The sequence below is a fragment of the Drosophila miranda genome, chromosome 2 (genome assembly GCF_003369915.1).
Source record: "Drosophila miranda strain MSH22 chromosome 2, D.miranda_PacBio2.1, whole genome shotgun sequence".
NCBI lineage: Eukaryota > Metazoa > Arthropoda > Insecta > Diptera > Drosophilidae > Drosophila > Drosophila miranda.
In genome coordinates, this window is record NC_046675.1 from 26,346,573 (window position 1) to 26,411,434 (window position 64,862).

At 44.2% G+C, this 64,862-nt stretch overlaps 15 protein-coding genes across 20 annotated transcripts; 6 read left to right on the forward strand and 9 right to left on the reverse strand.

Annotated features, from left to right (window-relative positions):
• The first annotated feature begins 3,669 nt into the window (after positions 1-3,669).
• On the forward strand, positions 3,670-5,255 carry LOC108156918 (RNA-binding protein with serine-rich domain 1-B). 3 transcript variants are annotated; one of them, XM_017288665.2, is made up of 4 exons: positions 3,670-3,718; positions 3,778-3,818; positions 3,885-4,049; positions 4,144-5,255. In XM_017288665.2, coding segments are annotated over exons 2-4 (1,137 nt in total). In that variant the 5' UTR covers positions 3,670-3,718; positions 3,778-3,816; the 3' UTR covers positions 5,114-5,255. The 3 variants fall into 3 exon arrangements, with proteins under 3 accessions (XP_017144154.1, XP_017144155.1, XP_017144157.1); XM_017288666.2 differs by having other exon boundaries at positions 3,682-3,818; positions 4,156-5,255; XM_017288668.2 differs by having other exon boundaries at positions 3,682-3,818; positions 4,159-5,255.
• On the reverse strand, positions 5,145-6,940 carry LOC108156917 (probable tRNA (uracil-O(2)-)-methyltransferase). The gene is made up of 2 exons (XM_017288664.2): positions 6,640-6,940; positions 5,145-6,585 (listed from the first exon to the last, which is right to left on the reverse strand). The coding sequence occupies exons 1-2, from the start codon at positions 6,905-6,907 to the stop codon at positions 5,276-5,278; spliced, it is 1,578 nt and encodes a 525-aa protein (XP_017144153.1). The 5' UTR covers positions 6,908-6,940; the 3' UTR covers positions 5,145-5,275.
• A 409-nt stretch (positions 6,941-7,349) lies between these two features.
• On the forward strand, positions 7,350-9,695 carry LOC108155459 (2-oxoisovalerate dehydrogenase subunit alpha, mitochondrial). Its single transcript, XM_017286278.2, has 4 exons — positions 7,350-7,501; positions 7,569-8,103; positions 8,164-8,329; positions 8,406-9,695. Exons 1-4 carry the CDS (start codon positions 7,433-7,435, stop codon positions 8,953-8,955), a joined length of 1,320 nt encoding a protein of 439 aa, XP_017141767.1. The 5' UTR covers positions 7,350-7,432; the 3' UTR covers positions 8,956-9,695.
• Positions 9,110-10,934, reverse strand: LOC108155460 (AP-1 complex subunit mu-1). The gene is made up of 2 exons (XM_017286279.2): positions 9,880-10,934; positions 9,110-9,821 (listed from the first exon to the last, which is right to left on the reverse strand). The coding sequence occupies exons 1-2, from the start codon at positions 10,699-10,701 to the stop codon at positions 9,363-9,365; spliced, it is 1,281 nt and encodes a 426-aa protein (XP_017141768.1). The 5' UTR covers positions 10,702-10,934; the 3' UTR covers positions 9,110-9,362.
• Positions 10,935-10,972: 38 nt separating this feature from the next.
• Positions 10,973-13,095, forward strand: LOC108155461 (methyl-CpG-binding domain protein 2). Of its 2 annotated transcripts, XM_017286280.2 has the most exons (3): positions 10,973-11,239; positions 11,475-11,834; positions 12,174-13,095. In XM_017286280.2, exons 1-3 carry the CDS (start codon positions 11,064-11,066, stop codon positions 12,661-12,663), a joined length of 1,026 nt encoding a protein of 341 aa, XP_017141769.1. In that variant the 5' UTR covers positions 10,973-11,063; the 3' UTR covers positions 12,664-13,095. The 2 variants fall into 2 exon arrangements, with proteins under 2 accessions (XP_017141769.1, XP_017141770.1); XM_017286281.2 differs by lacking the exon at positions 11,475-11,834.
• A 145-nt stretch (positions 13,096-13,240) lies between these two features.
• On the reverse strand, positions 13,241-15,113 carry LOC108155463 (metaxin-1 homolog). Of its 2 annotated transcripts, none has more exons than XM_017286282.2 (5): positions 14,906-15,110; positions 14,674-14,820; positions 14,242-14,520; positions 13,788-14,183; positions 13,241-13,613 (listed from the first exon to the last, which is right to left on the reverse strand). In XM_017286282.2, exons 1-5 carry the CDS (start codon positions 14,990-14,992, stop codon positions 13,539-13,541), a joined length of 984 nt encoding a protein of 327 aa, XP_017141771.1. In that variant the 5' UTR covers positions 14,993-15,110; the 3' UTR covers positions 13,241-13,538. The 2 variants fall into 2 exon arrangements, with proteins under 2 accessions (XP_017141771.1, XP_017141772.1); XM_017286283.2 differs by lacking the exon at positions 13,241-13,613 and adding an exon at positions 13,629-13,729 and having other exon boundaries at positions 14,906-15,113.
• Positions 15,114-15,180: 67 nt separating this feature from the next.
• On the forward strand, positions 15,181-16,190 carry LOC108155464 (U6 snRNA phosphodiesterase). The gene is made up of 3 exons (XM_017286284.2): positions 15,181-15,361; positions 15,415-15,762; positions 15,820-16,190. The coding sequence occupies exons 1-3, from the start codon at positions 15,279-15,281 to the stop codon at positions 16,166-16,168; spliced, it is 780 nt and encodes a 259-aa protein (XP_017141773.1). The 5' UTR covers positions 15,181-15,278; the 3' UTR covers positions 16,169-16,190.
• Positions 16,121-18,935, reverse strand: LOC108155457 (dynein regulatory complex protein 11). Of its 2 annotated transcripts, XM_017286275.2 has the most exons (5): positions 18,673-18,935; positions 17,616-18,616; positions 16,644-17,552; positions 16,422-16,592; positions 16,121-16,360 (listed from the first exon to the last, which is right to left on the reverse strand). In XM_017286275.2, exons 1-5 carry the CDS (start codon positions 18,910-18,912, stop codon positions 16,186-16,188), a joined length of 2,496 nt encoding a protein of 831 aa, XP_017141764.1. In that variant the 5' UTR covers positions 18,913-18,935; the 3' UTR covers positions 16,121-16,185. The 2 variants fall into 2 exon arrangements, with proteins under 2 accessions (XP_017141764.1, XP_017141765.1); XM_017286276.2 differs by lacking the exon at positions 16,422-16,592.
• A 67-nt stretch (positions 18,936-19,002) lies between these two features.
• LOC108155458 (vacuolar protein sorting-associated protein 45) lies at positions 19,003-21,125 on the reverse strand. Its single transcript, XM_017286277.1, has 3 exons — positions 20,948-21,125; positions 20,677-20,875; positions 19,003-20,617 (listed from the first exon to the last, which is right to left on the reverse strand). Exons 1-3 carry the CDS (start codon positions 21,038-21,040, stop codon positions 19,185-19,187), a joined length of 1,725 nt encoding a protein of 574 aa, XP_017141766.1. The 5' UTR covers positions 21,041-21,125; the 3' UTR covers positions 19,003-19,184.
• Positions 21,126-21,765: 640 nt separating this feature from the next.
• On the reverse strand, positions 21,766-23,079 carry LOC108157804 (mitochondrial pyruvate carrier 2-like). Its single transcript, XM_017289997.2, has 3 exons — positions 22,718-23,079; positions 22,616-22,656; positions 21,766-22,186 (listed from the first exon to the last, which is right to left on the reverse strand). Exons 1-3 carry the CDS (start codon positions 22,860-22,862, stop codon positions 21,923-21,925), a joined length of 450 nt encoding a protein of 149 aa, XP_017145486.1. The 5' UTR covers positions 22,863-23,079; the 3' UTR covers positions 21,766-21,922.
• A 2,137-nt stretch (positions 23,080-25,216) lies between these two features.
• Positions 25,217-26,461, reverse strand: LOC108157426 (mitochondrial pyruvate carrier 2). The gene is made up of 3 exons (XM_017289475.2): positions 26,177-26,461; positions 26,074-26,114; positions 25,217-25,808 (listed from the first exon to the last, which is right to left on the reverse strand). The coding sequence occupies exons 1-3, from the start codon at positions 26,340-26,342 to the stop codon at positions 25,548-25,550; spliced, it is 468 nt and encodes a 155-aa protein (XP_017144964.2). The 5' UTR covers positions 26,343-26,461; the 3' UTR covers positions 25,217-25,547.
• A 2,452-nt stretch (positions 26,462-28,913) lies between these two features.
• LOC108156837 (importin subunit alpha-4) lies at positions 28,914-31,685 on the reverse strand. The gene is made up of 6 exons (XM_017288546.2): positions 31,559-31,685; positions 31,100-31,255; positions 30,640-31,020; positions 29,723-30,553; positions 29,490-29,666; positions 28,914-29,415 (listed from the first exon to the last, which is right to left on the reverse strand). Exons 2-6 carry the CDS (start codon positions 31,157-31,159, stop codon positions 29,320-29,322), a joined length of 1,545 nt encoding a protein of 514 aa, XP_017144035.1. The 5' UTR covers positions 31,160-31,255; positions 31,559-31,685; the 3' UTR covers positions 28,914-29,319.
• Positions 31,686-34,311: 2,626 nt separating this feature from the next.
• LOC108153872 lies at positions 34,312-36,066 on the reverse strand. Its single transcript, XM_017283972.2, has 4 exons — positions 35,474-36,066; positions 34,778-35,353; positions 34,552-34,711; positions 34,312-34,487 (listed from the first exon to the last, which is right to left on the reverse strand). Exons 2-4 carry the CDS (start codon positions 34,967-34,969, stop codon positions 34,360-34,362), a joined length of 480 nt encoding a protein of 159 aa, XP_017139461.1. The 5' UTR covers positions 34,970-35,353; positions 35,474-36,066; the 3' UTR covers positions 34,312-34,359.
• Positions 36,067-41,564: 5,498 nt separating this feature from the next.
• LOC108157030 (protein SON) lies at positions 41,565-44,432 on the forward strand. Its single transcript, XM_017288843.2, has 2 exons — positions 41,565-43,583; positions 43,647-44,432. Exons 1-2 carry the CDS (start codon positions 41,709-41,711, stop codon positions 44,331-44,333), a joined length of 2,562 nt encoding a protein of 853 aa, XP_017144332.1. The 5' UTR covers positions 41,565-41,708; the 3' UTR covers positions 44,334-44,432.
• Positions 44,433-44,745: 313 nt separating this feature from the next.
• LOC108157560 (zinc finger protein 878) lies at positions 44,746-48,975 on the forward strand. Its single transcript, XM_017289674.2, has 6 exons — positions 44,746-45,484; positions 45,910-46,801; positions 46,864-46,950; positions 47,549-48,022; positions 48,086-48,235; positions 48,305-48,975. Exons 1-6 carry the CDS (start codon positions 45,347-45,349, stop codon positions 48,388-48,390), a joined length of 1,827 nt encoding a protein of 608 aa, XP_017145163.1. The 5' UTR covers positions 44,746-45,346; the 3' UTR covers positions 48,391-48,975.
• Positions 48,976-64,862: the final 15,887 nt, after the last annotated feature.

The window sequence follows — 64,862 nt, forward strand, 5'->3', positions numbered from 1 at the left end:
TGTTTGTACATATAGTATTTACTAGCTATGGTCATTCGAAAAATAAATAAATTTAAAAATACTTATTTGACATCAATGCAAAGCCCCATCCTAATATATGTATATGTATGTATGTATGTAAGGGAATCACAGTTATTGCATATCGGAAGTATGAGAATGGCAAACCAAAGTCCCGTTAACAGCATGGCGGCTCCATTACCACCTGGAGAAGACAGACCCCCAACTATTTTGTGAGGAGCAAAACTGAATTAAAGCAACAATTATTTATTTAATCATATTTCATTGAGATTGAGCAATCAGCTGAAAGAGCCGCACAGAACTGTCGGCTGCTACCTGACACTGCAACAGCAACAGCAACGACAACGACAACGACAACTGCAGCAGCAGAAGCATCTTCTGCAATTATTTGTGCATTAGAAGAAGCGTTCTACCTCAAGCTGGCGGCTAATGTCAGTTTAAGTGTTGGAATGAATAGAAAACATACCAAGGAAATGCACTGACACAAACACACACACACTCACATACACAGAGAGAGAGAGATCGCGGGAACTGGTGGGAAAATGCTGTCCCACAACCAGATTGTTTGGGCCTCAAATAATATTCGCATTAAGAATGACAGCAATGTGCGCAAGTCCTTAAATGTAACCAATATATGGTTACACAGCGACCAAATTAAATTAATTCATCGGAAAATGATCCTAAAATGGATAGCCCACGCAGAGCAGCAACAGCAACAGCAGCCGGTGCCGTTTACCGGTTGCTCAATGGAAGTCAATGGGCTGTGACGACCTTATGGCCAATGGGCTTTTGGCAATTCATATTGGAGTTGCTTAGGGTACGTAACTGAATGTTACCATAATATATTTATGTACTTGTATGTATCCTTAAAACAGTCTAAGGGAATTTGAAATCATAAAATTACTAAACCCTCTGTTGGTTGGTTTTAAAATCTCTATAACTAAACACACCATTTATTTATTGAATTTCTGCTTTATCTGTACCAATATAATTGAATTTGGTATCTTTTAGTTTGAAATTTACGAAATTACTATTAAAGTACAAGGGAGATGGAAATGGAAAAGTGTGTAACTGATTCTATTTGGATTGAAATCTGTTTACGTAATAACCAGAAGTACGCGCCTTCTTTTAAACGGCTCTCACAGGGCTGTATTACATATTTGAAGTAACTTCCATTGCCCCGGGTGACTAACCGCTTCCCGCCTACTCGTGGGACCAACAATGCCAAGTTCAAACATAAACATCAAAAACACCGCAAAGGAGCTCAGTACTCCTCATAAAGTGGGGAAGGGGGGCCAAAACAACGGGGAAGGAGATTAAGTCGGTATACCGTCTCGAGGCAGCAAGTGAGAGGAAGGGTCCGAAAAGCCAATCGGGCCAATCCACGTCGGGGGGCGACCCGGTTACCGAAGTGTAAACGCCTTGAGTCCAGGGAACCCTTGAAAACCCCACCAGGTGGAGCTTCTGCCTCGAAAGAGAGGACCAGTTTCAGAACAGGAGACCTGCGGCCTTCATCCTGGGCAACGATGACCTGGCGTCTTCCCAAGGCATTGAATCGAGGCGAAGGGCCAAAATGGTTCTGCCAGACTACCAGTCAGCCAGAGCAGCCAAGGCCACCACGCAAGTCCAAGGTCCAACAGGCCAAGAGGACGAAACCCCAAAGCAACCGCTCGTTTGCCGAGGTGGCGAGAGGAAAGACCTTCATTGGAGTCCTAGACAGGGGCGGAGTTGGAGGATAATGAAGAACCACCGCCCAAATGTGAGGACGCCGGGTGGCTCCAAGGCAAAGTGATAGCCATCACCTGCCAAGGTGCTCTCGGCTTTATATACCACCCAGGAGACATGCTGGAGGCAGTTAAATGGGAAGACATCCCAAGCAAACCAAGGGCCAGAGCGTGGGTCTCGGCGAAGCCTGCATAGCCGGAAAAGATTCTCCGGATTTTGCAGGTCTGCAACCCCCACCTTCCTACCTCCGATTGGAAGGTGGCCAAGGTAGAGGAGAGCAATGGACGGAGGCGCCAATTCATCCTCGTCCTGAGAGAGGGGTCAGTGGGGCTTTTCAGCGTTAAGGAGGGCTACAAAAAAATCCGACTCATAAGGAGACATCGAGCATGGAGGCTAAAACTACGATATCGGACGTAGCATCAGTGGTGTCGACCGACTTCCTGGGCGGCGCTGAAGCTCAGGAATGTCGCTGACACTCCTGCAGACAAACCTCCACCATTGTAAGGCAGCAGGCGCATGCTCCACCTAGCCAAGGGTGGAGCCGACAACCTCTTTATTCAGGAGCCGTGGCAACAATTTTTTAAACGTACATGTTTCCCCTTTAGGTCACACTGAATTCCTTGCCACCATGTCTAGCTCACACACCTTCAAATTTAATACTTTTCAGGGTTTTTTTCTAGTATGCTATAATTATAATTTCTCATATATAATTATAATTATAGTATACTTTTAATATATACACCACTTATAATATATCCATATAAACTTACTTTTCATGTGGTTGGGTACCCTTTTCCACAGGTTTAAATATATCGTACATTAACGGAAACGGTTTTGGCACCTGAAACATCTGTTGAGTACGTAACATCCCAGACGCACTTACGTTTCATTCCGAACACACTTACGTTTTTGTACTTTGACTTAACCCTTATTTAAGAAAATTCAATTAAAAGTGAGTAATTCAAATTAGCAAATTGTAGAAAATTGATCTATCAATCATATAATATGATGCGTTCAGGTATGAAAGTTATTTCAAATCGGATATCAAATGGTTTCCAGTCCTTGACGGAGAACGATTAACCCGCTGCAAGGGGGTATTTTAAAAAACACATTTCCCTCTATATTTCGCTTTTGGTAATTACATAAAAAAGTAGTTAATATGTATCAAATGTGTAGTTAGAGTGTAATTACCATGTAAATAAAATAATTTATTGGAAATTGTTGTTGATCGTTTTTCTTTGAACCCTATTTCATAAGCAATACAATAAAGATGAAAACTTAAATTAAACCAGTCTTGTAGAAAATAGATTCACTAATCGGATAAAATTATGTGGGCATGGCTGAAGGTTCTATCTAGCTACTAATATTCAACGGAATATCAAAACGAGTATTTATTGGGGAATAACCGGTTGACAACAATGATTACCGGCAACACTAATTCTCATACCCTAGGGGAAAGGATGTTATAGAATTCAGAAAATGTTTTTCATCCCAGGCTCCGTAGGTATCAGAATCGACATAAATATATACAAGATACTAATAATATACATGAATATTTCTAGAACATATCAATTTGAGAAAATTACGTTTAATCTTCATATAAAATTAACGAAACAGGGTATACAAAGACGTGCGCATCATGTCTTTAAATACCAGCAACATTGGGACTGTTTTTTTGTTGAACTATTTCGTTTAAACCTTGTTTTAGTCAAAATGCAATAAAAGCAAGTGTTGAAAACACTAGTCACTTAGAAAATAGATTCTTTAATCGGATAAAATGATGTGGGCATGGCTAGATGTTCTATATAGCTAATAATATTCGACGGAATATCAAAATCGAGGAATATGTAAAACAGAACTTGAATTCGTCAGTATATTTACGGTATATTTTTAAAATGAGACGGTATATTTGGGTATATTCTGATAAATCCGCGGTCACACCGCGTGCAATCGAAAACAACCATTTTGACGCACGGTAAAAAAAAGAATTTAATTTATAAAAAAAAAAGGTAGTAATTCGTTTAGAATTTTCAGCCGCGTTTAAGTGCATTAAAAGTGAATTCCAATACAAACATGTGAGTAGCAATGGCCAGTGCCGTGGTGTCTTATTGAAACATATCCAATTCTTGGCCAAAAATTAGGGCGCGTGCCCAGAGTCCCGCCGGCGAGGGTGAAAAGGATGTCAAAGAGAAAGACGCGAAAGAGAAGGAGGGGGGCAAGGCAACGACCACCAGCAACTCTTCGCGCAGGGAGCGCGAACGCAAACGCCGTGGTTCCGCCTCCTCTAGCAGCGACTCCAGCAGAAGGTAAATCCCAAAAGACACGCAATTTTTGCACAAATTGACAACCGGCCTAACTGGAAAAAGTGTCAAAACAAATGTATGTAAATGATAATTCCAGTTCATCTGACAGCAGCTCGTCGCGCAGCAGCTCTGGCACTGGATCCCGCTCCAGCTCGAGCAGTTCCAGTGATTCGTCGAGCACCTCCTCGTCCTCGTCCAGCGACTCGGATCGTAGCGAGAAGAACCGTCGTCGTGGAGCAGCCGGTGGTGGCGGTGGCGCCGCTGGTAGCAAGGATAAAGACAAAGAGAAGTCGCGTACGCGGTCTCGGTCGCCGCGTCGCACATCAAAATCTCCACAGCCCAGCAACAAGGCTCGCAAGGAACCCGAACGGGAGCGAGAGCGTCGCAGCCGGTCCAGGGATCGTGCTCGTCGTGCCGGCTCTAATGACAAAGGCGCCGTGGGAGGCGACAGTAACAATGTGAAGCGAGAGCGGTCCCGCTCGGTCAGTCGCTCGCGGTCGCCACGGCGTCGTGGGCGCACTTCGGGAGACAGGACTCCGCCGCCGAAGAGACGCGAGCGCACACGTTCGCGCACACCGCGTTCGCGCTCACCCACACCGAAGCCGGTGCGCATTCATGTCGGTCGACTGACCCGCAACGTGACCAAGGATCATGTATTCGAGATCTTCAGCAGCTTTGGAGATGTGAAGTCCGTGGAGTTTCCAGCCGATCGCTACCATCCGAATTTCGGGCGAGGCATGGCCTACGTGGAGTATGGCACCGCCGAGGACTGTGAGAGTGCCATGAAGCACATGGATGGTGGCCAGGTTGATGGCCAAGAGATAACCGTGTCGCCCGTTATCATACCCAAACAGCGGCCACCCATGCGTCGTCCGTCGCCACCGATACGACGGCCGCAAGGCAACCGCTGGCGTTCCCCGCCGCAATTCAATAGATTCAATAATCGTGGTGGCGGCGGACGTCGGCCATCGCCCCCTAACCGTAACCGGAATCGTTCACCGCGCCGTCGCTCTCGGTCCCCCATCCGTCGTCGACGCCGCAGCAACAGCTCAGACAGCTCCCGCTAGAGGGATCCCTAGATGTACATTGGACAAGCGATTTATACTGATTTATACACATAAAACACAAGCTTCAATTTATTTCACATTATTATTGGAACAGTAAACGTGCGCGGAGCATATGCGGCACTTAATAAATATATAAATAATACACAAGCCTCCTTCTATTAGCTAGTGTATGAAGGTGCACTCAGAATCCTCCAGGGGACATCCCAACGGATGATGCAGCTTGAAGAAGCAGTCTCGCTTCTTAATGGCCAGACGGGGATGTGGAACAGCAGTCATCTGAGGCTTACGTATGCCAATAAGATCGCCGCCACAGAACTGAAAGACCTCGTGTTTGTTCCTCAACAAAGTCTTAATGCCACCGCACTCTGACTTGATGCCGCTCAGCTCTTCTTTGGTCAGAGTTTGAGCAATGTCTCGCATCGGCAGACGGCCGGACCAACTGTCTTCGTGACTGTCAAGCAGCAAGCGAAAGATCTTTAGCACCAAACCATTAATAATAAATCTATCCACTTTTGTGCAATTTCGTACGATTTCCTCCTTCTCGCGCAGCTTTATGGTGATCAACTCGTCCTTTGGATCTCCTATTTTGTACTTTTGCAGCTGTTCTTGCACAAAATGCTCCATACTTTGAGTATCCTTAGAGGCCCTTTTGAGGCCCAGCAATGCCAAACGCTTGGTGCTGGGTATTTTCAGGCGATCCTGAAGCGTCTCGAAGCCACACTGCTCGGACACCTTAAAAACATAATGTAAGAAGTCCTGATAGGCACTTATGCTAGTGTTTCGTCGCTGGAACTTCGCCCCGCTCAACTCGTACGGGCAGCAGGGCAACAGAAAGAAGTGTGTGTTCAGGCGCCCGGCCAAAACCGGCAGCCAGGGCGAGAGTTCATCGGAATGGTTACCAATCAGCCAGTCAATTTCTGGGAATGCCAAGCGAAAGCTATTCGGCTCCACAGCCTGTTCGATGAGGCTTTTGCTAGTCTCCTCCGGATAGAGCGACCAAAGCTTTCGTTTGCGTATATCATAGCCATAGCCGGAATAGCCCTCGGCATTAAGAATGTGAACCAGCAGACCATTGCCACAGCCCAGATCGGCGAAAGCCTTGGGCTCTGTTTGAGTCTGACCCCACAGGACTATGAGGTACGCTGCTATCGCCAGGTCCTCGTATATGAACTTTAACGGATCTGTGGACTCCTGTGCCGTTTGCCAGTACTGCAGCAGGCGCTGGGCATGCTTCTGTTTCAGCTCCTTATACAAATCATTGTACTTCTCCACATCAACCAGGCCGAGAGACTTCACCTTGGTCTCGTCCGGTTTACTTTGCGACCAGCTTAGCAGCTTGGGCTTCAGCACAAACTCCTGCCATCTACCAGTCTGCAGAGAGTCAACCTCCAACTGCCCGCCGTCGAGCCGCACCGAGAAGTCTTCGAAATCATCGCTGGCAAACTGGCATCGGTAGTGGCGTTGCTGAAAATCTACCAATACATTTGAATCGGTAAAACAACAAATAAATGTACGGCTTGTCTCACCCACAAATCCTGTGGCCAGAATGTTCTCCTTTAGTTTCTTGGGCAGTAATTTAAAGCCAATCCTAAAGCCTCTGCACGTGCGTTTCTCTGGCCGCTCCCTCAGCGTCCTCTCTAGTTCTTCTTGTGTAGAATCGCATAGTTGTTCTTCATCTTGTTGCTTTTGTACTCGGCTGATCACCACTTCGAATATCTTTTTATTCAAGGCATGGTAGTTTTTGATTAAAATTCCAATCGCCAGCCAGAATTGCGGTTCCTCGACAGCTGACATGTCCAGTTAGTGCTGCCAAACTAGATTTTTCCCGTTAGATCTAGCTTTTTTAAATTGCGGTTTTTTTGTATTTTTCGGTATATTTTAAAAATGTTTAAATAATCAATAACAATCTCTAAATTGAGCAATATGAACCACTATCCTTTGCTAAAACGTTTTTTTGTTTGACCTATTTCGCTAAAACCTTTTCGACGCAAAATGCAATAAAAGCAAGTATTAAGAATAAGCCGGTAAAGTAGAAAATAGATTCATTAATTGGATAAAATTATGTGGGCATGGCTAAATGTTCTATATAGCTAATAATATTCGACAGAAGATCAATAACGAGGAATATGTAAAATAAAACTTGAATTCGTCAGTATATTTACGGTATATTTTTTAAATGAGACGTATGTTTCGGTATATTTCTGAGGGTCGGACGGTCACACTGCTCCTATTGCGTAATCAGCTGGACCTGCACACGCATCTGAATTCTAACTGTTTTTTTAACCTGTTGCATTTAATAATAATAAGAATACAATAAGAATGTCATTCCTGCGCAAATCAGTCAAACTGTTGAATGCAGCAGCGGGGAGGCAGCAAAATCTCAAAGCGGTTGGTATTTCGATGCGTCAATCAGCGATCGGCGATCTTTATTTGTTTGCATTCCTTCGATCTTCAGATTGTTGGATCCACCTTGCGGCATCAGCGGACTTACAGCTCTGAACCGCCAAATGATTATGCCAATTTTCCTGGAGCCAAGGCCCCGTTTGTAAGTAAACTGAAGCTAAATATGCCGGAGGATTATGCGCCCATACCCATTTACCGCGTTATGGATCGCGATGGTTTCATTGCCGATGAAACGCAAGATCCCCAGCTAGGCCGCGAGGTGGTGGAGAAGATGTTCCGCGACATGCTGCTGCTTAATACAATGGATAAAATCCTATATGAATCGCAGCGCCAGGGGCGCATATCGTTCTACATGACCAATTTTGGCGAGGAAGCCTCTCACATCGGCAGTGCGGCCGCTTTGGAGATGAGAGACCTCATCTATGGCCAATATCGTGAGGCCGGTGTGCTGGTCTGGCGTGGCTTCCGCATTGATCAGTTCATCGATCAGTGCTATGGCAACGTAGATGATTTGGGTCGTGGCAAGCAAATGCCCGTACATTATGGCTCCAGAGAGCTGAACTTTGTCACCATCTCAAGTCCACTGTGTAAGCCACTAATTCTGATTGATCCCAGGCAATCTTGAATCTATATTAACTGTCTTACAGCCACTCAAATGCCACAGGCTGTGGGTGCCGCCTATGCAATGAAGATGCGACCGAACAACGATGCTTGTGTGGTCTGCTACTTTGGGGAGGGTGCGGCTTCGGAGGGAGATGCTCATGCGGCCTTTAATTTCGCTGCAACGCTGAGTTGCCCCGTCATTCTCTTCTGGTGAGTGGGTCAGAAAGATTAGGATGAAAAGATCACCAAATAATCCATCCATCCATTTTTATCTTCTCAAATGCAGTCGCAACAATGGCTTTGCCATATCGACGCCCTCCCATGAGCAATACAGAGGCGATGGTATAGCTGGTCGTGGTCCGATGGGCTATGGTATTGCCACCATCCGTGTGGATGGCACCGATGTCTTTGCCGTATACAATGCCATGAAAGAAGCTCGAGAGTATGTGCTGCGTGAGAACAAGCCGGTGGTGTTTGAGGCCTTGGCCTACCGTGTGGGACATCATTCCACCTCGGACGACAGTACAGCATACCGGTCGACAGAGGAAATAGAGGTTTGGAACTCCGTAGAGCACCCGATCTCGAAGCTTAAGCGCTACATGGTACACAAGGGCTGGTTCGATGAGGCGGAGGAAACCGCATACATCAAGGAAGTGCGCAAGAAGGTACTCAAGCAGATTGCTGTGTCCGAGAAGAAGCTAAAACCCAACTGGAAGGAGATGTTTGAGGGCGTGTACGCCGAGATGCCCGAGCATTTGGTGGAACAGCAGCGCGAGCTCCAGGAGCATATAGAGGCGCACAAGGACAGCTATCCTTTGAAGGACTTTAAGCAGTAGATCTGATCTGTAGATCTAACGAAATCGAAAACCGAGAGACTCCAACAAAAGTGCATTTATTATGATTAAGCTTTTATAGACAAATTTTGTTTTTCTGTGTGGGTTCAACCCTTAACTTAATTCAATTGTTACTATTATGACTCCATCCCCTGTGTAGGTGTTACGAAAAGGTGTTAAAATTTATTAGCTTTGATTTACATAAAATATACATATACTGAAAACAATACAAAATACAAATACACAAATATATATATATACTTTCGACTTAAAGCAACGCATAACTCGGCGGTTGGCTGGCTGTAAATGTGAAGGTGAAGAAGCTATCTATCTAAAGACTACGAAAACAAAAGGACACGTCTCTCGCTGAAGCTGCTTGGCTGGAATGGATGTTGTGGGTGGATTGCCCCTCAATTGGTGCGCAGCTGGTAGTCCCCGTTCTGCGTTATATACCGCACCCAGGGCAAGGCCTGGTAGCCGCTCTTCTCGATGATCTTTAGATAGCGCACCTGAATGCCCGATGTGGTAAAGTACGGTATCTCGAAGCGCACCTGTATCGGTGGCTTGCCCTCTGTATTCTCCTCGCTCTCCACACTGGGCAAACCAAAGTGGGCTCGCATCAGATACTCCTTGCCGCCAGGGAACGATTTCACCGTCCAAATGATGGCATTCTGTTCGGGCGCATACTTGCAGCTGCCAATGGTCGTCTTGAATTTGGGGGAATCTGCATCGGCCGGCACGGGTATAACAATTTCCACATTATTCGCCGTTGATCTGCGCTTAAACTGAGATTTCGCCTTGATCATGTACTCCACACGTGAGTGTGCGTGTCGCTCAATAACGGACTCAATCCATATCAGAGGTTTGACCTATTGTGAGGGTTTTAGTTGAAACCATAGGCCTATATATGAGATTTTCACTACTTACATGCGTGTTAAGGCGATAGGACATCAGCTCAAATTCTCCATCCGGGGGAATGAACGAGATTGTGCGATCGTTTTCGAAACGCGACAGACGCACACACTGATGGAACTTGACATCCTCCAGCTCCACGGACTTTGATTTTCCACGTCCTGTACTCTCGAACAGAACCTTGTCGTTGAGGCCCAATCGGAGCTCAGGCATGCCCGACAGATAGACACGCATTTTGATGGCTCCCACAATCTCGCTGCGCAGCACATTGCCATTGGCATTGGCCAGCAGGTTAACGGACTCGATCACATCGAGAAATACTTCATTTTTGCGATACTTGATGCCCTCAGATCGCCAGGAGACGGCATTTGTGACGGCCACAGGTATGCGGGGCTGCAGTTCCAGTTTGTGGCCCTCCTGCGTTATGTACTCCTGCAGTATCTTTGAGTCGGTGGTCTGTGGATAGCCAAAGTCGATCAGCTCATCGAGCAGCTCATAGATGATCACAAAGTTGTCGCGAATGGACTCCTCTTCCAGCTCCTTGAAGTACTCGACGAAAACCTGGGCTATTTTGTGCAGAAAAACAAAGACCAGGGCAATATTAACGTTCTTATTGCGCGGCGTCGTAGACACAATATATAGGTTGTTCGTCTTGATGTACGCGAACGTTGTCTCCGCCGTCTGTAGGATGGGCGTGACGAGCCCCTCCTCCTCGCGCTCCATTAGCAGCGGCATGAATTTATCTATGACTGCCATGTCGATGTTGTCACCACGGTAATTGCGAGATATCAACACCTTGCCCTTTACGTCCAGCACGAATATGGCCGAAGAAGACATCTTGAAGCGCTCGCCCAGCAGCAGCTGCCACTTGTCCCAGATATGAAATTTCGAGTACGCTGTCTGTACCGCGGGGTTTGCGTGTTGGCGGCAACTGTTGCAGAGTGCTGGCGACTGTCGATGGAGTGTGGCGTGGTGTGTGAACTTGCCTTACATATTCCTGCAAGAACTTAAATGAAAATTCCGAAATTTCTTACGTCGCCTACAATTTCCGCTTCTTCTTTCTTCAGCTGTTATCGATTGCAGGCCAGGGCTGAGCACCGTTATGCAGCCCTGTGAATACACTGCTCAGCAAGTGGTATCGAAATAGTTTTTCCAGACGCTGCAGTCAAAGAATTTGATAATTATTTAGTTGCGAAACTATGCAGATGAATCCGAGTGTAACAATTGAAAGAAAACGCGTCGACTGCAGTGTCCTGCCAAAGGGCTGGCAACGCGATGAGGGGCGAAAGTCGGGCAGCAGCAGTAGCGCCACTACCACCAACAGCAGCAGCATCAGCAGCAATAACAACAATAAAGTGGATGTTTTTTACTACAGGTAAAAGAAGCTGAACCCCATATCCAGACAGGCGGACACATAGATCCCTCCCTGCACGTTGTAAATCTCGGAATATACGTTTAATCACTCTCACTACTTTTCTGTTATTACATCCGCATACACACCCACACCACACCAAACACACACACGCACACGCCTATGCATACACACAAACACACACATGATCAACCATCCCCCCACCAACACCCACAACTGTGTCCGTCCTCAAAAACAGTCCAACAGGAAAAAGAGTTGATGGAAAGCAGCAGGGGGGCGAGGTATTTGACATTGGAAGCTTTGATTTCCAGTCCGGGAAGCTGCAGCAGCGCCAGCTGCCTTCACCATCGATATCGCTGTACCGCTGCAGTGCCATGCCTCTGCCAATTGGCGCCGGTGGCGCTGGAGCTGGAGCTTCACTAAAACGGAAATATGCCAGGGCCCAGGCAAACAGCGGCGGCGGCGGCACAGCAGCATACTCAGCATCGCCAGCGACAGTGACAGCAGCAGCAACGGCAACAACAGCAGGCACCTCATCCTCCACAGCTGCTGGTGGATCGTCCAGCAATCTGCGCCAGCAACAACAGATGGAACTCAGGTAGAGCCAAGTGAATGTGGCCGGAGGAGAGTACTTGGCTCCAAGCTCGTGCATGCGCAAGAGTGTCTCGTCTTGTTTCCGTAGCCCGTAGCCTTTGTCCAGGCCGCAAAGTCTACAGCAAGAACAATATGAATTTGAATTCGAAAAGAAAAAACCAAAACAAGAAATTGGCATTTGATCGCTGTAACTCTGTGCCACCTGTGCCATAGTTTTTCTCTTAATAGTAATCTGCATGGTTCTTTCTCTTAAATACTTTTCGTTTTTTGTGTGCTGTTGGTGTATTTTGTTGTTGCTTCTGTAGACATCTTCGTACTGATAATCTCTTGGAATCGTTTACAGTCGAGCTCTACGCACAGATGTCTCGCTGGTGCCGCCCATACGACAGACTGCCTCCATATTCAAGCAACCGGTGACACCGATTGGTAACCATACCCAGGATCCCAGCAAGGTGAAGCACGATTCCAAGCATGGGGCCCAGGAGAAGCCCAAACAATTGTTCTGGGAGAAGAGGCTGGAGCGACTGCGTGCATGCCACGATAATGGTGAGGAGCTGGACGATATATCACTGCCCAAGACCATACGCACTGTCGGCCCAAATGTCAACGAGCAGACAGTCCTCCAGTCGGTGGCCACAGCCCTGCACATGCTCAATGCCGGTGTACATGGCCAGAGCTCGACCAAGGCCGAACTGACCAAGAATGCCATGGCATTCATGAACCCAGAACAGCCGCTAATGCATGCGGTTATCATCTCCGAGGAGGACATACGAAAGCAGGAGGATCGCGTCGGTGTGGCGCGGCGAAAGTTACAGGATGCACTCAAGACATGAGTGGCCTGCCACTGAGGCCCTTCCACATCCATCATCTACCAATTCCATTGTAGAATCTACTAACATCTCTATTTATCATATTGACGAACTTTTCGAAATGTACGTTTAAGCCTAGCGTGTAATAAAAAATACCAAGAACCACACCGGAAAACGTTGTGAAGCGAATTTGAATGGATATTTTTGCTTTGCTTTGCTTATATATAATATCTGATCCTAAGTAGATAATAAAACTCTCTAGAGGAACGAAGCTAGGGAGGACTCTCCATTAGCTAAATATAAGTCACATTTGACTTAACTTGAATTTATAGAACCAAAGCAACAAAATTCTTCCATTGCATTCACGCGATATGTACGTTGATTTTTTGCTTTTCTTGGTCAGAAATCCGGTGTGTTTCTAGTCGAGCATCAATGTGCTGCATTATGCACATGATATATATTTTGTTTTTGAATTCTTGGTCATTCCCTCTTGAAGCATTCGCTTTTGCGTTTCGAGCATCAATTTACCACATCGTGTAGGAGCGGGGAAATGCCCACCGCTGATCAAAGACTGTCTACATAAATATTATACCGATCAGGATCGATTTAGACATTCAGATGTTTATTTTTTCAATCCAATAAAAGCAGCAGAGCAGCGTTTGTAATCCTTTCTATTCCGCTCTAATGGGATGACTTCAAAATGCTATATTACACAGACAATTTAAAAACGAATTCGAACATTCACATATACATAGGTATTGGTATATATATATAGTAGTTTACTTATATATATTCACTTGATGTTGGACATTTTTGTTTGTGCTTCCTCCCCTTTATACACTTTATAAATATATACTCTATGGATATATGTACATATATCAATATAGAGAGCTGCATTATTATTCTAGGCCCTCCTCCGCATCATCAACGTCGTAGTCTATGCCATCGTAATCCGTTGAGGAGCGCGTTCTCAGCTGCAATGGGGGTAAAAAGCAAATCAAATTTTGAAATGGAACTGATAATTTTGCATTCACTAATTTTTTTAAAATTTGTAGAATTTCTGAAGCCAAATAAAAAAGCTGGCCCACAACTAACAAAAAGGATTAAATATTTAGGATCTATGCTATAATAAAAGAGAATGCCCCCACCTGGTTGTAAATACCGCGACATGCTGCAAACGCGCCCATGGCCAACAGGGCTCCGACGCCGGCCAAGATTTTCGTACTGCACTCAGACTCGAGAAATTTATGCTCCGAATGCGTCACACTTACATCTGTGCCGTTCGAGGTCTTTGTGGGTTTCATGGAGCTGAAGCCCTCGTTGCGGAAGATGTCTTTGGTGATGCGGTTGATGAAATTCACTAGATTCTGACACCCTTTGATGTGATTCTGCAGTGGGTTGTTGGGCAGTGTTATATTAAAGATTATGGCCAAATAGCTGTACACAATCGCGTCGAATTCGCTGTAGGTGTCGCCGAAGAACCACACCTTGCGGCCCAGCTTCCGGGAGAGCAGGTTAACGCACTTTTTGGCATTTAAAACCAGCTGAAAGAACCAACATTTGTAAGATAACGCAAAAAGCTTAAACCAAAATAGCTATTACATAGTCCGATTCGTGCTTATCCAGCTTATCGTTCACATCGAAGCTGGCCATAACCTGGACCACATCGCATGCCTCGCGCTGGTATGTGGAGGGATAGTAAAAGTTGAATGGGAATGGCGTGCGCTTGGCATACAGCCCACGGGTGGTTTTATCAAAGTTGAACGGCTCTCCATACAGGAAGTAGTGGTAGTAGGCATGCAGATTGGTGAACACCCAGTTGGCATATGAGGCGGACAAATGCTTTTGTTTGGTGTTTAAGTGCGCATCAATCGGGTAACCCTGAAAGACAGATAGATACGGAACCACAAGTAAATGCAAAATCCATTCATACGCCATACGCAAAATTTTATAAATAGATCCCACAGTTTGTTCACCCGGCATTGTTTTATGCCCATTTGTTTTTGTTGCTGTTCGGTCGGGGTGTGCACTCACCTCAAGATCCAGCACGCGCTTTATTTGACTGTAGCCCACAAATTTGTCATTGCCGATCTGAAGATAAGGCAACTTTCCGGCTCCTGAACGCAGCGGATTCGCATTCGTTTCCACGTCCATGGGGCAGCGGGTGAACCGCAGTAGACACTGCGATACAAATGGCAAGAGTTGGATTCATTGATAGCGATTAAATGGAAATGTGCTGTGTGCGATGTGATGCAACTGAACCTACCAGAGCACGTAAACATTCAAAATCAATTGTCGGCAGACCCCACTCCCCCTTGTACACGTGCAGCATGGCGCCCAGTTGGATATCCATCGGTGTTCAGCTCAAAAATGGTTTGCAATTTTGCTATTCTATAATAATTCTAGCTGTGCACTTGCATGTTAGCCACAAATATTTGAAAAAATATATGCCAAATTGGTTGGCTCGTATCTGAGCAGTGTGACCGCGGATTTATCGATAAAATATACCGTCCGAAAATATTTCGTCAGTATATTTACGGCATATTTCAGTATATTTCTGAGGGCTGGACAGTATCAAATTTCTTCCGGCACACTTTATTTAGTTTGTTTATAATTTAGTTACAATAAAATAATTTATTATGGCTCTTGTAAACTATGAAGGCAGCGGTAGTTCCAGTTCGGAAGACGATCCGCCAAATCTCATCTTTAACACGCTGAAGAGGTAATGGTAGTTTTGGGGCATTCCTGTAGATTTCTACATTTCAACCGTCAAAGATCTGCTGCTCTGCCCACAGCTGTCACCCTTTTGGGCCCCAAGAAGGCAAAACCTGTGGAGGAGGATGCCGATGAAGTGGTAGATGATCCCGCTCTCCATGGCGGACGTATCCGGAGTTTCAAGCACGAGCGCGGCAATTGGGCCACCTATGTTTATGTAGCGGCACTTGCCTGCGCTGAGCAGTTGGAGGAATTCCAAGAGGAAGCCATTGCCTGCCTGGCACCCGACGTCCAAATGCAAGCCAATGAGCCGCTGCATCTGAGTCTCAGCCGGACTGTGGTGCTGCAATACCATCAAATCGATGAGTTTTCGCGATCGCTGCAGGTCGCCCTTAACAGCTCCACGGGGTAAGTCCCTACCGTCGTGACTTCTCACATCATACTAATTGTGAACTCCTTGCCCAGCTTTGCTAGCACTCTTCAAGGCCTCAAGATCTATACGAATGGGGAGCGCACGCGCACCTTCCTGGCAGTGCAGCTGGACGGAGCCTTCACGGAGAAAGTGCTCTCGATCCTTCAGCCCATTGACAAGGTCATGCACGACTATCGTCTACCCAAGTTCTATGCCCCGCCCTCGTTTCATGTGAGCCTACTTTGGTGCGTGGGCGATCATGAGGAATTGCTAAACAAAAAGCTGAAAGAGCTGCGGGTGCTTCTGGAGGATCAAGACACGCTGCAACTGGCTGTCAATGAAATACACTGTAAATGTGGTAAAAAAGATTTTACTTATAAACTTAAACAGAACGTAGTGTGAATAATAATGTATATCAATCAGTTGAGGCCTTTCTTTTTGTTGCCATTTCCCTGTTTGGCCGCCTGGGCCTGCTCCTCAAGGAGACGCTCCTCTTCCAGCTCCAGAAAACGCTGCCGGCGACGTCCCAATGGGGTTTTAGACCACCATGATTCAAAAGCTTCCTCCTCTTCGCGGTAGACGGGATCACGCGTGCTTAAAAAATCAAACAAATTTGATCTATATTGCTTATTTCCATGTTCAGTGTACCACGCACCACAGAACATTGATGAGCTCTGCATTGGTGAGCGGCTGGGTACGTAGCTGTAGCTTCCGTTTGCAGGTCATCACCTCCTTGAGGCATGCATCGATGGCGCCTATGGTATAGCCGTCGGATATCTTTGCCATGGCACTGGTGTCCAAATTGGAGACACCTCCAGAGTACTCACTGCCAAAAAGGAAAGCAGATAAACGCACTAGGACCTCTAGAAATACTCACTGTAGCAGCGTTTTCCAGGCATGCGACATGGCCCCATAGTCGGGTCGTGGAATGTAAATGAACCGATTGTACACCGACTGCAGCATCTTTTGATCCGCTTCCCAGGGTAGATTAGAGGTGCCCACAAAAATGACGCGATCCTCGGGTGCTATATTCTTGATCAGCTTGGGCAAATCCTTCTTCAGGCGCTTGGGATCCGTGCGATCGGTTTTGGGTATCTTTTTCATGAATGGTCGCTCTGCATCGCCCATGTAAATGACAGCTGGCTGCAGCAGTCTGGATACCTTCACCACCAAATGGATGAGCATGATGAGACCCGACTTGCCCGGATATTTGCCCACAATATTGGCTGGTGTGAGGTCAAAGAGCACGGCGCCCACCTCCGTGCAAATTGCATGGAGCAGGGCCTTCTTTCCTGACCCCCTGGGACCGGCCAGCAGTATGGAGCGTATTAGCGGTGTGCAATTGTGTATGGCCTCCGAACCCAGTGGAAGGATGCAGTACTCTGTGAGGATCTGCCGGATGTCGCCTGGCGATGGATTCGTTCCGTTGCGAGCGGTCAAGGCCTTGTCGCCCAGAAATTGCTTTAGCTTCAGCTCCGGATACTTGCGGATAATGCCATTGGTGACCAGTTCTTCATAGAGCGACTCTGTGGTGCGGTCTGGCGTGAGATCCTTCTCCTTCTTCTTCTTGTTCTTTTTCCCCGAGCGACGCGTCTTCTTGCTGCTCTTCTTGATCTTCTTGCCCACGGCCGTCTGCAGCAGTTCGATCTCCTGGCGCATCACATCGTCGACAGCGCGCCGGAATTCGAGCTCCACCTCCTGGTACTTGTCGCTGTAGATCATATCCTCGTAGGCAGCCTGGCTCAACACGCCCGTCTCGTCCTTGTCGCGCCAGGTATCATTGAAACTGTCCATAGATAGAGGGGAACATTTATTATTTTGGTTACTCTTCATTAATCATTCCTCTTACAGATCTATCTCCGTGCGTATGTCGGGCAGACAGATGGATGGTGCCGGCTGGAAGCTGACATCCTCCTCCTGATTCTCATTGACATTCAGATCGCCACTGCGCGCCGGCGACTTGGACTTGTCCTTGGTCTTGCGCGATTCTTTGGAGGATCGTGCAGAGGAGCGACTGTGCTCGCTCTCGGTGCCCGGTCGGCTGAATATGTGCAGAGATCCGCCTTGATCTTCCGTGGGAAAGTCTGGCAGTTTGCCGGTCTTCTCATAGCAATCCTTTACCCAGGCCCGTATTTCGTCGGCAATGTCCTCCTTCATGCTGGCCCCATGCTTCTGTCGAATCTCCTCCTGGACGACCCGCTGTCGCGTCTCGAACTGCTCCGCATAGACGACCTGCGCCTCATAGCGCTTGTCATTGTGCTGTAACTTGTCGAGTTTCTCGGCCCGCTCTTTGAGCACCGCCGCCGGTGGCGGTAGCATACCAATCAGAATCATTTCCTCCATTTTCCGGCGTCGCGTTATCCTACGCGCCGTGTGGCCACGCCACATTTTTTGGATCTTCATGGCCGCCAAGAGGCCAGAATCGCTGCGTTCCTTTTCGGTGCGCTCCTCCGATTTGCCCTTCTCCTTGAGGATGCGTATCTCCTTCATGAAATGGGCACGAAGACGGCCCTGGCGTGCCCGCTCATGCATTTGGAGCATACGTATGGCTTCGATCTCCGTGGTCACGGTCTCCTCCAGCTCGTGCTCCTCCAGCCAGCCCAGCTTGACCAGTATCTCCTGCATGGTTCGCTTGCGAAACTCCAGCTCCTGCTGCCGCTCTCGCAGGAAGTACCGTGGCACTCGCAGCTCCGACTCCATGGGCGTGAGACGCAGTCGTTCTATCACTGCGTCGTTGTAGCTAAATTCCATTAAATCAATGTTGACCAGATCGTGCTTGAGTTCTATGACACGCCCCAGGCAGGCGTCTAGAAGCTTACGCACCAGCTGACGCTTCTGCGGCTGGATCATCTGTGGAATGGACCAACATTGATGTTTGTCTGTATCTAGGATCTCATAATACTTACGTTATCATATACATCCTCCAGGCGATTGCTCAAACAAATGTATCTCAAATAGAACTCGTAGAGACTCGACTGCAGCAGGGCCTTGGCATCGGCATCGGCTGCCACAGAGCCAACGGCTGCATTCATGGTGGCCACCGTTGTCTCCACATCCTGGTGCTGACGCTCATAGTCAATGGTAGACAAGAGCTCGCATTCATGCTGCGACTGATGCCAAATTTCATTGAAATACGTGCTGGACATGATGATGATCCTTTGGAAAAATTATGGTTATTGGTTTGAGCCAAAAACAGAAGACGTTGCCATGGTATCCATTAAAAACAGACACACAAGTATGGTTAATATAGTATATATAGAAGATATAATACATTTTAGCCCTCCAGTCCGTTGCCTGGAGATACATAACCGATAGACAATGATATATTACATGGAATAAGCTTAAGGGGGGAATAGTACAATGGTTTACACAGATAATAAATAGTTAACAATATAGTTTCCGGCTGGTGATATTCCCTCTAGATATTGTCTGTCGAACAATACTTGATCATGGACTTTGTGTGCTTGAACTGAATGCCATTCGTGGCCGATAGCACTTCATTGATGAAGCTCTGCGAATTGTGGATGGTGGTGCCGCCTAGAATGATCTTGTAACCAGAATTATTCAATTGATGGACAGCCAGAGCTTCTTCATAGGTGGCACCGCCAATGATGAACACCACCACCTCCTGGGGCGGTCGTCGGAATGGCACTAGTTCGGAGTTGATGGCCGGAAAGACGGGATCCAGCTCGCGTCCCTTAAATATATCTTCGAGCGTTTCCTTTAGCAGTGGCGTGTGCTGGGTGAAGACGTTCTCCACCCCCTTTAAGCCCTTAATTAGGTTTCTAGTGAGCTTCACGGCGTCGGTAATCCGCACCATGTTGAAGAGATCTCCCTGGCGCACATGGTTTCCCGCATACTCGATCAGAGCGGGCACAATCTGGGGTCGTCCGCCACGGGTTTTGATGATCTGCAGCAGGCTAGAGGTATCACAATTGGCATGACGCTCATAGCGCAACGTATACAGGGCCACCAGCTTCAGGGCATCGTCGATGGTAACCCGTTCGTCGGCAATCAGCTTCTTGATCCTCTGCAACTGAGCGGAATGCTCGGCCTTGCAGGCAATCTCCTGCTCCAGCTCGGACAACTCAAACAAGTTTCGCTTATTGCTCAGCCCCGAGAGCTCCCCAATCACACACAAGTGCTTTTGCACTGTGCCCGACATCTTCTTGAACTGCGGATAGGACTCGATAAAGTTCTTCATGTCCGCTATGCTCTCGACCTTTTTCTGATCGTTAGCCTTGCGCTGGAATTCCTCCATCAGTGCTTTAATGGTTGATCCAATCTCGCCGTAGTTCGCGTACATGTTATTTCCATAAAATTCATCCTGATCGCCGCTCAAGACTAGATCCTTGAAGTCCTTGGGCACATTGGCACGGTCCGACAGGTCAACGCGATTGTTTTTAATCTGCAACAGTTCATGGACCATGGCCTGGTAAGTCCACTGATGCAAGAGCGGCGTCACCGGGTCATCTCGTCGATCCAGAACCAGCAGCAAAGGCGGTGCCGACCCATCCATATTTGAACGAAAATCAAACAGTGTCGAATCCTTGGTGATTTGCTCGTAGATCATCTTGGCCAACAGCTGGGCCGCCTGGGAACCCGCCCGATACCGAATCACTGGATTCAGCTTCAGGGACAGCAGGACAGCTGTGATGCCCTGCATGCTGCGTGTCAGGGCATCCGGCAGCCAGCTCAGATTCGCCATGCAGTTGGGTATGTTGAGGGAGAACAAATTGGGGTTCACGCTCAAATAGTCCGCATAGAGCTCTTTCACCTCCCTCACCGACTCGGACTCGTCGCATTCAGCCAGGTACTTGATGTCAGTGCGTGGTATAATGTTGCTAAAGTCTACAGAAGGTGCGGTTTTAGTGGTGGGGTGATAATCAATCATATATTGCTCCACTTACATATGTAGTACGCGCTGTATTTGGGGTTGCGCAGCTCATTGGCCAACAGCTGGATGTTCTGCTTGGTGGGGCGGATGAACACAATGCACTTTAGGTACTTAAGCCTCTCATTGGAGCGTCCAGAATCAAGCCGTTCAAACAGGTACACCTCCCGCTGTAGCATGTCCGACTGACTAAATGCCATGGAAATAATACTCGTCTGCAACAGATATTATGGATTTCCTCCTATACAAATCTATGACTCGTGGGGGCATTGATTGCTTTCGCTTACCGTCTCTTTGTCCAGCAGGATGATTTTCATGCCCGGCCCCGACTCTGTGCACATTTTTTCAATGTACAACTTTATGCCGCTTATTAAATTCATGATTTGTTTATTATTTATACCGAAATTCCAGCGAAAAATATTTATTTTTTTCGCAATCAGAGGTGGGAGGCCATCGATCAGTGTGACCACGGACTTATCGATAAAATATACAGTCCGCCTCATTTTCAAAATATACCGTAAATATTCTGACGAATTCAAGTTCTATTTTACATATTCCTCGTTTTTGATATTCCGTCGAATAGTACTAGCTATATAGAACATTTAGCCATGCCCACATAATTTTATACGATTGGTGAATCTATTTCCTACTTGACTGGCCTATTCGAAATAATTGTTTCATTCATTTCGTTTAATAATCTTAAGTCTTAATAAGACTTATTAATAATAATAAAGTCTTAATAATATACTAATCACTAACATCACTATCGTCACTAACGATGTCGCTGGGATTTTTTAACATCATTTCAGTGTTCGGTTCAAAATTCTCGCAACCGTTGTTCTTCCTTAGACCTTGTCTCACATGTAAAAGATTTGAAACATTTATATTCTTAAATCTATTTCTTGTATTTGTTTTTATTAAGTTCACTTCGGAGAAAATTCTTTCACATGATGCATTCGAAACTGGCAATATAAGCAGTACTTGTGCAAATTTTAAAATTTTTTCATATTTTAATTCATTGTTGAAATCTTTTATTTGTCCCAATGTATACCAGAAATGGCCAGGACTTTTGTGTGTTTTTAATAAACTAAAAAGAACCTCATCATTTTTTAAGAGGACAAATTCATTATCGATTCCCTGCGGATCTTTAATAAGCTGAGGAAATCTTTTATACAGGTCATTGCAAAGCTATCTTTAGACTAGACAACAATATAATTGTATTTATTTGTTGATGAAAAATTGGTCTATGCATAACTTATGTTCTACTGCTGCAGAAGAGCTGGCTTCTCCGCTGTTACCTTCTCCAGTTTGGTCTGCTCCCACTTGTAGTTGCAGGCCCGCCCCAGTTGGAAAAGCTGCGTCAGACTCACAAACAGATTAACAGCAAAAAGACTGTAGTTCTTTGGTATGATCACCAGAGCGTAGCGCGTCCAAATGAGATTCGTCGCTCCGAGGGCAAGGCAGCCGTTTGGGGAAATAGTGTCTGCAGGTCGGGTCAGATCACTCAGTCCAGCAATAACCAAGCCCTGGGATGGAAAATACACAACAAATACAATTTAAAGATTAGAATAATTATACAACTTGAAGTAATCTACGTTCCCATTGACTGCAAATCTTTGTAGAATGTTTCGAAAGCTCTCTCTAAGAAAAATTCCACGAGAAATCCAAAATCATTCCACTTTGAGTTATCAAAAGTCGCGCGTGTGGGAAATAGATCTGCCTCTGCCTCTCTCTATAGGTTCTTTGAGAGAGGCAATTGCGCATTTATCGCGTCGCTATTCTGAACAGGTTGTCCCGACATAAACAAATCATAATAAAGCACAATATATGGGCGTTTTAGTACGAGTAGAGTAGCAGAAACGCTCGCCTACAGATTTGTTTATCAATGTCGTCGCGATAATGAAAATTTCCGAAGGACGCAGCTGTCAAAGTTATGTAACCTCCTGACAACTTACCCACTTGACCAGCGGTGCCCAAAAGAATATCGTCTTTGGACCTTAACAGAGCGGAATCAGTAATGAGATCAGTTTGTTGGGTGGGCACTTTTGGACACTCACCAGCTGGATGCATCCAGAGGGGACGCATCTTGGGGGGTACAAACTTATCACAGACTCCAATCAGTCCATTGTACGCCTTTGAGTGGAGTCCGAGTCTCTTACCCACTGAGGCAAGGGCTGCTGCAGATGGAGGCTTCGGGGGCATTCTATTTCTGAGAGACAGCCAAGAGAAACTGAAGTGATGTTCGAATATGAAAATTGAGAACAGATGATTCGCGCTGTTTTAGTCAAGCTTCTATTAATTGATTAGAAGTGTTAGTCTAGCAACAGATTGGAACGTGATAAAGTTCTGGAGAGCAGAGCGGAATACCCAAGTAGAATCTGGTACACAAACAGCTCCAACGAAGCTCTCACCGGCAACTGAGCTTTCTGTTAAGTGTGGGGTCCCTATGTTTATGTTTTACTAGTTTTATTAGCGCAATTCTGTTATCACCAGAATTATCATTTCCCATAAGGCATAGATGTCTATAGACATACATTTTGTATGTAAATGTGGCCCCGCACCAACTGAAGCAGGGTAGGTAATACTATCTGAATCTGTTTGGATAGGCATACAGCACCTTTCTATAAAACACATTTGCAAATAAATACACATAACATATACATATGTAAATGTCAATATGTTCGCATGGCGTGTGATTAAAATAATATGAATTATCTTGTATCTGCAGATATTACACTTTTCAATCCGTTTTTTAGAAATCTGTAAATGCTGTATACAAATTTGAAAGGGGGAATACATTCTTCACAATATGCAGTCGGATCATACTAAAGACCTCTTTATCAGAGCCTACGCAATCTAATGCAATCTTAAAGGGGAAGGAACCCTTAAAAGAGCCAGTTCTCTAATTCTGTTTTCTCAATATGTGTCATTGCTTCTTGATAGAGTATTAGTACGTTTTCTCTATATGGGGGCTGTGTGTTGTTTGTTCGCTATTTCCCGGCGGCATGTTAATACGCTTAGCCATTGTCTCGAAACATATTTCTTGAAAATGCAAACCAAACTTTATATGAAAATGCAAAAAAAAATTATATGTGAAAAGGGCGAAAAAAAATATGAAATAGCTCGAACACCTCGATGCCCACGCCCATGTTGTCCAGATGCGACTATTGAAAATAAAATAAATACAATAAAAACGTGTCGCCGACAGGTAAGGACACCTGCAAAAGCCACTTGTGAATAGTCGAATGAAGAAAGGCAGTCTGTGGAGCCAAAAGAATATACACCCAGCAAACATGAATTTTTGACTTCTTCAGCGTCGATAAATCAATTCTTAAAAAAATTATATACTAAATTGTTTGATGTTATATTCATTTACTTAAAAACTAATTTTTTTTCCAAATAACATTTTTTCAACGGTCATTAGGTAATTCTATCAAACGAAGGAAGAAAAAGTCCAGTAAAATTATAGCAACGATTTCTTCAACAAACACTAAATTTTTTCCAATAGATTATTTTGTTTTCTATCAACTAATAATAAACAATATATTTACAATATTCAAGATTTTTCAAAATAAGAATTAATTAATATTTTGTGGTACCCTCCAAACGTATAAAGACTTCAGATATTCATCCGTTATATCCTCAAATCAAACTTCACCTATAATATCCGCTAACTGAACCATAGTTTTTGGCTTCCGTTTTCTTATTTTGGCAGTCATAAGGGCCTAGACATTCTCTAGTCTAGCCAATCTAGTGAATCCTAATATCCAGAATCGTCCGTGAATCATGAAAGATGGAATCTTCTCTCTCAGTAACTGATTATATACTGGCCACAACTCCATTGCGAATAATTTCTTCATACTTTTTTGCATTCATCATACCCTTCCCTTAATCATAAACAGCGATTCAGTTTTATATTTAGATATTTATCCCCATATCATAATATTAGCCGAAGATTAAATTCGGACTCATCCGAGAATATGAACACTCAGATTAACCACAATTTTATTTTTCTTTAAACCAATTTAAGCGAGCTTTCTTCATTCGATTATGTAGAAGTGGCTTTCTGCCAGGGTTCCTTGCTATTAAAGACACCTCCTTTGGTCGAAGCCAAATAGTTCGAGCCGAAATATCATTTGCAAAACTTTCCTGCAGCTCTGATGCTATCTATATATAATTTCCGAACCTGATGCCCGTTTTTTATAACACGATCTTTAATTACACCATTGCTAAGATTGGTAGCCCAAAAAAAGTTATTAACAAATAATAACATTTGGGGAAAATTCATGCTAGAGAAGTCAAAAATGCATGACATTTCGGAGTGCGGTTTTTTTCGCTGAGTGTATGTGCTTTCTATAGCGACTACAGATTTCTACGGTAGCACATTCCAATATATTTTAATTTGGTTGGTAGACATAACTTAGTTCAATAGGTGCCAATATACATACATGACAAAATCACAGATTGACTCTGTGAAAATAGATGAGAGCTTAAAGATCGTTATCGACAAAGTCCATTCTATACTTTATGTATAATTCCCAGTAAAAGTACGTTCGTTTCACTACTATTTACAGTCTTACAATGTATTGGTTTATTTGTTGAAGATCACAAAATGTCCAATAATGAATTCTCGTATCAATAAAAAAGCATACGCGAAGCCTCCACATTTCAACTTAAGTAGTACGAATCACGTTTATAAGGCATAACACCATAAATAATAATGGTCAACAAAGTGTATACACGCAGATATAGATCTGCGCAGAATATACCCTTTTCAGATCCTTTCGTTAACGATGTGCGTTGTGGGATTGGTTTGTAAAATACAAATAGATTTAAATATATATATAGGGGGGATATGGGGGATAGCACCAATTCGATGGAAATTCTCTACTGCGTGAGGGCGGGCTTCTCTTCCTGCGCCTTCTTCAGTTTCTCCTGCTCCTGCTGGTACATGTAGGCGCGTCCCAGTTGGACCATCTGCGTCAGGCCGACAAAGAGATTCACGGCAAATAGACTGTAGTTCTTGGGTATGATCACCAGGGAGTAGCGTGACCAGACGATGCCCGTGGCCGCCAAGGCAGCGCATGCGGATACGGAAATTGTGTCCGCTGGCCTGGCCAAATCACCCAGTCCGGCTGCAACGAGACCCTAGACGGGAAGGGATAGATGTGTTAGCAAAGTTTTCCACAATCCACATGAACACGCACACGCACACACAAACACTCAGTTATCAAGCGCGTCCAAGCTGGTTGCTCGGAATAATCAAAATTATTTCATTTAATGGTACCTGCGCACAGATTTCTACTATATGGTCGCTGGGATTTCAATGTGTGTGCGATAATGAAAATTAGCGAAGGTCGTGCGCTCTCCCAGTTATGTAACGGCCGACTAGCAGGAGGAATTGCAAACTTACCCACTTGAATACGGGCGCCCAGAAGAAGATCGTTTTGGGACCTGAATAGGAACAAGCAGTTCAAGTTAAGAATCACGATAAGGTATCCCGCAATGGGACTCACCAGCTGCGTGCATCCACAGGGGACGCATCTTGGCGGGCACAAACTTGTCACAGGCTCCAATGAGGCCATTGTACACCTTGGAGTGAAGACCCTTTCCAGCGGAAGCAGCAGCAGCTGGCGGCGGCGGTGGCACGGGTGTCGGTGGCTGAACGGCTGTTGACGACATTATGCTTTTGACTTGAGCGAAAAAAATTCCACGAGCTGTGAATGTGAGCAACAATAAAAGCGGGCCAGACAAGACACCTCCAACCGGACCGAATAGCAATGAGAAAATAAAATGTAGTAGGAAACTACGAACAACAAAAGCCTCGAAGCATTGCCACGCGCATGGGAGCTCTCTCACCCACACACAGACGCTCGCAAACCAAAACGAACAGCTGAGAGCGATAAACATTTACGCCTTCCTATTAAACACTCTCTCGACTTTCTATCCCATCATCAAATATATCCCATTTACTATATAATATATGATACAAATACAAATCCACATTAAATATTCCCACTTTAACAAGTTTGGGGAAACCATCAGGTATTTTTGTTTCATTTCAGCAGGTTGTTTCACTTAAACATCCTTGACCTTGACTTTCACACTGGTGTGGTGTGGGGAGTGTGTGCCAATTTCCGCAGCAGCAGCGTAATGTTGACGGAAGCAAAAAGTATGCGAAATAAATGCAATAATGCAGGGAGTTCTAAAAATAATTTTGAATTAAAAAAAACCACGACCAGTGCGAATCGCAAGCAGTGTGACCTCTTAAGCCCCCTCTATTTAAACAGTTCAAAGACTTGAGGTAAATGGCGGAAAACATTACTGATTGTAAATTCTTCTTGTAGATGTCGTCCCAGCTTTCCTCTGAACTTATAGAAAAACCACGATTTCTTTCACCTGAACTACGCTAAAAATATTAAATTTTCATTATTTCCGGTGGAATATTAAAATACCCCCTTGGTCTACAATGGGTTAATCGATCTCCGTCAAGGATTGGAAGCCATATTCCTCTGTTTTAATATTCGATTTGAAATTACTTGTTAGCTAGAACTTCCATACCTGAACACAGAATTTTATCCAATTAATGAATAAATTGTCTACTTCACTGGCTCATTTTAAATCCAGCCTTTTATTGGATTTGGTCGGAAAAAAGGTTTTTGGGAAAAGGCTAAACAAATAAAACGTAAGTGAGCAATCGTTCCAATTTCTCAATTTTGATATTCCGCTGAATAATACTGGCTAACTAAGAATCTCAGCTCTGCCCACATAATTGTATGCCATTGATTAATAAGTTTTCTGCAAGATTAACTACTTTTAAGTACTCGTTTTTTTTTTGTATTGTGCAAAGTTTAAGCAAAACGTTAAACAAAAAACAGTGCCAACGTAAGGGAGTATGGAATGTCATGTCATATCTTACATGTTGCTGGTCAACCTAAATGGCTCTAAAATGAAAGAATCCAGTTCCAATTGAATGTTGTTCTAGCCAATGGATTACAATAAAATTTTTCATATGTAGTTATATATTATATTTTTATATTAATACGAGAAACATCTCTAATATGTAGATAACATTTCATTCAACTACATGTGCACGTAATTATTTATGTTGATATCGACTGCGGCCTCAAAGAAGGCGCGCAATTTTTTGATTGTTGGAAAAACAATAATTCTTTATATTCCACATACTTTAATCACAGCAGTGGGCAGGACAAATATTTTTCCATTTCCATCTGATTTGTATGTTGAGCTCACCATGTCTATGGTGATCTATGATCTCTATGCATGTCGTGTTCTTGTTTTTTGGAATATTTATGCATGTGTGCAACGCTCTTTACCTCCGCACAGTGTGTCAAAAACACTTCTCCAGCTGTGATTACTGCGCAATAATGACGAAAACGTGTTCAAGTGACGCACAAATGTAAATAAATGGTAATTAATGATAATGAGCAGGCAGCAGCTCGGCAGACACCTGGTATGCCGATATTATTTTAGTTTTCCGTAACTTGAAATCATTTCCAGGCAATCGTTTTTTTTTTGTTTTTATACCCGGTACTCAAAGAATATCGGGATATATTGGATTTATGTAGATTTATGTAACATTTATTCCAGAAGGAATGATGTACATATATATTCTTAATCAGCATCAATAGCCTAGTCGATACAGACAAGTCTGTCCTTCCGCTTTGATGAGCGCCTAGATCTTTCGAAAAATAAAAGCTAGAGCAAACACATTTTGTGCGTCAGACTCCTGTGATATCACACTGAATCAAGTCTTGTTTCAAAAGTTTCGCCACTTCCCTTCAGATAGCGAAAATCTGTGGCATCCACAATATTAAAGATTCAAGAAACTATTATTAATATCTACCAGATTGCAGAATTTTAATCAGATCGAATTATGGGTATAGCCAGAATCAAGGAAAATATATCCCGTGACTCCCCTGCGACACGATCGGTCTCTCTTCCATGTCCAATAGCGCCCCCTGACGGAGTGAGCGAGATATAATGGAATGAGTGGTAGACCTGTTCACAATATCTCGACTGGTTTCTTTTTTTTTATCGTTTTCATTAGTTAGAAATGTATACATATGTAATTTCAATTACAAATCAAAGGCGTACATAATATTAAATTATTCCATATAAATCAAATAGTTCTACAATTTTTTTTTTCTTTTTCGTTATGTATGTCATTTCTGTGTGGTATATCGGGTAGCAAATCGGTTCGGTTTGCCCCCGTTCACTATACAAATCGAATTATGTTTTCTGGCGATCCACATGCACATTTATTAAGGTGTTTTATAATTTTCTTAGCACAGAATTGAGAGAAGCTAAAACTGATGACAAGAGTGCGTTTTTTGTCCGGCTCTCTAAATTTTTTCTCTTGGGGGCCGGGGCTGATGCTGGTTAAATAATACACTTGCTTTGGGCTGCTGCTGCTGGCAAATGGTGCAATTGTTTTGGGCTTTGAGAGGTGGAAATTATGTATTGCTATTATTATAATGTGAAGTGGTTTTCTTGCTGCTCCCATATTTTTATACACAAGCTTAATGTGTAAGTAAATGTAAGTTTTAGCACTCTTCGCCAAAAAAAAACTATCTGTCTGTCTGTTGCACGCTTTTGCTTGCTGCTGCTGCTCTGGTTTTGGTTTCTCTGTGGATCCTTAAAAATTGAATGAGTTCATTGGTAGCTTGTCAGCATTCGGATCAAAGTTGTATTGTGTGCCATCTGATGAGGGGGCCATGTTGGTTTGTTCGCCCTGTTAATAAATAAACATATTCCAGCAATCAGAAAAATCCAATGTTTTTGTTTACTTGACGGCCTGTCACTCACCTCATCCGTAAAGTACTGATCGATGATTTCGTAAGCCAGTTTATAAATATCCACATTCTCGTGGCTCTGCAGACGCTCAATCTTAGCCAGACCCTCGCACTCCTCAATAAAGTTGGCCACCGTCTCCACATGTGTGTCGGCCATTTTTAGCATATTGTTTAAACCATCAAGCACAACCTGGAATAAAAATGGTTACTCCTGGACATAGACCGCACGCAGGGGACATCTCTTACATTGATAACTTGCGTATCCTGACATGAGAGGAGATCACAGAACGGCGGAATGACACCCTCCTTGATCAGTGTGAAGACCTGCTCGCGGTTGCCGCTAATGGTCAGATTGCTGATGGCCCAGGCGGCCTCCTTCTGTGTCTGGAATTCACCCTTGCTCAGGTTCTCAATGATTTTTGGCAAAAGACCCACATTGATAACGGCCTGCACTTGTGACTGGTTGCCGGCGGTGATGTTCGAGAGGAACCAGACAGCCTCCTTTCGTATCTTCTCCTTGGGATGGGAGAGCAGGACCGGGAAATAAGAGAGCGCCTCATAGTTGAGCACAACCTGTGTCTGCTCATCCGATCCGGTCACAATATTGCCCACAGCACGCAGAGCAGCTGTCTGTACCTTGACCTCGCTATTGCCCAGAAGGGGTATCAGCTTGGGCACCACGCCGCTTTCAATAACCATTTGAATCTGCTCGTTTCCGCCGTCGGTCAGATAACTAATCGCCCAGACCGTGTCCACCAATATGTTCGTGTCAGTGTGGTGGATGAGCACATTGAGTGCGGGCAGGATTTCGTGAATTGTGGAGGCTGGTGGGGGTGGATCCTTGTTGCGGCACAAGTTCACGATCACCCAGGTGACATTGCGCAAGAACGAAATCGGTATGTCTGGCTTAATGAACGACAGGAGTGGCTGGACCACGCCGTGCTTGATGACAAAGTCGCGCAACATGGGTCCGTCGCCGATGATATTACCAAGAGCCCAGACGGCCTGTTCGCACACATTCGCAGCGGGAGAATTGAGAAGTTGAAGGAAGAGTGGCACTGCACCTGCGCCAACGACCTGAAAAGCATCACACATTGCCCCGACCCAAGATTAGCACTTTCCTCCAGCGAGCATTGAGCACAGTATTGGGGTGTAATCATTACCTGATTGGTTTGATCTGATGTGCCAGAGGCAATGTTGGTTAGGGCCCAGGCAGCCTCAAACTGCAGCATTGTGTGATTGTGATTCTTTAGACACTCTACCAAAATGGGCAATATGTCGCTCTGGATAAGATCATTGATGGGTGGATTTTTGTCCGAGGAAAGCAGCTTCCGGGCGGCCTGGACGGCTGCCAACTGTTGTTCTGGTTTGCTGGAATCTGCTGCGGCCTGTACCAGCTTCCTCAGGTTAATGGAAGTGGGCAACTGCTCATCCTCGTCTGTGTTCGAATCCAAGTTCGGGACATTGCGGCGCTTCAATATGGTCTCCTCCCGCTTGTTCTTCCTAAGCTCAACCGTCACCTCATTGCGGCGTCGTCGCATCTCCTGAATAATTATCAAATATATTGATGTTGTGTTAGATAATTAATTGCCTCTGGGGCGGGGTCTAGCGGTTTCGACTTACATCCTGATCCTTGCCTTTGTTTTTGAAGTTTTGTAAACGATTTTGCTCCAGCGACGTCATTTTGTCGGCTCTGTGTGTGCTTGTGTGTGTCGAGTAATGGAAAATATTCTTTTAAAAATGCGTATGCTAAACAATAAATTTGGTGGCGTCCACCTCCTGAGGCATTCAGTAATTTGTTTCAATTACAGAGGCGAAGAAAAAATGTAATCGCACGCACACATAAACACAAATAACAGGGCGTAGGGGCACGGTAGCAGCAGTGAAAAAATATATGTACGTCGTCCGACCGTCCCACACAATCGAATCGACCAACACAATTGCACAGCACAGAGCAACACAGTCACAGCAATAGCAGCACGATGGCATAGACGAAAAAAGAAATGGCGAATAAAAGTTGATATTTAGCTCTGCATACCTCTTGTTCTACCATTAAAATCCACTTGAATGTTTTCAACTTACGTTTGCAGCTAAAATTATGGGTTCAAACTACGACACTGGCACTTTTTCCCGTGTGAAAAAGTGATTTCGATTTTCCTTTTTTTTATAAAAATTGCAATTCGTGACAGCGACGTACTTGAAGTTGGCTGCGGCGCTGGTTTATCAGTGTGAACCTCAGAAATATACCGTCTCATTTTGAAAATATACTGACGAACTCAAGTTCTATTATAAAAATTCCTCGATTTTGATATTCCGTTGAATATTACTAGCTAGATAGAACCTTCAGCCATGCCCACGCAATTTTATCCGATTTATGAATCAATTTGCTAATTGACTGGCTTGTTTAAAATACTTGCGTTTGTTGGATCTTGTATAAAAAAAGGTTTTAGGGAAAAAGGTCAAACAAAAAAACGTAAGAGAAGGTAAGAAAACGTAAAAATGTGCAACAAAAAAACAGTCGGATTGATGTCACGTCAATGTTGTTGGTATCTGAAGACTTGTTGCTTGTCAACCGGCCAATTGTACGGCCAATTGTATACCCTATTCGTTAATATAGATTCTGTTTTCAAAACTTTTTTAAAACGTAATAAATAAAGAAAAATCGTTGTGCCTTAGAACAGTCAGTCAAACCTTTCTTCAATTCTATAATATCCATTTCCAGGGTATGCAGATCCGCGCCATGTTGATATCCGATTTCTCGTCACATGAGTTTAGCCCGATTGCCGCAACTTTTGTGCCGAATGGAATGAAGAATGGCAAAGGAAAATCGTAGTTTTTATGTTTTGAGAACATTTTTGACGATTTTCATTGGTCAAAAGAAATTTTACTTTGGCAATATGTTTTGCAATGCATTTTTACGATTTTCATTGGCCGAAATCAAAAATCAGGTCGTTATCGTTTCAAAACCCGCCCGGGCGGGTGCCAGTCGGACGCTTGTTTGCTTGTAGCTGCTTGTTTGGTTTGACTATGCAGTTCTTATCTCTTATTGTTGTGCTCAGTTATGACAGATTTTCGACTTTGAGCTTAGCTTAGATAAGATATCAAGCTAGCGCTCTACGTAGAAAATAGATATATGTGCAATCATGTTTATTCATGTTTTGAGGGTCGCAGTGTTAGCATCTTTTCAATAAAAATTACAAGTTGATTGATTCTGTACGTAAGAACTCATAATTGCATCAAACCAATAGGAGTATTAAAGAAAATTGAACTTTTAGTTAAAAATGCCTCGTGGTTCAGAATTGTCTGAGGAAGAACAGGGAAGGATCAAGCGAATGAAGTTAGCCGTCATGAAAACTGGTCGCATCGCTTCGCTAATGTATCGACATCGTAATACAATTTCGATCTTTTTGAAGGATCTAGACGGCTACCGCATAAATCGTCGGCTTGGCCCGGTACCAACCATTACCGAACGCACAAAACTGGGGTTAAAAATCACCAGGCAACGTGTGTGCCAAATTTTTACCGAAAATTTGAACCTCAAATTTCAAAACAAAGTTGGCAAACCTCGCTTAAGTAAACAGCATAAATATGCGCGCATGGCCTTTTACGAAAAACACAAGTTCTGGGACTTCGAATTCAAAAATATAATTTTTGACTGCCATCATAAGTATTGGAGAGATCCGCGTCATCCACGGGCAACTTGCTACAAGCGGAACCATGGCGGTGGATCGCTTATGGTATGGGCTGCATTTAAAGGAAAGTCGCCAATTTGTTTTGTATCTGGCCGAATGAATGCTCAAGCTTATATAGAATTGGTAGATAGTGAGCTAATTCCATTTGCTGAGAATTTCCATGGGGATCAATGGACTTTTCAGCAGGACAATGCGCCATTACACGTTGCCCGTGCTACAATAGACTATTTTGAGAGCCACAAGATACCATTGATGAAGTGGCCGGCAATGAGTCCGGACTTAAATCCAGTTGAGGATCTGTGGGGAATACTTTCAGCAAAAGTTTATGCCTGTACAAAGCAGTACGATACATTGAAGCAACTAAAACAAACAAAACAAACAGAATGGAACAGGATAGAAATAACAACACTACAAAACTTGGCAAATTCAATGCCCAGTAGGCTGAAAAAGCTTCAGGAGCATAAGTAACTCCATTAATTATTAAAAGAGTTCATCTTCCCACAAACTTGTTCCTTGGAAATTTTTTTCATAAAAAATATTTTTTGCTTTTATACCATTATCAAATTTAAAATAATTTTTTTTTTGTTATTAAAAAAATTAATATTGAATTTGTTTATGCCTTTTTGTTTTGTACTGAGCGAAGAGCGAGTTGATCAAAAACAGATTTGATCGGGTCTTTTCTGTCCCTTTTCTGAATGTGTCCGTAAATGAGAGTTTTTTATCAGACACGCCGAAAGAGTCAACCGTTGTTTGCGAGGTCTGGGCAAATCTGATTAGGTATGCATCCCATATCACAGATTTTGATGAGAACGATGTTTATTTTATAACACGCGTAGTGGGCATTTTTGCTATATTATAACTTTATCATGTCTTTATAGCATAGCTCGCAAACAACGGTCAACACTTTTTCCCTTTGCTGTCTCGTCACTGACAAAACAGAACGAGGGGGAACATTGTGAGTTGCTGCGGACACCGCAATAGCCGAGTCGATTGAGCCCTGTCTGTCCGTCCGTCCGCCCCCACAAAGAACGAAAATCTGTTGCATCCACAATATTGCAGATTCGAGAAAACTAAAAACGCACAATCATAGAGAATGACCAGGGCTTTTCTTGCTGTGGTGCCGTCGTTGGTGTTTCCACTTCCATTTTGTTTTAATTTTTAATTTTGGTGTTACATAAATAGATTACAAAATTATATTAGTGAATTAAATTTAATTTGTTTTTGCCCCTTCGACACTCTGTCCTGGGCGTACTGGAAGAATTTTTGCGTGATTCGGTCGAAATCGGCGTCCTCTAACGAAAATCTTTCATTAAATCCCGCTGTAAAAAAATAATCATGTTTATTATATTACAATATACATATTAATTTGAAAATAATACTTACTACGGATGGCTAGAGTAACCCGCAAGCCCCTAATGCACTTTTTTGCCTCTGTGCCCCGCCAAGAGCACTGTCGTGCGACCTCGTCGGACACAATTGAACGCCAAGAACTCTGAATCCATTTGTCGAATGCTTTCTCGCCCGACATCATTAACTCTGCGGTCTGTACAGAATTATATTTGAATATATTTTTCAAATTTAGCTCGTGAGTTTCACTCAAAACACTTACCACATTTTTGAAGAAACTTTCTTCCTGCAATTTACGCTCAAAATGGTCTAATTCTTGAATTGTTGTGAGCGGTTGGCAAGGCAGAACTTCTTTAGGTTTGCGGATCTCTCCACAAACCTTCGCCTTAATGGAGCCAATTTCGGAACGAAGAGCCACCATTTCCGCTGTGTTTCGGTCCATTTTATTAATCATGATATCCAATTTTTTGTCCAGGTTATTTATTCCGTCGAGTTTATTAAGTATCAGGTCTATTTTTTGGTGCAGTTTATTAATTTTTTCTATGATAGCTGTTGATAAAACTGGTTGATTCGAAATTCTGAACTAAAACATTTGAAAAATCCTTACATGGTTCTGGAAAACTAAAGTCTGCTGCATTTTCTTCAATAATATTAAAGTTCGATGTACTTTTATTGATACGCTTCGATTCGCATATATATTTCCGGCTTTTACGCTTAAATGGCATTTTTTATTAATATTAGTACTCCCCTGTGTATACAAAAAAATGGTGCGCAAAGTCAGTTCCAGCGAAAATTGTTATATTCGTTGACGCAGGTTGCCTGATGCACAAGAAGATGGCTAGAAAAAAAATATATACACAGAATGTGTAGATTGTTGTCTTTTTGGGGTCTTATACTGCTCCCAAACTCAAATTTTGTGCACTATACTATACTATTAAATAAATAATAATTTACTTACCGATTTTTCTTTTTTTTCACTATTTTTACGATTTAACTCCCCGTTTACGTCCTTCTGCTGCGGTTTTTAATCACAAAATAAAACAAAACGAAAAAACTGCGGCGTTGTGCCGGGTCGCAGTTTGACATGTTCGTTCATGTTCTATTACGTGATCCGGCGTTTCTTGCGTATTGTGCCCGTTTTTAAGTCCGTTTGTAATAGTTTTGCGGGACTTTGGTCGTCGCACGGTTTTCGTCCGGTAAATGCTCTTTTCTGAGTCCGTCTGCGAGCATTTTGTGAGACTTCACCCGTACCTACATATGTATATATTTTTTCCGTTATGTTTCACTTTTCTGTCTATTTTTCACCCGTTTTTAAGTCTGTTTGTGATAGTTTTGCGAGACTTTGTCGTCACTCGGTTTTCGTCCGTTCAATGCTCTTTTCTAAGTCCGTCTGCGAGCATTTTTCTCCCGGATTTTTATCATTTCTAAGTCCGTTTCCGGACATTTTATGATAGTTCCGTTTTACTATCGCTCTTTGGTCCACTGGGAGGTCTAGTTCTGTTTTGCCTCCAGCATGTTTTAGTGTATGGGTGCATGCATTCTCACGTACTTTGCGTGTGTGTGTTTAGTATTGCTATAAAAAGGCGAGCACAGTCGAATCCACGCGACTTTATTTTTTTTTGTAACTGTAAACATCTACTCTTCTAAACCTAGTGCGCAGGGAGTCAGCACCGTGCGCACCATGGCACCCCAGAACCTCCGCAACCTGGAACCTCCGCACCTCAGAACCCCCGCAACCTGGCACCATAGAACTTCCGCGCCATAAAACCACCGCAACCTGGCATCCTAGAACCTCCGTATCTTGGCAGTTGCGTCGTGAACGAGCGCTGGCCGAGCGTGGCATTTGTGTACTTACTTATGTAATGTATTGTGTGTGTATGTATGACTTGATGGCCACAATGAAGTGTACATTATCAATAAAAATCTGTTTTGTTAAATCTTGCAGTCTCCTTTGGCACTCATCGCTACGTATGTACATACATATGTATGTATGTATGTATACTTACCCATCAATATCGCGACTTTGAACGTATATACATATACATATGTACATAAGTACTTATATGCACATACAAGTGCAAACAGAGAAAATGTATGTACTATGTCCTTTCAAAATACTTACTATCAATGTACTTTCCTACTTGGCTCTAATGCGACTTCATAGGGGGACAACTGGCTCTTTCGTTTCACTGCACATAGACATGTGCATTTTGTCACTCGCAATCGACTATCCTTCTTGAGAGCGCCTTGGACCCTCATGACTCATCCATTGGTCTTGTTTGAGTTGTTTGTGCAGAAATATATATTCTTCTCATTGATTTGAATAAGTCTATTACCGAACATACACCTTTAATGGGCCTCCCATAGACCCAAAAAACTCCGTCATAGTCTGTTCTTTTCTTCACGGCTCACTCTTCCTGTGCTGAGGTTTTTCAATAACTTTTCTTGCGACCCCCGACCAACATTCATAGAGATTGCAATTTAGACCTTAACCTCCCCTCCTGTAGTTCCTCTTCTGCACTTTTTTGTCTTTGAGTAGCAGATGTTGGTGTTTGGGTTCGTAAACCATAATTAAATTGGCAAACGTAAAAAAGACAAGAGCCATCAGACAGAAAATTCCGTAGATGCTCTGCCCTACATGGTATATTTTTTTTTCTGTTTATTTTGCATTAATGGCGGAATTTTGTCACTCGCAATCGACTATCCTTCTTGAGAGCTGTTCTCTTAAGCTGTTCTCCGTCCGCACACGCAGCAGCATCTAAAGATTCATGAAGAAGAATATACGAATTGATGGTAAATATATGAAAACAAAATACCCTCAATGGACCGCGATTTATCAAAAATTTCGCCACTCCCCCTTCCGCCCCCGCAAAAGACAAAAATCTGGGGGTATCCACAATTCTCAGAGACTATTAACGCTAGAGTAACCAAATCCACTCCTGTTAGATCTCACTATAAAATAGTGTTGGGTAAACATCGTTCAATTTACTGAATAAGTTCGTTCGTTCATTTTTATGCAGTGAACTAAGTCGTTCTTTTAGTTCGTTCCTTTTTGTTCATCTTATTCGTTCTTTTTCGTTCATCGTTCTTTTTTGTTCATCGTTCTTTTCCGTTCGTTCTTTTTTGTTCATCGTTCTTTTTTGTTCATCGTTCGTTTTCGTTCGTTTTTGTTCCTCATGTTCGCTATGTTTGAGCTGGTATGGCAGCTCTTTTTGTTTTGCTCATTTCGTTTTGTTCGCTATTTTTGAGTTGGTATGGCAGCTCTTTTCACATTTTGTTGTGGCGGACTCTGGCAAGAAAGTTGAAAAGAAATTTAAACTGTTTTGAAATGTCGCTTAAACGTAAATTTAGTGCTTTATGGAATCACTTCGATGCCATAGATGACAAAAAGGCAAAGTGCAAGTACTGCAAGTCGGATTTGAGTATAGCCGGAGGTTCACAGAGCAATTTAACACGGCATTTGAAGTTGAAACACCCAGCTTCTCTCGATGAAATTGAACGACAAGGAAGTACTGAAGCCAGTTATTCTGCCGCCACAACATCGCAGCAAAAAATAACTGCATTTGTTCAGAAGCCACCGACAGCGCGTAAAAGTGAGCAATTAGACAAACAGTTAGTGCGAATGATTTCCAAAGGCCATCATGCTCTCCGGATCGTGGAGGAGCCGGATTTTAAGAAGCTGATAGAGGACGTTTCAAATTGCCCTGGATATAAGTTGCCCACACGTAAAACGCTGTCTAATGTGCTACTTCCAAATATACACAGTGAGTTAATTGCCAATGTGAAAGAGAAGATAGCATCTGCATCTGGAGTTTGTCTCACAACTGATGGATGGACATCGCTCACCAATGAGAGTTATGAAAATATTCGCTTATAGCTTTAGCTTTTCTGCGCACACTGCTCATTTTTTCTAGAGCTTATTGGACAATTAGATTTAGGGTATGAGCAAAACACCGTATATGACTCCAATTGCCGGTTCTAATAGCAAGAGCAATGTTGTGTGCATTATCGGATGCTATTGCTGCGACTTTGTTTTCGAGATCCCATTCATTCAATATTTTTCCAAAAAGCTGCACAGATTCGCAGCAGTTCAAGTTACTAAAAGAAACTTCATATCGATAAATTAACATATTTGTTATGTTTCCATCCTTTCTTTCTTCCTAATGATCTGCAAAAAAAAGGAGACAAATAAATATATATTCATTTTATTTTGTATTCCTACAGAAACTTACGGTACGTTTCCGAGTTCGCATCCGTTCGTAAATGACGCCGCCTTTATTAGTCCAGTCTTTACTTTCCTCGTGCTCGAGTCGTGTCACGATCTCCTCGGCAAGGAGCTTGCAGCGTTGGCGGTTCAATTCGATGTTCATAGTTTGAAAGTAATCAATAACTATGTCCGTAATGCGACCTCTTTGCCTGGATTTCAGTTTTGCAGAGCCACGTCTCAGCTTTTGCCACTGTGATCGGACGTCTGCGTTTGCATTGAAAATTTTGAGTATTCCCGGCATTGTCTGTCGGCCTAAGCCCCCGAGTTGTGGGACAGGAGAAATGATGACATTAGCGTCATTGGGGCCATCAGCGTCCCCCAGAACCATGTCTACGGAGGCCTGGAGAAGAACATCTTGTTCCTCGATCCGAACGGGAGTGGCAGAACGGTCAGAGGCCGGGGACGGACAGGGCACCTGCAAGAGCAGAGAGGAGTGTTAATTGATTCCTCTAGAGGAATTCTTTGATGGGTAACCTAACTGCACGGTCTGACGCTGATTCTGACCACCACCAGCCAACGTTCCGTGTTGCACCGTTACCGAGCTGTTGGTGTTCTGGGCCTGGACAATACCGGTAGTCACCATTAATAGACTCGGAGCTCCGGCTGCTGCGTTCTTGGAGTGATCGAAATGATCTTGCCCAATGGAGTTTTTGCACCGATTTTGTTCGGAGCTACATGGCAGGGGAGCCCTCGGCCCGAAATCCATGGCCACGGCCAATATAAGGCGGAGCAGGAACACCAGGAAGTCAGTTACCATCGACCCTCTGAACAGTTACCATCGATCTTCTGGACAGTTACCATCGACCCTCTGAACAGTTACCATTGACCTTCTGGACAGTTACCATCGACCTTCTGGACAGTTACCATCGACCTTCTGACATCGACCTTCTCAAGAGTTACGATTAAGCTTCTGGATATTTTATCATCGAGCCTCTGAACACTAAACAGCTACTACCGAGCCTTCACAAGAACCTTTCCCTGTACCGTGCCGCCTATCCTTCGACAGGATCATTCACACAGTGCCGTGTATCCTAGTACCGGAGCTCAGACCCAGTACCGTGCCGTGTATCCTTCGAACAGGATGCCCCACTTCAGTGCCGTGTATCCTAGTACAGGAGCCCCATACCCAGTACCGTGCTGACAAGGACTCGCACCGGCACGCCGATTAGTCTACCATGATCAGGATGAACATCCGCTGTATAGCGTCACGCAGGAAGGACGAGCTACAGAGCCTAGCCAAGAAGTTTGGACTAGGAGAAACTGGGACAGTAGAGGACCTCCGGAGCCGGATCACGATGCCGTGCAAGCAAGGCTGGACGAATTGGCCACACACTTTGGGAAAATACCGAGCCCCAGGGACCACTGGAGCCCAGCCACGTCGCCCGGGCCAGAGAGCCGGACGAAGAAGGAAGACAGCAAGGAGGGACCAAAACTGCGATTAATTATACCCGAGTTGCCCAGCATGAGCCGAGGATCCACCCACGGATACAACGAGTCAACGAGCTGCCCAAGGACCACTCCCAGGAACCAGACCCAATACCACTGGACCCCCTGCAACACCGAGCCACCAAATGACCATGGAAGGAGAGCAGCCACGTTTTCCCGAGGGACATCGGGTCTCACGCCCCGGAGGGGGTGAGATCTCGTACTCCTTACTGGCGGACAAACTCCGGAAATGGGGATTTACTTTCGACGGCCATCTCCGGTCTCCTGACAGGTAAGGCCGAAGGGTGGTTCCGAACTTTTCAGATGCAGGGACAGAATTGGACGGACTTTCGGAAGGAATTCCTGGAATTCTTCCTGCCCCCCAGATACTTCCAGCGTCTGGAAGACACCATACGAAGTCGGGAGCAGAAGCCCAAGGAATCCTTCCGGGATTACCTGATGGAGCTACGGTTGATGATGCAGCGAGCCCAGTATACTCGGGAGCAGGAACTCGACCGGATCTACGAAAAACTCCGCGCGGAGTATCAAATGTACACGCGCAGACAGGATTTCCGATCACTCACGGGTGGAATGAACCCAGCTCATCTAGGCACGGGACCGAGAATCACTCCGTAGCATCGGGACCACGCAGAATCATCGCAGAAACGGCCATTTCAGTGGTTCGTGCACAAGCCGACAGAAGCTGTTCTGCTGGGAATGTGGCCACCCTATACGAAGTTTTTGAATTTTCGCTCTCTCAAATCGTAGTTCCGCGTACCATTTATTCCACTGGATTGCATTAAAATCCTTGTCACTCATTCACTTTTAAACAATTTGACTTTGGCGCTCAAGTTTAGCGGACCTTCCTCTCTTTTTTTTGGGATTTGCTCTGTATTTTGTGATGGGATATCCTCTCTTCGTGGAGGGATTTTTGCTCGCCACAATATCCCCAATTGAGCAACATTTTGCATACCCTGGAGAAATGCATGGGAGAGAATGTTTGTCATATCAAGCTCCAATATATGCAGAAACTAGTCAGTCTCTACTTTAAAGCTATATCAACGATATTTTGCAGCTTATTGTCTTCTTATAGAGACCAAGAATTGGTATCGGGATCGTTTGGAAAGGTAAGGGTATGGAAATGCCCATACTGCTACAAGTTAAAAAAAGCCAGTGAAGTAGAAAATTTGTTTATTAATCGGATAAAATTATGTGGGCATGGCTGAGGGTTCATTTTAGCTGGCAATATTCAACGGAATATCAAAAACGAGCAATTTGTATAATAGAACTTGAATTCGTCAGTATATTTACGGTATATTTTCAAAATGAGACGGTATATTTACGTATATTGATGAGGGTCGGACGGTCACACTGGTCACTATTATTGAAATATTCTAGGCGTGCAAAAATAAATAAAATAGCAGAGAAACTATAAATTTGCGTACAGCTGGAAAGGATATGAATGAATGTATAAGGCCAGCCCGGGGACACGGCCATCGCAATGACGGAAAATTCGGAGAACGCCTCGAATGTGGAGAGTTCTCAATTGGAACAGTCGGGGGAACAGTCTTCCCCCAGTGGTCCTTCTTCGCAGATCATGGTAAAATCCGAGAAGTTTGATGCCGATGTTGAGGCCAAGTTGAGAGCCTTGAATGCGAAGAATAAGTCGGAACAGAAGCAAAGGCATAGCCATGGCCAGCAGGATGACGACACGGAAGACGATGACGAAGACTGTGATGGCGATGGCTCCTCTGTGGATGATAAAAAGGCCATTGTGCCGGTGAAGTCGTCCAACGAAATACTCGCAGAACTCTTTGGCGTTTTCAATGCAGCACCTCCCGCGGAGCTGCTCGATGACAAAAATCTTCTCAAGCTCAAGCACAAAAAGGTCAAAAAGGAGAAGAAAAAGAAGAAGAAGACGTCCAAATCGGATGGCGAGTGTTCGGAATCGGATGCGGAGGGCAAGCACAAGCACAGGCGGAAAAAGCATAAGCATAAACACAAGGACACCAAGGAAAAGGATCGCAACAAGGCCAAGGAGAAGCAATCTGCTGCTCATGCTCCTGTTGTTTCTGTGGTTTCTGCCTGTCTCAAGGAGAAAGAGAAACCTGAGACTAAGAAACGAGCCTCGGAAAGAAACAATCATGCGGAAGTCCTGCAACCAAAGAGGGAGAAGCGGGAGCGAGAGCGTGACCGCAGCCACAATAGCTTCTATAATGGCTACAGGGTAGGCGAACGACCCAGCGAGAGGCCCAGCGAAAGACCCAGCAACAAGGCTCGTGAAATGTCCGATGTCTCGCTCTCCGACGAGGAATCATATCTCCGCGAGAAGGCCTCCAACGGACGCCGACGACCTCAGAACAGCTTCTATGATGTGAAAGAAGAGCCCAAGGAGGAGCTCCCCCAGCTGCACCACGGTAAGCGCAATGCTTGGGACTCCGGCACGAGGCGGCCACGTCGGTCAAGGTCCCGGTCTCGATCCCGACCTCGAGATCTGGGCATTGACAAGAAGCGGCTTCTGGAGGTGGCGCGCAAGAATGCCATCCACATGTTCAAGCGGGGAAATCTGCCGGGTGTGGCCGATATGACGCCCGAGGTGAAGGACAAGGTCTTGATCAAGATGCGTTATGGGGGACGTACCGTCCAGGATCTGACGGACTTTTGCAAGAAGATCTCCAGCGGCGATGCGCTATCCGATCTCAGCTCCGACGAGGAGTCCGATACGGATAAGAATGGGAATGCGAAGGCCTTCCACCACCCCTTCCAGCTCAAAGAGCGGGAACCGATTGTGATGCACATCCGCAACTCCACGCCGATACAGCCGCGGAGGGAGGATCAAACCAAGGCCATAACCATGCAGTTTCCGGTGTCTTCAGGGCAGGAGCATCGCAAAACCGAGACCTGGGTGCCTGTGGGGCGCAAGGATTCGTTGGCCCCACTACCATCGCTACCGCCTGCCAAACAATCTACGAATATCTTTCAGGACATACAGAAGAATGTGTTTGCCAAATCCATACCGCAATTGGAGAAGCAAGAGCCCGCCTTTAAGTCGATAGGTGCAACAGCATTGGAAGCGTCTACGTCTACGTCTACACCTTCACCTGTGACCGGACCTGCACCCGTTCCCGCACCGGTTCCTCCGCCTCGTCCAGAGCCAGTTCCAGCTCCAGTAATTGCATTCACTCCCGCTCCGATACCGTTTGTGCCTGAGGTCCCCATACCATCTGCGACAACACCAGTGACGCCCAGCCTGTCAGCAACGACGCAGCATCATTCGTCACACATTCGTGCTTCCATCTTCCCGGAGTCGGGGCCGCTCAGCATGGATGTGTCGAGTATAATTACCCAGCGACTTAGTGCCATCCGTCGACTACAGGTGAGTCTCCCTAGCAATGGCCTATAGCATCCCAATCTGAAGCCAATCTGAATTATTGCGCAGGCAAATCCCACCGACTGCGAGGCCATCAAAATGATGCACAACGCACACCGGGACATGTCCTCGTGGGCCTCCTCGAAGCATCTGCCAGGCCAATTCACTGGCAGCACGGGCGCCCACGTGATGAAGGCCCATGAGCTGAATAGCGGTCCGCAGCTGTGGGTACGTCGGGATCAGCTGACCTCCACCAAGCCGGTGACGGGCGGCATGGGCATGGCACTGTTGCAGAAAATGGGCTGGAAGCCCGGCGAAGGACTGGGACGGTGCAAGACGGGGTCCCTGCAGCCGCTGCTGCTGGATGTGAAACTGGACAAACGCGGACTGGTGTCGCGCGAGGATATCAAACGGCAGCCCCCGCGCCCAGCGGCCGGGCAGCGTAAAAACAAGGATAGGGGCTGCGGCGGCGTCGGTGGCGGCCCTTCTGGCCAAGGGGTTGCACCCATGGTAGTAACGGTGGACAAGCATCCCGTGTGTGTGCTGAATGAGCTGACATCGAAGAACCGGTGGACGCCGCCGCAGTATATTCTGCAGCAGGAATCAGGCCCGTCGCACACACGCAGTTTCCTCTTCTCCGTGGAGATCAATGGGCAATTGTACACCCCCGACCGGCCGTGCAACACCAAGAAGGAGGCCAAGCTGAACGCGGCCAAATTGTGCTTGGAAAGTTTGGGCATCTTGCAGCCCAGTTAGGGGCGTAATCTATGATGCTAAGGATAAGGAAAGTCAGGATATATTCTGTAAAGATTACATGTAAATACGTATAAAATTAGTTTTAAATCTGAACCGTAACCATTTTCGCGAAGCTTTCCATCTGGCAAAAGCTTGCAATGTTTGCAGGAAAGCTCTTAGAGAAAAAAATAAGAGAGCCGCTCTCTTAGCAGTACAGTGGCATGGGAAAGGCAAGAATAGGAGAGTTTGAACCACTAAACGGCTTACGCTCAGCTCAAACTGCTTTTGGTCCACGGTGCAACTCTCGGCTTGCCATTTGCGAAAGAGCTTTGATTGCTGCTAACGGGGCTAAGGCGCAGGCCAAACAAACAGCTGACGCGAAGGGCCTGCTGCAAAGGGGGGGGGGGGGGGGGGGGGCGTGGGAGTGGGTATATTTGCAATCCATTAAATCTCTCGACACGACACTCCCAAGCAAAAGCAGCTTAGCCCAAACATTGAAGGTCAGTTCACGCGGGAGTGCGCTCCAAACAACTTCGTCGGATCGGATGGCAGCAGTAGACACAGGCGCAGGACAGGATATGGTCAATGGGCTGTTGTTGTTGCCATTGTTATTGTTGTCACCCCGCTGTCGCCCAGATACAGACACAAAACTTTTCTGAGTGCCCTAGTCCAGGTCCCAGCATCCATTCCTTGCGAAAATATTGCTGCTGAAAAGTGTGTGCATGTTGTACTACAGATGTTTCTTGCGTCCCACTGCATGGCCACAGAACTGGACGGGAATTCGGCTTTGGATTTGGCACAAACAAACAGCGACGACAATTGTCGGATGGTGATGCGGGAGCGGGAGCGGCGGCGGCGGCAGTGAAACGTAGTTTTTAGAGTTGCATAATTACACGCACACGCACACACCCATGCCCCATGCCCCATACCCATACCAATACGCATACCTGCCACTGCCACTGGCCATGGAACTGTTGGGCGTTGTTGCGGTTTGATGTGGCGCTCCTCCATGCATTTCGCTTGCTGCTGCAGCCATGGAAACTTGTCGTACCTGTGCGATTTCCATGTTTGTTTGCCATGGCAGCAACAATTTTCTGGACCTATTCCATCCCACCTGCTGGCAGAGTGAAATGGCCCAGATACGACTGGAGTTTGTCCACTGGAATCTGAAGGTACGTACACAACTTATGGTCGGTCTGTCGTGGAGTTGGTAACTGAAAATAACTCATTTTCCACCAAAGTGAAAGTCTGTGTGGTGTGTGGCAATGCAACGAAAACTGCATTGAGTTGAGTTTTGGCTTGAGATCTGATTACCCTTACTCAGGGGTCTTTGAACTTGATAATGTTTTTCGTTATGTCTATCAAACCGCAAGTCACTTATACTATAAATGTTTATAGATTTATAGATGTCTGTCTGTTTCTATTGAATCTAAAGTATGGAACTTCTCTGTAAATACAAATTTGTAATTTTTATGTCAATAGTCAATAGTCGCGCAACCGTTTATTACCCAAGTAATAGGAACACAATCTACTGCAGACCCGTTTAAACAGAGCCTTAAGCTTAGAGTTTTCCCCTTATATTGTAATACAATTGCAGATTTCTCCCAACGATGGATTGCCACAGAAAATATGCAGCGACTGTTTTACAAAGTTCTGCTCCATTTACACATTTCGACTGGGCTGCCAGGAAGCGCAGTTGAAGTTGTCGAACATTTATGACAAAATCGATGCCAGCAGCTTGGAGGATGAATGCCAGGAAGAGGAAGGGGAACATGAAGATGCGGAAGCTGTGCCAGAAACAACAATTATAGGAGCAACAACAACAACAACGACGGTTTCAACCGAAACACAACCAAACACTGCCACTGCCCCCCCAATAGAGTTTTTTGTGGAAACCATAGGCCACACCGAAGCGAGTAACGATAACGACTCACAGCCACTATACCAGGATGATGATGATGATAATGATGATGATGATGATGATGACGTTGATGCCTCTCAGGAACTGACCATTAGCTATGCCTGTAAGTTCTGCTTTAGGCCGCAGGAGAGCTACCAGCTGCAGCAGCTGCTCCTGGATCACATAAATGCCAGCCATGATCCAGAGCAGCCGTACAACTGTCCGGAGTGCGAGGAGTGCTTCCAGGATGCTGCCTCCCGGACTGTGCACCTCAAGAGCAGTCATGTGGAGAAGCAGTTCAAGTGCGAAGTGTGCGGCAAGCAGTACAGCGATCGGCACAACCTGCGCCATCACATCGAGAAGTATCACTCGGAGACGGACTTTGAGTGCACCATGTGCGAGAAGCGCTTCTTTACGCGCAAAAGCCTCAACTATCACATGAAGTGGCACAATCCGGAGCGTCAGCTCAAGTGCCGGCAGAGCGGCTGCGAGCGTTTGTTCATCAATCAGCGGCATCTCAAATGCCATGAGGCCACCCATACGGGCGCCAGTGCCAGGAAGAGCGAGCACTGTGGCTTCTGTGGTAAAAGTATGTATCTGCCAATACTGATCTGATAGTGATAGATCTACTAAATAGAGCCCTTTCCATAGCTTTCATACACCTAAAGACACTACGATGGCATATCTATAGACAGCATGGCGGGGAAAAGCCCTACAAATGCGCCAACTGCACGGAGGGTAAGTGGAGAGAGAGAGAGAGAGCAAACCAGGAGCGCAGAAACGATAGAGCCCTGAATAGCCTGATTGGATCTAAAGATTCAATCAGGTTGAGGGATCAGGAAACATAAACATAAACATTAACATTAATCATAACAATTTGTCGCATCATCGAACACTCTCACATTGAAACCAGCGCCTAAGATCATAGAACTGTGGCCCAGCCAGAGCCAGTCCTCAGCTGCCTCTTATATCGTACATAGAGTGTGTCTGTTAGTCAAGTCTGAAGCAACGGTAAACATAATGGCTATAGCAGCTCTTTTTGTATACCTTTTTTTAGCCAAAAAGCATGCCCTCGAAAATTAACAAAACGTTTTGTACTTTGCCATAATCTTAGCCCACATCATTAGAGTTTTTAAACCACAAAATAAATCAACCCAACCCAAGTCCAACCACCAAGTACGTACCCCCTTGGAGAGCAGCATGCATCGTACATATACTTACATACTACATATATATGTCTCTATTTCATGACACCCAATCACTAACCGACTAGTTACCATCCGAAACCTGTGCCTGTGCCCTATTAACAGTCCTCCTCTGCCATCCCCCTGCATAGTGTTCGCCTCGTACGCGGAGAAAAGGATCCATATGCTGGAGCGGCACAGGGAGAACCTAACGCCCATTGAACGCAGCGAATGCATGTTGTGCCGCCAGCCCTTTGGCAGCGAGCAGGAGCTCATACATCACATGTCCGTGGATCATTTGCAGCGGGCGGCCAGTGCGCCAGTGATTGCCAACAATAAGCGTGTCCTGCAGCAGAAGCGAGAGCGTCAGTATTCGGGACTCTTTCAATGCGACAGCTGCACCCAGAGATTCAATATGAAGTCGGCCCTGGATCGCCATGCCGCTGTCCATTCGGAGAAGGACAGGCCGCATGCCTGTCTGCACTGCTCAAAGCGTTTCAAACGGGCCCAGGACCTGAAGTGGCACATCAAGACGCACGAGAAGGAGAAGCCCAATGTTTGTGACGTGTGTGGCAAGGCCTTTGCCTTGAAGTATGTCCTCACACAGCATCGGCTAAGCCATGAAGGTGGGTAAATGATTCCCCTGTAATTGCAGAATTCCAATCAATGTGTTCTCTTTTCTCTGCCAGTTTTGGAGAAGAACTTTAAGTGCAACGTTTGCGGTCGGGCCTATCTGTTTGAAAAGAGCCTGCGGCTGCATCAACGCATCCACACGGGCAACACCTACTACAAATGCGATCTGTGCCAGGAACGCTTCGTAACGCACATTAAACTGAAAAGTATTTGAAAGACCATATCATAGCCGAAGGGACTGGACTGGTACTAAAAGTGTGATTATTGTGTTTCAGCTCATATGCAGAAAATGCATGCACACGCATCTGAGACGCCTTCACCGGACTCCCTGGATGATTTGATAAAGATTGTGATTTCCTAAACAGAACAAGATAGCAAAAGAAAGCCCCTACTGTACTTTTGTAGCCAAGCGCAAATAGAGAGAGAGAGACAGAGAGCGTAGCTCTCACTAACTCCTACTAAACTGACAAACTACCAAAACCAAACTACTAAAACCATACCCTCCATTCAACCTTATCATTAGACCATATGCGGCCGCAGGAACGCACCAGGGCTGAAAGCTTTATACTCTCTAGGCAAATGATTCACTCTCTATCATATATATCTTCTACTATATCTTTCTTCTTCCACCATCGTATTCCCCTGAATACCGCGAGTGCTGTCCATCTATATATTCACACACCTGCAGCACTTAGAAACACACGACCATTGACGACCATTTAGCGATAAGCAATATTTAAAAAGAACTTCAAGCTACACGGCAACCACTTAATGCTCAATGCATTTGCATTTATTTCAAAACCCAAAAAATATTTACAATATCTACCGAAAGAGTATAAGTCGTATTTAAAATATCAATGTACTATGAATTTTACTATGTGTAGTTCCAGATATATTTACCAAATTCGTGCTCTATAAAAACATCAATTTGAAAAGATGAAGTAGTTTTTTTTTTTTAATTTGTTGGTAATTTTGTACGGCTTTATGCACAGTGGTGGATACCGTCGATCGGCGCTAAATATTGAGTTGTACCATTAAAGGTTAATACTGTAAACAGCAATGCAAAATTTCCATCGCTGCATAATTTTCAAGAACATTCCGATGTATTCGAGCGGTATGGTTTATTAACAAATATTTGATATTGAATTGCATCCGGTTTTTAGATTAGTCTACCGCAACTATAAATTTTTTAGGCCCTGTCTCTTCTCGCTACCAATTAACAAAAAAAACCTGCTTATCCTGCATAAATACGAGTATGTTCCTTTAATTTAATTAATTAAATATTCAGAAAATCCAAGAAATGCAACTGAGCTGCAATCCGAAATCCGCGCGAAATACCGTATGTATTTTTGCAGTTACAGTTCGTTCATTATATTCATTGTTGAGATTATTAAGCACCTCAGAGAAGATATACTGTCGGAATTCTGGAGTTAAAATGATTTTCAGATCAGACTATGATTCTCGTTGAGCTATAACTGTCTTCTGCGGATGACATATTTAAACCATTTTACTTATCGATATTATAGTGCGATAAATTGAATTGCTGTATATTTTCGGCTGTTATTGTTCCTAACCTAAACTGTTAAGTTAACTTGAGCATGTTAACTATGTGCAAGTGTTAAACCACTTCGCTTTAGATAAAACTTCAAATTGAAAAATGCTCAATTGGGAAAAATCACGCCAAACCTTTTCGATGTAACGATGCGATTTTTGCTTTCGGCTAATGAAAATCGTCAAGAATTTTCGTCCATACGATATATGCAAAAAAACCTTATCGTTTAAAACATTTTCAAAACAAGTTTTTTGTTGAACTTTTTTGTTGAAACCTTGTTTTAGCCAAAATACAATCAAAAGGAGTCATCAATGGCATACAATTATTTTAGCAGATCTGAGAGTCTTAGTGTGCCTGCATTACTCAACGGAATATAAAAATTGAGATCACCTACGTTTTATGGGTTTGGCCTTTTTGCGCTAGATCCAATAAAACCAAGTATTTAGAATAAACCAGTTAAGTAGAAAATTTATTCATCAATCGTAAAAAACTATGTGGGCATGGCTAAATCGTCCATATAGCTGATATTCGACGGAAGATCAAAATTGAGGGAATCGTCGTATTTGTTGAATCGGTAATGGCCCGGTTGACAACATTTAAATCCTTGTCGCTCACATTCAAAAAAGTTAGATTTGGCGCGCACCACACGGTATATTTTAAAAACGAGACCGTATATTTCGGTATTTATTTGAATCGGGTAGAATCGGTAATAACCGGTTCTCAACAATGAGTCTCATTCCATACACAAACATGTTGCTAAGTCCATGCACACATCCCCTGGGGGAAATGGATGAGATAGGATTGCTGAAATGTGTGTCATCCCAGGCTCTAATTAATGAGAAACTAGATAGTCTCTGTTTTAAACGATATTTTGCAGCTCATCGTCTATCTACAGAGACCAAGGACTGGTACTGGGATCAGGATTTATATACAAACACCTAATCAAATGCATGAATAGACCAAAAAAATGCAATCTTAAACAAGGTCTTTATTAATCACATTTGAAAGCAGGTTGGAAAACAGTATCTTTATATAATATTCACGAAATAGGGTGTACAAACGCCCATACCCTGGTTGACAATAAATGAGTCTACAAATACCAGCAACATTGACGTCACAACCTGCGACTATTGAACACATTTTTTGAAGCCGTGATTTTGTCAAAACAGAAAACATGCCAGTACTTAAAAGTAGTTAATCCTGTTCAAAATTGATTCAGCAATCATATTAAGTTATCTGGGTAAAACTTAGAGATCTATATAGCTGGGAATATTCGACGGAAGAAAGAGTAACCAAGAAATAGTCGTCATAACCGGTTGACAACAATGAGTCCCATTCCATGCACACATACTCTGGGGGAAATGGATGTTATAGAATTAAGAAAATGTTTGTATTCCAAGGCTCAGTAGGTATTAGGATCGACATAAATATATACAAGATACTAAAAATGTACTTGAATATGTCTACAGAATATCAATTACAGAAAAAGTCGTTATAAATCACGTTTCATCTTCTTATAAAATTAACGAAATAGGGTATAAAAATGCCTATACACGAACCATTCTTCAAATACCAGCAACATTGCGACTGTTTTTTTGTTGAACTATTTCGTTTAAGCCTTTTTTTTGCCAAAATACGATAAAAGCAAGGATTAAAAACTATCCAATCTTGTAGAAAATTTATTCATCAATGAGATAAAACTATGTGGGCAGAGCTGAGGGTTTTAGTTTGTCAGCATTATTCAATGGAATATCAAAATTGAGCAATTTCCTTTTTCGTTTGTTTTGATTGACCTATTTCGCTACTTGTTTTTTGGTTGACTTATTTCGCTAAAACCTTTTTTTACGCAAAATGCAATAAAAGCAAGTATTAAGAATAAACCAGTTAAGTAGAAAATTGATTCTTTTATCGTATAAAATTATGTGGGCATGGCAAAATGTTCTATATAGCTATTAATATACCACGGAATATAAAAAACGAGAAATATGTATGGTAGAGCTGAATTTGTCAGTATATTTACGGTATATTTTTAAAAGGAGACGGTATATTTTGTTATATTTCTGAGCGTCGGACGGCATATTTTAACGATAGACTTATTATGGCCACACTGAATAAAACTTTTACCTGACCGGTTGTCATTGTGCGCGTCGCGGAAAATATAAATAAAGAAGTAATACTCTCGCGCTTGTTTTTGTTGGTACTCTGCGGGGTAAAGTTGACAACTAATTTGAACGCGTTTGTTGTCTAGTATTGTGGTTGTTTTGCTTGCTTCTTCCGGCAGAGGCAGAGGCAGAATACGTGTGAAATTATAGTTGATAATTTGTTAATAAGTTGCACCTGTGCTTCTGTGCCGCGGTCTAGTTCGTCTCCCTCTCTGTATGCTGTATGTGTGTGTGTGTGTGGTGTGCGAGGTGTGTGTGAGTGTGTGAATGTTGTGCGAGTACCGTTTTGTATTCATTCTCGCGAATGGAAATTGAAAACCAGCCGAAAGAAATACCATTCATTTTCAAGTGAATAATATCGTGAAAATAAAGATTTTTTCCTTCTACCGTTCGTTTGTGTCTAATACCAGTTTATAAAAAACTACAACAAAAGCCATAAAACAGTGCAACAACAACTGTTCTAAGCGTTTTACACAAACAAACACGTTTTCGGGCCATCAGTGTGTGTGCTAGTGGGATGGATGCTGTGTGTACGTGTTGCTCCTCTGTCGTGTCATTGTGTGTGTTTGTGTATAGAAATTTCTAATGCTTTTTTCGTTTCGTTTGTATTCAAAAATAGCCACAAAAACAGCAACAACAATTGGGATTCTGTTAGTGCGTGTTTTATAATTTTTAATTTTTAATAACAACGGAAACAGCAGGATACCTTTACAACTTTGATTTTGTTTTGAAGGTGAGTGTTGGATTATAAAGTAACTGTGGTAGTTTTTAGCAGGTAGAACGAAATAACGAAATGGTGTCCATAAAATGATGGCCTTATCCCTTATTGATTAAATAACATATCCAGCAGAATACGGCAACCAACATAGCCATTACGACAACCGCATAGAGTCCAACGTTGTCAGTCTCCTCCACTTTGGGTCCAAGCTGCGTTGTTTCCGCCACCATATCATCCATTCCCTTAGTTGTAAAAAATAGGGACCTTTGGTTCCTCGAACTAAGAGCTTTGATGGATTCTATTGAATCCATGTTGCTTTGATTCGAAGCGTGACTTTTAGTAATCAGTATTTGTGTATTTCCAGTAAAGCCTACTACTTTTTTATTTTTTTTCCTTTTGATCATTTTCACTTTGCATGCCAATGCAGCCACCAAGCCACCTCTCCTCCCTCGGCAAACAGACGTTAGCAGCATTTAGGCGCCTGGTCATTTATTTGATATCATCATCATCATCGTCATAATCATCGTCATTGTCGAGTGCAACAGGTTTTTGCGTCTAATAAGGTAATGCCGAAAGAGATGATGAAAAAATGGCTAAATTATAATCGAAAGAGAAAAAAATATCCATCATTGGAAAGTTGATTTGATTGCATTTGCGGAATGCAGCCCCAGTCCCGTCCCGTGTCCCGTGTCGGTCGGTCGTCAGGGTTGCCTAGTTGTGCGACAGGGCGACGCGACGCATTTTTTTTGTGCGAAACACCCATTCCCTGCACTTGGCTAATATTTCAGGCTTCATGCTTCATTTGCTTTCGAGCGGCGGCTGAACTTTCGCAACAGCCGGCAAGGGCGATTGTTGGATGGGATTGGATTGGATTGTATCTCGGAGAAAGGCAGATAGGGCTAGGGTTACACACACGCTCCTCATCTCCTTACCTAACCTCAGGTCTCAAGCAGCTTTTGGGTGTGTACACACTGCCAGTGCCACCCACAAGAAACGGTGATAAATCGCCGCCACGAAGTGACTTTTGGCGAACGAGAGAAAAGTTGTGTGTGGGACTGGGACTGGGGACTGGCAACGCTTTGGGGACATTACACAATTATCCAAACCGAAGCATTTCCCATTTCCCCCCTAAGAAAAATGCATTTTTCCATGAAAATCAATTGCCTTCCTTGCCCCTCTTTTGTCAGCCGTTTTCCGCTGCTGTATCATGTCTTTCTTCTCCCTGTTTCTTGTTGTGCTTCTGTTTTGTTTATGCTTTTCCCATCTTATTGTTTTTGCGCGCCTCGTGCGTCGAATTTATGTGGATTTCAGTTCGTTCGCTCGCTCCCAAGACGGAAGCACTTAATGATACAAATAATACTCGTAGCGGAGCTCCCAGTAGCGGCTGCAGCTGGGGGAATAACAGCAGAAAAACCAAAGAAAAACTAAAGAAAAAAGGGTGCCCTGGTAGCTTTTCCCCCACATAGTACAACCCGTGGAAAATTGGCGCCGCAGCCGTTCAAAAAAAAAACACGAAAACTTGAAACTTGTTTGCCGCATAATTTCCAAAGTTGCAATTTTCATTTTTTTTTTTTTATGGCCATTTGTCTTGCAGTTGTTTTTGGTCTCCATTTTTTTTTTTTTTTTTCTACTTTTTCGAGTTGAAAGTGTTGGCAATGCCTGTTTGGGGCCCATTTGGAATCGTAGTCGGAGTCGGGTCGGGTCTGGTTTTTCTTTCGTTTCTTGGTTTTCGTTTTTTTGACCCCCTGTTGAGGTAATCAGAATTACATAGAAGAAACATTTCATTTTCCGTTGACTTTTGGTGAATTTTCCGAATTTTTTACTGCACTCTGGGTGCAGTATTGCCAGCTGTAATTTTTGTGGTAATGTGGTAACAGTGTTGCCCTTAGGAATTTCTCGAGGAATCCCTCTGGGGCTTGGGTGTCCCTAGATATTCCGCTGTAAGCTGCGAAAAGCGCACTCGGCGGCTCCGAAGACACGCCTCTACTCCTTTTATGGAGAGCAACACCTTCTTGTGTCTTATTACATGTACTCGTATTATTTCATAATAATTTCTGGTTTAACTCTCGGGCTGGCTCTTTCATAATCGACCATCAAAACGTGTCTCTCTCTCTTTGGGCCATCTGCTGCTGCCACTTGTGGGCCCACCCATATGATGGGCTCAGTTTTGGGTCTGTCGCCTGCTTACCTGTTTGTTCGTTCCACCAAAAACACTATTCCACTCCTCCCCGCGTAAAGTGCAAGACACTTGTGCAATTATTGTTGCCCAGTCGTCGAGTCCAGTCTGTGTGGCAAAGTGTAGAACCCCTCTTGGGGACAGGTTGCCGCTTCCCTTTTCATGGCTTGTACATACGTACCTACACCTGTAGGTACTTTTGTCTGTTTTCTTTGTCGGGTGGTTCAGCGGCAGCAGCGGATCCATTGAAACAATGCCGGGTATTTAGTGAAAATGCTTTTGTGCTGCGGCAGTGCCTTCTCGCTTATTAACTTACCTGCTATCTTAACCATTTTCATTTTTCACACGCACAGGCAGAGCCAAGAGCCCAGAGCCCAGAGCCGGCTCCATCTCTGCCAGACTGGAAAATGCACTGCACTTGCCGTGTGGTGCGATGTGTCCGTGTCCGTGGATTAGTCGCCCTCGCTTGGATTTCTTTTGTTTCTGTAACGATGTGCCTCTGCCTCTCTTTCTGGCCAGGTTTCAGCTTCTCTTTTGCACGCTCGTTTTTTGGTTTTTTCTATTTTCTGTTTTTCCTGAATGAACATGAACGGAAATGCCGCAGGGGGTGATTTCTTGAAACTCTCTCCTCCTCCTCTGTTCCTCTGTCCAGACCCTGGACCAGGCCGTGTCCAGCTGAGATGTTCTATCCATGTTCCTCCCTTCTGATTCGGCGCCCCCCTATCTCCAGATCTCTAGAAAATAGACGGCGCCCCGTGCACGGCATCGCACCGTCTGTCTATTTATTAGTTCGTATTCGTAGATTTACTCTATAATTAAAATGCAGCCTGATTGTTAGGGTTTCGGGTCTAGCTCTGGGTCTGGGCTTGGGTCTGAGTTTCGGGTTTTGGGATTGCTTATCATTAAAGAGTGATTAAGCTTAAAGCCTGTGATTAGTGGCTACTCTGTGTGCCCTGGGACGGAAATCGAAGATTGGATGTAGAGCATTAGAGCATCTGATTAAATAAATAATAATTAATAATAATAATAATATGTAGCTAGAAAGAAAGATTTTCCTACCAGCCATCTCCTTTCGTGGCATTTCCCCCACATAAAATATTTACTCTTGCAAATTGATTCGCTTTGCAGTGTTTCACCGAACCCCAAAGGATTGGCAATTCATTTAATTGAAATTTTCAATTACATCATCGCTTTTCGCTTATCAGCAGAATTTCCAGCTCCAGCAGGTCCCTCGGGCGGCGGGGACTCCCTGCTGCCCAAAAGGCATAGTCGGACATTTGTCACCCCTCCACACTCGAAGGATACATCCCCAATAAGCACACACATATGTAGGGGATGTGTATGTATTTATATGAGGGTACAAACTGTTGACCTAGCTCCAAGGAGCTCCAAGAGCAGCAACAGCGGAGAGAATTAATTGCCAGTGGCACAAAAGTCGAAAGTTTTGGGCGTTGTATACATATGCATGTGTATGTATGTATGTATTTGTGGAATGTTAAAGCTTAACAGGAGACTGCAAAACGTATTAAACAGTTTATTTGATCTGTCCATTTGATTTATTCGGTGGACAGTGCACTCGAATAATTAATTTTCCTCTTGAAGAGGTGCAGTGTACTCTGCATTTTGGAATGGAAGTCTCGTTGAACCTATCCCAACATTCCAACAGTTGAAGCTTTAACAGCCATGGTACACACACACACGCCCATCGCTGTTAGCGCTGTTAGCGCTGTTAAGGGTGGCTGTGAACCCCGACAGCTGTTCGGGAATCGTGTGCCGAACGCGGACAAAAACGAGTGCAACGAAGTTTTCCCGATTTTGCCATTGCAACAGAGAGTCAGTCGACAGCTTGTGACCTATATAATAAATTGAATACAGATACAGATACACAGATACACATATTGTACATACTCGTTCGGGTATATAGGGCCATATAGTAGAGACTTTTCTATGCTTTTAGATAGATATAAAGGGGGGCTGGGAAGGACGGGTGTGCACACAAATGGCTTTTGATGTTCCTCCACAGAAGGAGCAGCCTTATCAGACGGCTTGAATGCTTTCCGGCTCCAGTTCCAGTTCCTCAGTTCTTCACGAGGCCTTAACGTGTCCGGATCTGGAGGGATGTGGTGTGCGCGTAAATGGGACGCTTTTGGCAAATACCCGTGAATTTTTAATATATTTTCGCCAGGCGTGAAATGGGGTTGAGTGGATAAAAGTTTGACGGCTGGTTCCATCGAAATTTAAAGGGAAATTCAACGAGAACTTCCGCACTATAGAGATCCTTTGTAGTGAGTGAAATCCGTGCCAATCTTGGGTATGTAAATAACTATTTCACCGGGTAGCACCCTCTGTCGGGGGGGGCAAGGCCCTACCAACGGGTTATCTTTCACTTTTGTACTTTGCTCCCACCTTTGTCCGAACAATCTTATTTAAATATTGCAATTAATCACACCTTCTCAGCCCCCGGCCAGGTCTTATCTGCTCTATATATAGCGCTTGTCCCATTTATGCAAATATACAGCTCTGATTGCACCCAGAACTGCGCTTCAAAGTGAATTTATGGCTAGAGCGGGTAAGGGGAGGCTCATTTGATTAAAGCCCACAGAAAAGAGCAGACCCGATACCCAAGAATCTTATATGGACTGACTGTCTGTCTGTCTGTCTGCTGTATGGAGTGCAGCGTCAACGTTTATCAGCAATTATCAGTGGAACGAACGAACGAACGTCAAGTTGTCTATTTGCCCAGGTCCCGTCCGTCCCCCACGTAGCGCCGCCTTCTGCCTCTCAGGTGTTCTCGCCTGCATTTCACTGTTTACATTTCTGTAGCAATTAAGTTTTCTATTTGCCTTTTTGTTAACAAAGTAAATATTGTTTAGAGTCGCAACAAAGGGGAGAACGAACAGACAACAGATGTTTGTGAATCAGATTGAGGTGCATTGAAAATTGGCAGCGCAGTAGAGTGCCGTGGAGGTGGTAGTGGAATTGGAAGTGTGGCAACGACACCGCCAGTAAATGAACTAAACCTTTTTTGGGATTTAAACTGGAGTTCCATGGGCTGAATATTCCCCGTTGCCCTGGTATTACTCATCAAAAATCGTATGACATCTAATTGTTATTCGAAACGAATGTGTCCGTTTCCTTATGGGAAATTTGAACAGCGTCGGAATGTTGAGTGGAACAGCAATAACTAAAACTGGATATTACATTAATTAAAAATGATAAAAATAATGGAAAGATAGAGCTAATGGTGAAGACAGAGAGAGATAGAGAGAGAGAGAGATAGATAGAAAGAGCGAGAGAGATAGAGAGAGATCTGAAAAGATTCGCATAGACCAAAAATCATGAAAAAATACCTGAAATTGTATAATGTATATTATTTATTTATTATTATAAATTTATATTTAAAAATAAATAGTTTTTCAATTGAGTCCTTATAATATTTAACATAAATATTAAGCACATTAGGCTACACATTTAGTATATATTTTTGTAAGATTTTTATATTAAAATCAAAAATGCCCTGGCCCACATTGAACTCTTTTTTCGTTAAAATTATGTTTAAATTATTTATTTGTATTTAAAAATTTCAGTATTTCATTATTTCATTTAAAAATTGGTGTGCTTTCTTTCTATTGAAAATTGGCAACGCAGCAGTTGAATAAATAATGCCAGTACCTCACGTATTCCGTGCAACTGTATCTGTATCTGTATCTATGACTATTCTGACTCAACCATAGAAGCTCTGTTTAGACCCGCTTGTCGATAAGCTAATCAAATTTAATTTTACTATCGCTTTGGCAAGTGTTGAATTCTTGCGCTATCGCGAGAGATCCCCGAACTTTGAAAGAATTTTTATAGAAATGCCAAGAAGTTCCGCTTCAGTCGATGGGCGGAACTGCGTCACAGTTTGTGGCGTGGAAAAGTACTCGAAAATTAGGCGAAAACTGATCGATCAATCCCCCAATTGTAGTAAACCATTGAAATATTTGTGGTCTTAAAGTATTACCCGTTATTGCTGCTGCTGCCGGTTTGGACTGGGCTTCTCTGAAGGTCAGACTCAGGGGCGTCAGGGGTCGGGGGTCACACATGTCAATGTCGATTTACGGGGCGGGAGGGGGACCCAAAAACCAGATCTCCCACGGAAACCCAATCGACCAGGCCCCGAGAGAGACCTTCAAAGTCAGCTCTTTGGGGAGGCCTCGTCTCCCAGCTGCCACGTTAATTAACGCATAATTTTCAGGCCTGTCGTAGTTTCTGTGTTTTTTTTTGTGTAAGGGGTTTTGATAAATGGGTTCGGGTTACCCTTCGAACAGATCTGTGGATCTGTGGGTCTCCTCCGATTACCGAATACTCCATTGACATTTCGCACGAGTAAAATGCTTGGATAATTATTTAATTATTCCCCAATTATACGGCATATACATATGTACTGCACTGTACTGTATCTCTTTTACTTCTACTTTAACCTGAAGCGAATGTGCAACAATTTCTCTCTCTCTCTGGCTCTGGCTCTGGCTGGGAAAAATTTCACTTTTATTTCTATGGCGAGCTACGGCGGGCTTTACTCTCGCTTTTGCCGCAACAGCAACGCTAATAAATAAAATAAATGGCAGTGGAAATAGTCTGTCTGTCTCTCTGTCGTTTGTGGATGTGGACGATGTGGCAGGCAACAAACCCATCCGTTAGGAGTGCTTCCCCAGAGATTCTGAACTTCTTTCTAATTGGAAGAGAAATGTAAGCCTCTGACAGAGATCACAGACAGCTTAAGAGAGATGATCAGAGGAGTAGCTATAGGAATCTTTATGGAACTATAAGTTTCCCTTTGAAAACCCACATAATTTTCCCCACCAAAAGCCATCGAAGTGAACGCCCTAACACGCAAATGCAAACCCTGGCACTGGCACTGGCACACATATTTTCCGCTTAGCTGACAACCCTGTGCTAAGCCATTTGCCCATCGAGCCAACATCCAACATCCAACACCTTGAGCCATGAGCCAGAGGCATGCCATTTGTTTCCTCGGAGCCCCCGAAAGGGCAATGCTGGAGGAAAATTTAAATGAAATCGTGTTCAAGCGGAAAATGCACTCAGAGTTAAGTGGAGTTTCGGGGGGGAGCAGAGAGCGCAGGAGTGGCAGTGGTAGTGGCACTGGAGAGTATCTAATAAAATGCACATTATTGCGAATTCGTTATGGCCCCAAGAGTGGAGGCTCCTCGAGGCTCGAGGCTCTCTTTGGGATGCGGGCTATGCAATTATTTGTGCGACTCCTCCATCCACAGCCAGCTCCGGTGCGGCCTTCACCTCTCTCACACTCACACTCACACTCGCTCTCTCGCTGTCTCGCTCTGCTCGGACAGTGTTGTGAAGCGACAACAGCCGCAATGTGACGACAGATGTGTGGCGGCGGCGGCGGCGGCTAAGGAATTTGCACAATTTGCTGCAGAAAGAGCAACAGCCAAAGCCAGACCCAGAGCCGGAGCAGCCTCCACAATCCCCTTCGGCTGCGCCACAACCATTAACGGGAGAGGAGAGTGACTTATGCGCATGCCACAAGGGCAAGCCGCCAAGAAACGAAGTTCGAAGCGAATGATACCCTCTAGCGAGACGATCTAGTGTAGTATGGACTATGATAGCCAGGCAGATCCAAGGCAGATCCATGGACATTGACGAAACCCGCACTGCGAATCGGATATACTTTCTTTTCGTGGTCGTAGCACTCTTTCTCCAGAGAAGGGTACAACAAACGACGAGTTTCGTGCGGCAGACACAAAAATTGTTGCCTCGTAAGTAAACAAACTTTTCTTTCCATCGCTCCTCGCACAACTTGCACCTCTCTCGCTCTCTGTGTGTGTTGGCCCGGCCTAAAGCCGGTTGTGTGTGTTTTGTTATTAGTTGGCCCCCAGACAATGTTGACCATATGTGCCGTGAGCGATGGGGAAGGGGATGGGGGACGGGCAACGCTCCGAAGAGGGGCCAGTGGGATTGGTATGCGTGCGTTTGTTGGCCTTTTGACGCTCTTCCCCCTGGCAGCTTCTCTCGCGATCATCTCCTGCTGTTGTTGCAAGTTCAGTGACTGTTCAGTGTGTCCGACTCCGACTCAGACTCCGACGCCAAGCAGCCACTATGTTGAGGCAGCAGCAGACACAGAGCAGCCTTCGATCACAATCAGTTTACGCTCCATCCATTGATCATCTGAGGAGACGTGACTGAAGGACTGGTAGACTGGTAGACCACTCCCTCCTTCCGTTTAGCATCTGCTTGGCATTGACCAACACTGTCAAAGCCAGAGGGGCCTTTGGGCCATGTTCCAGCACCAACTAAATGGACAATTTCCGCCTGTGACCAGTCATAAAATCAGCAATCATTATCTATTTATAGATGGGCCATAGAGAGCTCCCTCAGTTAGGAGTCACCGGACCTTATCACTGGAGGGTTTCCGCCCTTCTATCGACTGGAACCTGACATAGTTAACGGGTGGACAATCAGTCACTTGCTGAGACACGATTAGTGGCACAAATATAGTGGCAAATACTTATACACTCTAAGTGCATTTGTCTTTGATAAATCCACAATCAATGGCCTTTGTCCATGGCTCTGAAAGGGGTCTTTGATGCGAAAAAGCCAAGAGACTATGAACCACCATAAAGAAAGTGCTTTGTGGTGGCCAAAACGAAAGAATATTCTACAATTTGTGGCAATTTCTAAAGAAGGACTGATATTTGATCGAATCATGAAAAATTAGGCATATTATCTATCAGATTAGTGCCTTTGGATCGATATTATAGTCAGACGATGAGGAAAGCAATGCTCTTTCTCTTTGTCTTTGTCTTTACCATCTCGCAGAGAATGAGTTATTGGTTCTACTTCTACTTCCAGCTACTTTTCTCTTCCTTTCATGCCATATACAAACCTTACTCTCTATCTCTCTCTCTCTCTCTCTCTTTGCCATAAAATGTTATATACTAGTGCTATACAACGATTCCACATTAGCGCCAGTCGTTTCGATAATGAAACCATTAGAACCCGACGTCTTATCGACAATGCAATTGTAAAACTGTTAACTGTGCGGAATGGAACGGAGTGGAATGGAATGTAACGGCGGGAAAGAAAGCTCCGGTGGGGGGGAAGAGGCAAGGGAAGAGCTCTTTCCCATCTGCATGCACTTGACTTTTGGTGTTCTTCCCGAGGTCTTTGGTTCTTTGGGGGTCGGTCATCGTCGCTTCTTCTCTCTCGATGAGCTTGAATTGTCATAAATTTGTTTTCACTTAATGGCTTTTGGCTTTGGCGTTTTCTTCTTCTATTTGCCTGTTATTTTCTTTAGTTTTTACCACTCAAAGTGCCTTCAATTCTGTCTCTGTCTCTGTTTCTCTATCTGCTGCTTCTCTGTTTATTTAAACGCAACAATTTGTAATTTTGTCACGAAGTTTTTCCAACGTCTTGTTGTAATTGTTTGCATTTTGCATTGTAAAGCGTTTTCTAATTTGTATGCCGCCTGTTCGGGCTCGTCATTCTTCAGTTCTGTGATTAACTTTTCATATAGACAGATGGACAGATAGACAGGGAAGGGATCGTGTGCCGCAGACCGTAGAGGTGTATTCTATGGCCATTCTTTTGGTGAAAATTTCTTCACTTTATGGATTTTTGATCAACAAAGAAAGTCCCAACGACAGACGACTGACGACTGACGCCTGACCATATTGCCCTGCCCTGCACCCCCCCTACCCCCATGGGTTGGTTCTCCTACGTGTGGCATTGTAAAGAATCTTAACTGGGTTATTTGTTGGGTTATAGAAAGTTTGTGCACCGCTGGGATTGGGTCAATTAATAATGGGATTGATCGCGAGAGAGGGAAAGTAAGTGCTCTGGCACTAACTCCGGCGTACGGTATGGAATTGTGATGGAAATGAAGAGCGTTTAAGCTTTAAAGTGTCTTTGGGTATGGCTGGTACTCGAAACAGCTGTGGAGTTCACATTTTGTAAGGTATGATAGCCTATATCTTACAGGTAGTGGACATAGGGTCGTAGGGTAGGTAACTCCCTGTATTGTTCGGTCATTGCACTGCCCAGACATCAGTTCTTTCAATTGGTATCTCACGCTATTCCGCTGGGTCGGCCTCGAACCTCGAACGTCTTCAACTGATTAATCGTCTTGAACTGACTCTCATAGTCTTGGACTGATTCGTGGTGAATCTTGAGCATCTCTCACATTTCACCATCGTTTGTCGATGTCTATTAATCCAAAGATTAAAAAAAGACAGAGATCTGGCGGTTATTTATACAAAGGAAAAGATCGTTCTATCTATATGCATACGCACATATATGTATACAAAAAGGACATTATGACAGGGTTATTCAAATCTTACGCACCATCCTAAACACCATCTGGGATCTTCTCACACCAACTAAACGACAGAAGTATCGTTTTGGATCATTTCCGAATCCAAATGCGGATCCAATCCAATCAGATCGTATGCGATATCATTTGTGAGCGTTTGGTTTCCTGGGTCATCAAATTAACAAACAGAATAACCGAAAGAAACAAATATATATATCATCGAATATCTGTAAATGTCGTACATTATCCAACCTAAAAGGCCTTCAAGATCCCATTCTAAACTTTGTTTCGCAAACAATTTCTAGCATCAAAATAAACAAATTGGACAGCTACTACAATCATCAGAGGGTTGCAATATCTTGGATTCTATTCAGTGTAGATCTAAGAGGAGTACTCCCTTCCCTTCCCAGGAAAAACATCGCTGGTGTTCTTCTGTCCAATTGGATTTGTGGTGCGCCTCGTTGGGTTTTTATGATCAATTAGCGAAATGATCGCAGAGCCAGCGATAAAGCCAGAGCCAGCGTTTGATCTCTGAATGTGAGTGGCCAACAGATCCAACAGAACTGATGGATCTTCGAATGGATCTGCCCTGGGGCCCTGCTCTCGGGGCTCTCGGGGACGGGGATCCTTGATCGCTTTGCGTGCGTTAGAAATGCTCTGCGTACTGTGTGTTCTTTGCGTTTTAATTGCGTATTTATTAGCGACTGGCAATTGAAATAAATTGCACAAATGCACGAATCTCTCGAATTTGGGATGTCTTCCAGATACATCGTCGCCTCTCGGCGCCATGCAGGCAATAAAAATGTTTATTTTAGCACACACCGCGAAAATTACGGCTCCGACGAGCAAGTTTTTTGTTCATCTTAATTGAAAACGGCCCCAAAGAGGGGGGAATGGGCCTGGGCAGGGGTCCCACAATAAAGAGGGACAGATACTGATACTGAAGCCGCAAAAAACAGCAAGAATTCTCTTTTTTTTTTGGGAGATTTGTCAAGAATTTGGGTTTTGTTTCGCCTCAACCCCTTGGCCATTTGATGGATAGTTCTTTCAAGTTCTGATCCTCATCAATTTTAATTGTCTGCGAGACCCCTCCGCCGATTCGTTATTGATTCTCGTCTCCGTGGATTTCTGTGGATTTTTGTGGATTTCTGCTGCCTGCATAATTTTCTATAATTTGTTTGTCGTTTGCAAAGCTGTCAAATCAACAGAGGAGATGGCAAAAATAGAAAATGGCAACCAGAAAATAGCTAAATTTCGTGACTATTTTTATGCTGCTTTATGCGACTTTTTGCTCTTGCGCCCTGCCCCGCCCCGCCCTGCCCTGCCCTGCCCTGCCTGGCTGATCTCTAGGAATTTTGAGTTCTTGGCGCTCTGAGGAAAAAATTAAAATATCGTCTCTATAGAGAGGGTGTTCGAGGGGAGAACGGAGACGGTTACGCATTCTTGGCTCTACAAATTATGCAGTTTGCCATAAATTTCGGCAAAATATTGCAAAGAAATCAAGAAATATCTTTATTTAATAGGTAAATGTTGCCTGCATTGAATAGAAAATGGTGACACTGGCACTATTGAGAGGTGGATGTGGGTGCACACCTCAACTAGGGAAATATTAAATGTAATATCTTTTGGGGTCACACTGGTGGTAGTTTAGTGATTAAAAAGAAGTAATATAATTAAGAAATTGTGCAAATGTTGGCCATAATTCAGAAATGGAGATGGTGGGCAACACTGGAGGTACATTGTTGAATGATTAACGATTAATGGGCTTTGATTTTGATAAAGGTCAATAAACAATCGATAAATCGATTCTTTGGAAATGTGAAACCACTCCAAATGTTTTTTTTCTTTGATAACTCCACAACTCCCCCATAAATAAAGATCAAAACTGAACAA

Excerpts from the sequence above, each read along its gene's own strand:
- LOC108155460 (XM_017286279.2), bottom strand. The coding sequence starts at position 10,701 with ATGTCTTCTTCGGCCATATTCGTGCTGGACGTAAAGGGCAAGGTGTTG. Across the intron at positions 9,822-9,879 it reads CCTATCGCCTTAACACGCAT|GTCAAACCTCTGATATGGAT; the intron begins GTAAGTAGTGAA and ends CCCTCACAATAG.
- LOC108155461 (XM_017286280.2), top strand. The coding sequence starts at position 11,064 with ATGCAGATGAATCCGAGTGTAACAATTGAAAGAAAACGCGTCGACTGC. Across the intron at positions 11,240-11,474 it reads GTGGATGTTTTTTACTACAG|TCCAACAGGAAAAAGAGTTG; the intron begins GTAAAAGAAGCT and ends CCTCAAAAACAG. Across the intron at positions 11,835-12,173 it reads CAACAACAGATGGAACTCAG|TCGAGCTCTACGCACAGATG; the intron begins GTAGAGCCAAGT and ends AATCGTTTACAG.
- LOC108155457 (XM_017286275.2), bottom strand. The coding sequence starts at position 18,912 with ATGTCCAGCACGTATTTCAATGAAATTTGGCATCAGTCGCAGCATGAA. Across the intron at positions 17,553-17,615 it reads ATACGCACGGAGATAGATCT|TTTCAATGATACCTGGCGCG; the intron begins GTAAGAGGAATG and ends ATCTATGGACAG. Across the intron at positions 16,361-16,421 it reads GAGCTCATCAATGTTCTGTG|CACGCGTGATCCCGTCTACC; the intron begins GTGCGTGGTACA and ends TGATTTTTTAAG.
- LOC108155459 (XM_017286278.2), top strand. The coding sequence starts at position 7,433 with ATGTCATTCCTGCGCAAATCAGTCAAACTGTTGAATGCAGCAGCGGGG. Across the intron at positions 7,502-7,568 it reads GGCAGCAAAATCTCAAAGCG|ATTGTTGGATCCACCTTGCG; the intron begins GTTGGTATTTCG and ends TTCGATCTTCAG. Across the intron at positions 8,104-8,163 it reads CACCATCTCAAGTCCACTGT|CCACTCAAATGCCACAGGCT; the intron begins GTAAGCCACTAA and ends ACTGTCTTACAG.
- LOC108157030 (XM_017288843.2), top strand. The coding sequence starts at position 41,709 with ATGACGGAAAATTCGGAGAACGCCTCGAATGTGGAGAGTTCTCAATTG. Across the intron at positions 43,584-43,646 it reads GTGCCATCCGTCGACTACAG|GCAAATCCCACCGACTGCGA; the intron begins GTGAGTCTCCCT and ends ATTATTGCGCAG.
- LOC108156917 (XM_017288664.2), bottom strand. The coding sequence starts at position 6,907 with ATGTCAGCTGTCGAGGAACCGCAATTCTGGCTGGCGATTGGAATTTTA. Across the intron at positions 6,586-6,639 it reads TCTGGCCACAGGATTTGTGG|ATTTTCAGCAACGCCACTAC; the intron begins GTGAGACAAGCC and ends ATGTATTGGTAG.
- LOC108155464 (XM_017286284.2), top strand. The coding sequence starts at position 15,279 with ATGGCTCTTGTAAACTATGAAGGCAGCGGTAGTTCCAGTTCGGAAGAC. Across the intron at positions 15,362-15,414 it reads ATCTTTAACACGCTGAAGAG|ATCTGCTGCTCTGCCCACAG; the intron begins GTAATGGTAGTT and ends CAACCGTCAAAG. Across the intron at positions 15,763-15,819 it reads GCCCTTAACAGCTCCACGGG|CTTTGCTAGCACTCTTCAAG; the intron begins GTAAGTCCCTAC and ends CTCCTTGCCCAG.
- LOC108157426 (XM_017289475.2), bottom strand. The coding sequence starts at position 26,342 with ATGTCGTCAACAGCCGTTCAGCCACCGACACCCGTGCCACCGCCGCCG. Across the intron at positions 26,115-26,176 it reads CCTGTGGATGCACGCAGCTG|GTCCCAAAACGATCTTCTTC; the intron begins GTGAGTCCCATT and ends GTTCCTATTCAG. Across the intron at positions 25,809-26,073 it reads GGGCGCCCGTATTCAAGTGG|GGTCTCGTTGCAGCCGGACT; the intron begins GTAAGTTTGCAA and ends CTTCCCGTCTAG.
- LOC108156918 (XM_017288665.2), top strand. Across the intron at positions 4,050-4,143 it reads AGCAGCGACTCCAGCAGAAG|TTCATCTGACAGCAGCTCGT; the intron begins GTAAATCCCAAA and ends TGATAATTCCAG.
- LOC108157804 (XM_017289997.2), bottom strand. The coding sequence starts at position 22,862 with ATGCCCCCGAAGCCTCCATCTGCAGCAGCCCTTGCCTCAGTGGGTAAG. Across the intron at positions 22,657-22,717 it reads CCTCTGGATGCATCCAGCTG|GTCCAAAGACGATATTCTTT; the intron begins GTGAGTGTCCAA and ends CGCTCTGTTAAG. Across the intron at positions 22,187-22,615 it reads GGGCACCGCTGGTCAAGTGG|GGCTTGGTTATTGCTGGACT; the intron begins GTAAGTTGTCAG and ends TTTCCATCCCAG.
- LOC108156837 (XM_017288546.2), bottom strand. The coding sequence starts at position 31,159 with ATGACGTCGCTGGAGCAAAATCGTTTACAAAACTTCAAAAACAAAGGC. Across the intron at positions 30,554-30,639 it reads CATCAGATCAAACCAATCAG|GTCGTTGGCGCAGGTGCAGT; the intron begins GTAATGATTACA and ends GATGCTTTTCAG. Across the intron at positions 29,667-29,722 it reads AGGATACGCAAGTTATCAAT|GTTGTGCTTGATGGTTTAAA; the intron begins GTAAGAGATGTC and ends TTTTTATTCCAG.
- LOC108157560 (XM_017289674.2), top strand. The coding sequence starts at position 45,347 with ATGGAAACTTGTCGTACCTGTGCGATTTCCATGTTTGTTTGCCATGGC. Across the intron at positions 45,485-45,909 it reads TTGTCCACTGGAATCTGAAG|ATTTCTCCCAACGATGGATT; the intron begins GTACGTACACAA and ends ATACAATTGCAG. Across the intron at positions 46,951-47,548 it reads ATGCGCCAACTGCACGGAGG|TGTTCGCCTCGTACGCGGAG; the intron begins GTAAGTGGAGAG and ends CCCCCTGCATAG.
- LOC108155458 (XM_017286277.1), bottom strand. The coding sequence starts at position 21,040 with ATGAATTTAATAAGCGGCATAAAGTTGTACATTGAAAAAATGTGCACA. Across the intron at positions 20,876-20,947 it reads TCCTGCTGGACAAAGAGACG|ACGAGTATTATTTCCATGGC; the intron begins GTAAGCGAAAGC and ends TATCTGTTGCAG. Across the intron at positions 20,618-20,676 it reads ATACAGCGCGTACTACATAT|ACTTTAGCAACATTATACCA; the intron begins GTAAGTGGAGCA and ends CACCTTCTGTAG.
- LOC108155463 (XM_017286282.2), bottom strand. The coding sequence starts at position 14,992 with ATGGATATCCAACTGGGCGCCATGCTGCACGTGTACAAGGGGGAGTGG. Across the intron at positions 14,184-14,241 it reads ATAAGCACGAATCGGACTAT|CTGGTTTTAAATGCCAAAAA; the intron begins GTAATAGCTATT and ends TGGTTCTTTCAG. Across the intron at positions 13,614-13,787 it reads GTCGCGGTATTTACAACCAG|CTGAGAACGCGCTCCTCAAC; the intron begins GTGGGGGCATTC and ends CCCCCATTGCAG.
- LOC108153872 (XM_017283972.2), bottom strand. The coding sequence starts at position 34,969 with ATGATTAATAAAATGGACCGAAACACAGCGGAAATGGTGGCTCTTCGT. Across the intron at positions 34,712-34,777 it reads AAAGTTTCTTCAAAAATGTG|ACCGCAGAGTTAATGATGTC; the intron begins GTAAGTGTTTTG and ends AATTCTGTACAG. Across the intron at positions 34,488-34,551 it reads GGTTACTCTAGCCATCCGTA|CGGGATTTAATGAAAGATTT; the intron begins GTAAGTATTATT and ends ATTTTTTTACAG.